This window comes from Schistocerca cancellata, chromosome 1 (assembly GCF_023864275.1).
Source record: "Schistocerca cancellata isolate TAMUIC-IGC-003103 chromosome 1, iqSchCanc2.1, whole genome shotgun sequence".
NCBI classification, from domain to species: Eukaryota; Metazoa; Arthropoda; class Insecta; order Orthoptera; family Acrididae; genus Schistocerca; species Schistocerca cancellata.
In genome coordinates, this window is record NC_064626.1 from 312300132 (window position 1) to 312372220 (window position 72089).

Sequence of the window (72089 nt, forward strand, 5' to 3'; positions counted from 1 at the left end):
AATGATACCGTGGACCAAGTATAGCTAGACAATGTGGTGATGGTGCCTACACTACATCGTTGTATCCATAGCAAATCCGTTCTCATAATGTACATTATCAAGTGCACACAAATATACGCAGTATATAGCTGCTCTCGATTTCACTCTTGCGACTAAGCACAAAACTAAGTACAGCTAAATACTGTATACATTGATCAGCCAGAACATTATGACTATCTAACTAAAGGCGGTATGTCAACCTTTGCCATGGGTAACATTGGCTAAGCATCATGGCATGGAAGCAATTACACCTTCTTAGGCCGCTGGAGGTTCCCATAGCACAACGAAGTCGTCGCCGGCTTGTCTCTGTCCCGTAGTACGGGTGTCAGGAAACTGTTCCACTGGAAGGCGACGGACTCGCGCCCTCCTATAGGCATGATGAAGACGGTTTTACCAGCTTGTCCACCCTACGAGGTCCAACGTATGCAATGAGAAGTGGCCTCAGGACCCCACGACGTGTGGACGTGGTTTCACCTTGGTCTCACCACCTGTTGAAGAGACCACAGCACGCTTCAGACACCGGATAAGTCATGGCGTTTCCGAAATGCTCGTGCTGTGCCTCCGGGCCGTCACAATGTGACCATTGACAAAGTCAAACAGATAGCGTGTATTTCCCATTTTACACACGGACCGCACCCTCACTGTTACTACATGTACCGTGCTTGTGTCTGACTAGGAGTTATTCCTTGCCGAGTTACGCAGATATCACAGGGACGGGTTTATATCGATAGTAGGTCTTTGGTCATAACGATCAGTGTATATTTGTGTGTACACTTGATAATGTACATTATTAGAACGGATTTGCTATGTTTACTACGCTGCAGTGTACTCACCATCACCATAGCTTCTAGCTATACTTGGTACACGATATGATGTTCCTGTAACAGCTCCAAGCGATGATGAGCCTGCAGTGGCTAGAAAACATGTTTATGGCACTATAAATCATATCAAAGCGATTGGTTGCAAATTTATACTCCAATAAATCGCCAGTTTAAATCACATTTGTAGTTCGTCATCCATAATGGATGTACTGAACAAAGTACATTATTTTTCACAGACCAAAATACAAAAACATTTTTACATAAGTAGTTCTCAGCGCCACCAACAGATGACATTATTTGTTACATTTACAGAACATTTGCACATACATTGCAACAACTCAAATTGAATTATTAAGTAAATCTGATAAAACGAATGGATATCATGCTGTGTCTTTATGTTTTGAAAAAGTGTGGCTTAATTGTATCTTAATGACCTGAATTGATTGTGTCACTACAACATGTCACTGTTATTGATCATAAAACCGAACAACAGCTAATACTGAAGAGTGTATAACATGTATCACCCTTCCTCGAATCAGTCTTCATTTGTGGCCATCAGACATCAGTTGTCCACAATTGATAATCTGACGGATAAAAACGTGGAATTAATGGCGCATTCCGCAGTTGAGCTGATTAATCGCCTAACGACTATTTTTTGTTCCACCACACAAAACAAAAAAAAGTGAAAAGCGATTTTTATCACGTCAAGAAGCTGTTGAATCATTCCAAAACCGTTTCTGATGCAATACAATATGAAGACCTTTACTAGTTACCTTTTCAATTAAATACAATATGTGATCAAAAGTATACGGTCACCTGACTGAAAATGACATACAAGTTCGTGGCGCCTTCCATCGGTAATGCTGGAATTCAACATGGTGTTGGCCCACCCTTAGCCTTGATGAGAGCTACCACTCCCGCAAGTATACTTCAGTCAGATGCTGAAAGGTTTCTTGGGGAATGGCAGCCCTTTCTTCACGGAGTGCTGCACTGAGGTATCTATGGCGGTTGGTGAGGCCCTGCACGAAGTCGGAGTTCCAAACATCCCAAAGTTGTTCTATAGGATTCAGGTCAACACTGTGCAGGCCAGTCCACTACAGGGATGTTACTGTCGTTAACCGCTTCGCCAGAGGACACGCATTATCAACAGGTGCTCGATCGTGTTGAAAGATGCAATCGCCATCCCCAAACTGATCTTCAACAGTGAGAAGCAAGAAGGTGTTCAGAACATCAGTCTAGGACTGTGCTGTGATAGTGCCACGCAAAACAACAAGGGGTGCAAGCCCCCCCCCCCCCCCCCCATGAAATACACGACCACACTATAACACCACCGCCTCCGAATGGTACTGTTGGCACTGCACAAGCTGGCACGTGATGTTCACCGGGTTTCGCCATACTCGCACTCTGCCATCGGATCGCCTCATTGTGTACCGTGACTCGTCACTCCACACAATGTTTTTCCACTGTTCAATCGTCCAATGTTTACGCTCCTTACCAAGTGAGGCGTAGTTTGCCATTTACCGGCGTGATGTGTGGCTTTTGAGCAGCCGCTTGACCATGAAATCCAATTTTTCTCACCTCCCGCCCATCTGTCATAGTACTTGCAGTGGATCCTGGTGCAGTTTGGAATTTCTGTGTGATGGCCTGGGTAGATGTCTGCGTATTGCACTTTACGACCTTCATCAGCTGTCGGCGGTCTCTGTCAGTTAACACACGAGGTCAGCCTGTACGCTTTTGTGCTGTACGTGTCCCTTCACGTTCCCACTTCAGAATCACATTGGAAACAGTCGACCTAGGAATGTTTAGGAGTGTGGAAATGTCGCGTACAGACGTATGACACAACCGACTCCCAATCACCTGACCAGGTACGAAGTCCGTGAGTTCCGCGGAGCGACCCATTCTGCTCTCTAACTATGTCTAATGACTACTGAGGTCGCTGATATGGAGTACCTGGCAGTAGGTGGCAGCACAATGCACCTAATATGAAGAAAACATATTTTTGGGGGGAGTTTCCGCATACGTTTGATCACATACTGTATATATTTCCCTTGCGCCCTGCACGGAGGCGAGCGTTCGTGAACTGTGACAAGCCGATTAGTGTGACAAGTTCGTTGCAGGGCCCGTATATCTCGTTGGCCCCGTCATGAACTATGTGTCGTACAGTGACATAATTTTGCAGATGCATTCAGTGGTATATGTGCATACTGTCCGCAAAAGTGTCATGAATACAGTTAGTATTAAAGAAGTACTAAGTTATAGCGTCATATCTCATGCAGTAATTTTACAATATGAACAGCGTAAAAGTAGACTGTGTTAAACATTTTTCCTTTCATCAGTTTGAAAGCGAAAAAAAAATTGTAGAACTTTGACATGATGTATGAAGTTTGTTCTAACTCGCGAAGTGTTCTCATTCTCAAATACTGGATGCATGAAATCTCGGAATTGACGCGTCGCGGGCTGCGCGCCTTTTTCACCGACACCTCTCTGATGGTCAGGTGGCACTTTCCCTAACAGCGATTACGGCATAATAGCGAGGTATATGTGTACCAAGTTTGGTCGATTGGCCCAGTGGTTTAGGAAGAGATGTGGTAAACACATACACACACACACACACACACACACACACACACACACACACACACACACACACACATACACACACTCGTTCATGTCATAATATATATTGACATTGTTTAATTATTACGTTACGGAAACTATTGCAAAACCAGAAGAATATGTAGCTATTTCATTTATTTATACTAATATTTACCCTTCCTTCTTCAATAGTTTGAAAGAACTGTATTTTTAATTAATCAACATTTTGCGTTATTACGATACGTTACTAGCTATCATATGCTCTGTGAGTGGTAACACAGTATTTACTTAATGCCATGCTTAAGGACACACTCTCAGCCTGTTCGTTGAAGCTCCCATTTGTGGTAGCAGCGGTTACACAATACTAATACTTGGCAACCAATTTCTCCATATATTTAACCACATCATCTTATGTCTTTACTTCATTTTTTATTGATGATTACTTCGTGGTACTGTATTTTTCGTACCTAAGTGGTTTTATGCTACACATACAAAAGCTTCGTACTTCGATTAGCTGTTGCTAATGGTACTTGATAAACACCTTCCTTTTTTTAAAAAAAAAGTGTAACTATAGCTTCCTTTATATTGAACATAAGCTGAACTTTATTATGAAGGATAAACGAAGAACAATTTTGCAAGCTATCCTTCCTTATTGTTTAGCTACAAGTGCTTCAAATTACGTACTTTCTGCACTTTCAGATGTTGCAGTACCAGTATGTCTAACGGTGTTCACCAAACCTTCGTGAAAGTAGTAATGAAGTGGCATACATTTAATACTGCGCAATTTGTGCACTGTTTGAACTGCCTAGAAGGGTTTTTCCGTGCGGCGCACAGAAAAAAGTATGATTGTTGGACAGAAACTCGACCTTTAGTTGAATTGCGTAGCCCTTCGTCACAACAATTCACGTGTGTGGCCAAAACACAAAAGAGGTAGGTTTGTACAGAAATAACACGTGTTTCATTGAAAGTAAGTGATCAATATATAATACTTAAGAAGAAGGGTAAGTGTCAGTAACAATAAGAGTGTTGAATTGTTAGTACGTCCTTCATTATAACGCGAACTGTATAGCAAGTAAGTCTTATAGAGCTTATAATCCGTTCAAAGGGTATACAACGAGGTTAGTCTACAGCAGTCCCTCGTGTGGGGCGACTGTGGCAACGGCAGAGAAGTCAGCCGTTAGAGGTTCGCAGAGGGTGTGACCGAGCGAAAGTGTTGTCCAGGCACTGAAGACGTGTGGTCTGCGAAGAGGAAAATGCGATGGTAACGATCTTCTAAGACACCGAACAGGATTATGGGTGTATAAAGAGTCCAACATCCCAAGTGGAATCCTTCATTCGAGCAACAGCAACAACTGATTGTTGCCACGCAGACACGAAATTATATGGCCACGTTATCCCACTTTCAACGCACGTGGACAAGTCTCGTTAACACTTACAACGCGCTGTGTCAAGCTCGATCACATGCACGCATAATATTTTGTCCATAAATTTAAAGTCTCAATATCCATATTGGCGTAAAGTCTTTTGGTGGAAGCAATATGTTAGTCACCTATAACTTTAAATTCAGCAGAATGAATCACTCAGTGATTCTAGAACTTCTCAAATGAATACTTATCGGACCATCTGTCATAGAAAAGTTCATAAATCGTTGGCCCTCAAACACTATCAGATGTATAAAATTTTTTAACTAAATTCAACACCAACTGTTACGAGAGACATTCTGTGCTCTAAACGAGCGGCTTTATCGCCGGTCTTACTACGATATTCTCGACACACGCCCTGACCAAAGCGCGACTCTGATTATTGTTCAACAGATAAAGTTACTATCACGCAAAAGCAAAAAATCTTTGAGAAACGAGAATATCTCAATATTTTACTTTAAAATATGACTCTGTAATATGATTCATCACATTCAGATCGTACATATTAACGTTAGGCTATGTGGACAGTGCCCATAGGTAAAGTTCGTACAAAGAAAATATCTACCGCCGCTTGGTAAACCATAAAATTAAATTGCGTGTTTCGCATTCATCAAATTGTTATCAAGAGAATGGAAAGAGAAGGTACAGAAAAATATAACATAATATTTGTGTTGAGCGTTTTTTGTTTTCTTTAGGGAAGTTCTCAGTGACAATACAAGAAGATATAGACATACATCATATAATCTTTTGATTCTTGAGGCACAGCTGTTAAGCATGTCAGTTAGTCTCCAATTTTAAGCCGCAAGATGTCGGTCGTCAGAAGTCCGCAAGCTCTGCGTCCTTGCCTGCTATTAGATGATAGAAGCTGTACACCACCAGCAGAAAGTAGACGTCCAAACCTGTGTGCATAACATATCGTTGCATCAGTGTAGGGACCTATATATAATTAACAGCTACGACCATGTTGGTACAAAATTTATCCAATTATTAACAATTTTTACATATAAATTCCAAATAATATATATAGTTTCTAAAAAAAAAATTATCTTGTAGAAGTTATGCCTGGTGTCATATGCATCACTTCACCAATGACAATGGTGAAATAGTTTTTATTGTACTATGTCCAACTGCCTGGCAGACGCCACTGATGATGTTATGGAGTAGTAAGTGACAAGATACTCTGTACTGATTTTAATAGGCGTGTTCTCTGCTGTTACTACGTTATTGAAACTTACTCCTTTTAATATCTTGACGTATAACCCATGTTCCAGGCCAGAGATTGACGGTCGGGTTTTTCAGAAACGTGTCATAAGATGATAAATAAAAAATTATTTTGGCCACCAAGAAAAGCGCTTTACCATTTGAGGCTCAATTTTGTAAAGTAATTGATTCCGCTATAATTACCTACGGAAGTGAATACTGAACAATGACTAGAAATGACGTAAAAAGAATACAGTCAAGTGAAAGCAATATTTTGGGTAAGTAACGAACTACACACTCAGAGATCAAATACACGATAATAACACAGAACATGTAGTTTATATAATTCTTCCACTGAGCGGCCAGCGTCCCTGACTGCCACGCGGAGGACTCGGATTCGATTACAGGTAGTGCCAGGGATTTTACTTAGTAGTAGGACTGCTACGGAGTATACTCAGACTCGTGAGGTGGACTGAGAAGCCGCTAGGCGGATTAGCAGCGGTTCCGTGGTCAAAAAACCCGACGACGACAGGAGACCGCTGTGCTACCGCATGCTCTTTCGTACCGCACACCATTGGCACAGGATAACACGGCGGTCGGCTGTCCCGATTGACCCATATAAGGCCAGAACGCGGCGCTTCACCTCCTTCTTCTTAATATACGCTATGTGAATGACAAAAAGTATCTACATCTACATCTACATTTGTACTCCACAAGCCACCCAACGGTGTGTGGCGGAGGGCACTTTACGTGCCACTGTCATTACCTCCCTTTGCTATTCCAGTCGCGTGTGGCTCGCGGGAAGAACGACTGCCGGAAAGCCTCCGTGCGCGATCGAATCTCTCTAATTTCACATTCGTGATCTCCTTGGAAGGTATAAGTAGGGGGAAGCAATATACTCGATACCTCATCCAGAAACACACCCTTCGAAACCTGGACAGCAAGCTACACCGCGATACAGCGCGCCTTTCTTGCAGAGTCTGCCACTTGAGTTTGCTAAACATCTCCGTAATTCTATCACACTTACCCAATTACCATGTGACGAAACGCGCCGCTCTTCTTTGGATCTTCTCTATCTCTTCCGTCAACCCGACCCGGTACGGATCATACACTGATGAGCAATACTCAAGTATAGGTCGAACGAGTGTTTTGTAAGCCACCTCCTTTGTTGATGGACTACTTTTTCTAAGGACTCTCCCAATGAATCTCAACCTGGCACTCACCTTACCAATACTTTTTATATGATCATTCCACTTCAAATCGTTCCGTACGCATACTCCCAGATATTTTACAGAAGTAACTGCTGCCAGTGTTTGTTCTGCTGTCATATAAGCGTACAATAAAGGATCCTTTTTTTCTATGTATTCGCAATACATTACATTTGTCTATGTTAAGGGTCAGTTGCCACTCCCTGCACCAAGTGCCTATCCGCTGCAGATCTTTCTGCATTTCGCTGCAATTTTCTAATGCTGCAACTTCTCTGTATACTACAGCATCATTCGCGAAAAGCCGGATGGAACTTCCGACACTATCTACTAGGTCATTTATATATATTGTGAAAAGCAATGGTCCCATAACACTCCCCTGTGGCACGCCAGAGGTTACTTTCACGTCTGTAGACGTCTATCCATTGAGAACAACAAGCTGTGTTCTGTTTGCTAAAAATCTCTTCAATCCAGCCACACAGCTGGTCTGATATTCCGTAGGCTCTTACTTTGTTTATCAGGCGACGGTGTGGAACTGTATCGAACGCCTTTCGGAAGTTAAGGAAAATGGCGTCTACCTGGGAAACTGTATCTAATATTTTCTGGGTCTCATGAACAAATAAGGCGAGTTGGGTGTCACACGATCGTTGTTTCCGGAATCCATGTTGATTACTACAGAGTAGATTCTGTGTTTTCAGAAATGACATGATACGCGAGCAAAAAACATGTTCTAAAGTTCTGCAAAAGATCGATGTCAGAGATATAGTAAAGTAAGGCAAAGAAGTATAAAATGGAAACAACGTGACAATAGAATGCGGGAAAACAGAGTGGTTAAACATATCTTCTATTATAAACGATTGGGAAAGAGATATATCTTGCAACGAGGCGGGCTTTAGCCCCATACATATTCTTAAACTATTTTGTTCGAGTGCAGCAATTATTCCAAAAACTACTCTGTCGTATTAAATAACAGTATCTTTACTGCATGTGCATTATAAGCTGAGATTACAGCAAAAAGGATACCGAGTTTGTGGTGCTATTACTCGATTGATTGAATCGATGGAGATGTATGAACTACCTATTCTGAAATGTTTACGATTGTAGATACTGAATATCTTGTAGTTTGGTAAGAATCGATGTAAGATCGCAGCCGTGAACAAGATTGCTGCTCATAGTATTGTTTCCACTTGGTCCCTTCTCATACAAGAAACATAAAATGTACCATAAGTCTCTTGGGTTGGTTTATTTGGGGGAAAGAGACCAAACTGCCATGTCATCGGTCTCATCCGATTAGGGAAGGAAGTCGGTCGTGTCCTTTGAAGGAACCATCCTGGTATTTGCTTGAAGAGATTTCGGGAAATCACGGAAAACCTAAATCAGGATGGCCGATCGCGGGATTGAACCGTCGTCCTCCCGAATGAGAGTCCATTGTGCTAACCAGTGCGCTACCTCTCTCGGTTAACAAGTCTGTATACGGATGAATATGCTTTATTAGTCTGCATATTGCACAATTTAAAGCGTAAATGCCGGAAGTTTTTGTGTAAATACTGGAATATTTCCATCGTCTGCCAGTTATCGCCAAATCCGTGAGATTTGTTTTTATATATCCCTAGTGTGACTGGTGGTGTTTACTGTATGGTGGTGGGTAAGTACTTTCGTTTAACCTTCGTACCGTAAGATAGAGTTGTCTGGTGGTGAGCAAAGACGCTTTTGTATTGTCTCCAAACGTCTATGCCATGAAATTCGATGATCGTAAAGATTACCGCTCAGCAGCAGAACCTATGCAGAAATAATTGCAAGAAAACTAATCTCAACTGATGTATCAAGCACTTGGAAGCAAAATCGATGTGTATGACGTAACGGTGATGCGTAACATTTGCATGACTGTTACGTAGGCAAAAAGCGGGAGGCCCGCTGTGTCCGTGCTGCGTACGATACAGAAGGGTCCGGGAGCGCTGTAGATTTCGCACGTACTCATCCCTTCCCTTTGTTTAACTTTCATTGTATTGTCTCAGTCCTCTCTAATTTGATGCGGATGCGGCACATCTCTTGTGCCAACCACTCCATCTCAGAGTACACGTACCGTTCGGAATTATTTGTTGGACGTGCAGTATCCCACTATCTGTCTTACACTACAGTTTCTACCCTCTACAGCTCTGTCTAGTACCTGGCAGTTATCCAGTTATTTCTTAATACATGTCCTGTCATCCTGTCCCTTCCTCTTGTCGATGATTCCCATAATTCCTTTCCTTGCCGATCCTGAAAGAAACCTCATGTATTATAATACCAATCTGTATTGTCAATGTCCTCCTACAGCAACACGTCTCAAACGGTTCGATTATCTTTTCTGGTTTTCCTTGAGTCACTGTTATAAAAACGTACATTCCTCTAACTGAGGCCTACGTTTGATATCAGTACACTTATTTTGGCAAGTAATGCCCTCTTCGCCTGTGAGAGTCCATTTCATATAACCCCCTTGATTCGCCCATCATGGTTAATTTTGTTTCCAAGGCAGCAGAATGCCTTCTTATAACCCATGATGCCCACTTTTGAATGTGAGGTTATTGATAAGCTCGTTTCTGCTAGTTTTTATTGTCTTTGCTCCTCTTTGACTTACCCTCAATCCACAGGTACGCTCATTAGACTACTCATTGCATTCACCAGATCCTGGAGTTATTCCTTACATTCATTGTTGATAGGAATGTTATCAGCGAATCTTCTGACTGATATCTTTTCACCCCGAATTATGACCTTACTGCTGAATCATTTTTTTATTTCCATCGCTGCTTCTTTGGTCTACAGCTTTAACTGCTGTGAAGAAAGTAAATATGTCTTACGCCGTTTTTAATCTGACCTCTTTTTCCTTGGTGTTCTATTCTTCAGGGTCGCTACTGATTCTTCTAATTATTAATATATCCACGAACGTTTTGCGGCTTGTCGTTTCAATAAAATCTTCACATTTTTCCTGTCGCATAAGATCGCAGAGTGAACGCGGCGTTTCGGAAAGGCTGCTCTCTCTTTCTATCTTCAGGCGAAGATGGAAGGAGAGAAACCCTTTCGGCAACGTTGTGCTCACCCTGCGATCTTATGCTACTTTTCTGAATATTTTTGCATTATGATATCACTCTCAACTTTAAAAAGATACATATTCAGTTCTGCACATCTAGGTGTACTACACCAATCATAAACGTAAAAATGATGAAGAAATAGTAAATAGGGTGGAAACTTCAAAAAGTTTAGGTGTCCATATTCATAAGAATTTAAACTGGAAAAAGCGCTTGGTGAACTGCTAAAAAAACTTAGTTCAGCCGCATTTGCAGTTAGAATCACTGAAAATCTTTGGAAGAGACAAATCAGTATGGTTACGTATTTTTCATACGTTCATTCAAAAATGTCACATGGAATAATGTTCTGGGATAGCTCATCTTTTGAAGGAAAGCTTGCTTCACAGTATATTTAGTCGCTCATGAAGTTTGCTGTAAATAATCCACTGGTGTTCAATACGAACAATGACGTACATAATTATAATAGCAGAATGCAAAATGACATTCGTTACTCCACACTAAGGCTGTCTTTTGCACAAGGAGTTCACAATGATGCAACTAAAATTTTTTATCACGTACCTGGGGATATGAAATGTCTGACAGATAGCAAAGTGAAATTTGAAAACAAACTGAAATATTTTCTCCATGGCAACTGCTATATTGTAGGAGAATTTCTACTATTGTAATGCATAAAAGGTGACGGGGTAGGAATTATTAATTCACACCTGTAAGCTATTTTATATCCCGGGTATCCGCAGCTGCTGAAAGCCATGCTGTTAGGAAGAATTCCACTGAACGCTGGTAAAACTGTTGATTATTGAAACACAAGCTGTTTCGTAGCCTAAAGCCGCATCGTCAGGTACAACCTATTGGTAAAGAGCAACGTACGGTGTTCCACATTTTGTGGATATTCAAATTAGTAAAGGAATGTCGAAAATATACTCATAACGTTAAAAGGTCATAGGCATGCCCATCGCTCCTAGTCAAAATTAACTATTCATTGAGTATTGTCAATACTACGGCGAACGAAAGTTAACGAAGATGTACTCCAGTTATTAAGGACAAATTGCTGGTAGGTGAAACTCACGGTAACAGAGCCATGCTCTAAAATTTCCCTGCACCTAAAAAGAAAAAAAAAAACCAAAAATATTTTATAGTGAGAGGACGTTAAAATTTTTAAAACAGCCAGGTTGGCGACAAAGAAAAGTCAGTGTTAACATGATTAGTCACGGCGCAACGCAAATTATTGTGTGTAGCGTATCAAGTGGGAGTGTCTTACCTGTGTGACGGCAGGGCGACGCGGTGTTGGGCAAAGCAAAAGCGGCGCGATCGAACCGCGTAGCGGAACGGAAGCTACCTATGTGGACAGAGTGACGTCATTTACTCATGACTAGGACCACCGGGTCGCTACCTTTAAAAGAATGCTATTATTATTTTTTATCGGCTATCCGGCCCCTTTAAAATTGTTAATGGCTCTGCAACCGCAAGTTTCAACTGTCAGCAATCGTCCTAAATGAATGGAGCATGTCTTCGCTACTTTCCCTCGCCATAGTATTGGCAATATTCACTGAATAGGAAGTTTTGATTAGGAGCGATAGGTATGCCTGTGACCTTGTAATTCGTGTGTGTATTTTAGACTTCCCCTTATTAATGTTAATTTCCTCAAAATGTGGTGACGCCATACTTTGCTCTTTACCATGCAGGTTGCAATTGGTTTTATTTTCGAGTCAGAGACATACAGTTTTACAGTAGCCATACACACACACACACACACACACACACACACACACACACACACACACACACACACATATATATATATATATATATATATATATATATATAAATTGTATTTATATAACATGTGCCCAGTACTTTGCAATCCAGTCTCTCCTTGTTGGCAGCCACTGTTCTGCGTACCCATGGTGGCGCTATTCCAGCCAGGCAGTAGAGCTTATCAGTTGGGGTAGGTCTTAAGCAACCTGTGATCAACCTGCAGGTTTCGTTGAGAGCAATGTCTACTTGTCTGGCATGAGATGACCTGTACCAGACTGGATTGGTTCAAATGGCTCTGAGCACTATGGGACTTAACATCTGAGGTCATCAGTCCCCTAGAACTTAGAACTGCTTAAACCTAACTAACCTAAGGACATCACACACATCCATGCCAGAGGCAGGATTCGAACCTGCAACCGCAGCAGTCGCGCGGTTCCGGACTGCAGCGCCTAGAACCGCGTGGCCACAGCGGTCGGCACCAGACTGGAGAAGCATATTCAGAAGTAGAAAAGCACAGTGCTATTGCAGAACAGCGAATAGTTTGTGGATGTGATTCCCACTGTGTCCCCGCTAGTTTGCGAATTAGGTTGTTCTTGTAGTGAGTTTTGAATGTCAGAGTTCTATCGAGAGTGACTCCCAAGTATTTAGGTGCGTGATGATGCTGGAGTAGGATGCCTGACCATGCAATATGTAGCTTACGATTACCTTCCCTGTTCCTTAAATGAAAGGCACACACTTGTGTCTTCGAAGGGTTTGGTCTGAATTGGTTCCAATTGTAGTAGCTTGACAGTGTTGTCAGGTTTCTTTCCACTCTTTCAAAGCCTGAGCTCTGCGTAGCAAGGGCTAGGTCATCTGCATATAAGAATCTCCTTGTGCCTGGGGTCAGTGGCTGGTCGTTGGTATAAATGTTGAAGAGAAGTGGAGCCAAGACGCTTCCCTGAGGTAGACCATTTTTCTGCGCTCTCCAGCGACTGCGTTGTCCGTGCAATCGGGCGTACCCTGGGCGTCAGGTTTCTCTGGCGGCTGATCCTTTCACACCAGAAACATCATCTTGGTCCTTTTCAGGACCACAGTTGACCATCATATCGATGAATATGGAAGGTATATCATCACCAAAAGAAGAACTGTTGCAGTAGATGATACACGGCAAAACCTGTTGTATTTCAATAATCAGTTTTACCAGTGAATTCTTCGTAACATTACATCTGCATGTTTTTTAAATAAAAAATTACAATAAAAAAGCAGTTTATAAAAGTTCAGCATGTGATCACATTTACAAATTAATTTGTGAACTGAATTTACAATGGCTCTTTGCTCATCATTACGATTTATTGTGCAAAATGGTCCATGGTACATGAAACTAACAGAGTAACTAGCTAACTATGGATTACCTATTTCGACGACGCCGGCGGCGAGCAGGATGGGTGCGCTGGTGTCTTTGGCAGCGACCCGGAAGCCGACGCTGACGGGCACCAGGAAGAGGGTGAGCAGCGACAGGAGGGTGCGTGCCAGCAGCCACCCCCACACCACGTGCGACACCTCCTGCCGATTCACCGCAAATACACCGCCTTACCGTCGTGCATACTTGAAGCTCTACATTACCTTCAGATTGCAGTTTCGTCCGCTGTCCAGTCGGCCCCTCTTTCATATACGCGCCCCGCCAGTTGCACCGGCGCGATCTCTACAGCCACCACCCCAGCACAAGGGCGCTGCCACCAACGATTACGCCATTGCCAATGAGATGCAAGCATGCCCTCTTAGGAGCTCCAGCGGTGGGTGTATATTAGTTCGAACAATCGTGCGCTGATCCTATATGGTGTATTTGCCAATTGAACGACATTTACAGACTTCCATAGTGGATAGGTCTCGAGTAGGAAAAGGGACGAGAGAGGCAATTCTGACGTTGCGGCTAATAATGGAAGCAAGGCTAAAGAAAAATCAAGACACTTTCATAGGATTTGTCGACCTGGAAAAAGCGTTCGACAATATAAAATGGTGCAAGCTGTTCGAGATTCTGAAAAAAGTAGAGGTAAGCTATAGGGAGAGACGGGTCATATACAATATGTACAACAACCAAGAGGGAATAATAAGAGTGGACGATCAAGAACGAAGTGCTCGTATTAAGAAGGGTGTAAGACAAGGCTGTAGCCTTTCGCCCCTACTCTTGAATCTGTACATCGAGGAAGCAATGATGGAAATAAAAGAAAGGTTCAGGAGTGGAATTAAAATACAAGGTGAAAGGATATCAATGATACGATTCGCTGATGACATTGCTATCCTGAGTGAAAGTGAAGAAGAATTAAATGATCTGCTGAACGGAATGAACAGTCTAATGAGTACACAGTATGGTTTGAGAGTAAATCGGAGAAAGACGAAGGTAATGAGGTAATGAGAAGTAGTAGAAATGAGAACAGCGAGAAACTTAACATCAGGATTGATGGTCATGAAGTCAATGAAGTTAAGGAATTCTGCTACCTAGGCAGTAAAATAAGCAATGACGGACGGAGCAAGGAGGACATCAAAAGCAGACTCGCTATGGCAAAAAAGGCAATTCTGGCCAAGAGAAGTCTACTAATATCAACTACCGGCCTTAATTTGAGAAAGAAATTTCTGAGGATGTACGTCTGGAGTACAGAATTGTATGGTAGTGAAACATGGACTGTGGGAAAACCGGAACGGAAGAGAATCGAAGCATTTGAGATGTGGTGCTATAGACGAATGTTGAAAATTAGGTGGACTGATAAGGTAAGGAATGAGGAGGTTCTACGCAGAATCGGAGAGGAAAGGAATATGTGGAAAACACTGATAAGGAGAAGGGACAGGATGATAGGGCATCTGCTAAGACGTGAGGGAATGACTTCCATGGTACTAGAGGGAGCTGTAGAGGGCAAAAACTGTAGAGGAAGACAGAGATTGGAATACGTCAAGCAAATAATTGAGGATGTAGGTTGCAAGTGTTACTGTGAGATGAAGAGGTTGGCACATGAGAGGAATTCGTTGCGGGCCACATCAAACCAGTCAGAAAACTGATGATTCAAAGAAAAAAAATGTCGTCCGCCACACGTCAGCATCAAATGTCATTGCTGTAAGTCCCTGGGAGACACAGACCCCGTCAATGCGACTCGCTTAATGTCCGATGACATATGTGTATTCGTGGCGGGGCGCATCAAACCAGTCAGTTGACTTTATATCTCTCAGCATTTCTACATTCAGATCTACTGTTAGCGACAGACGCTAGAAAAATGTTGTTCGTCATCTTTGCTATTTTATATTAGATGTAGAATAAATTATTATCTTAATTCTCTGTTCACGAACAGCCTCTGTCCCTCGCTTCTGTATCCACTAAAGAACCACACAGCGTGCAAGGAAGACATAGCACAGATTATGTCTCATTGTGATGTCATTATGGGTGAATTCTTTGCTGATATTTGTCATTATCGAGGAAGCGTCTGCTTCATCCAAGGGGATCAGCGTTTCTGTAAGTAGGTCAGCGATACTGTAATCATAAAAAAAATTATTTAAACATAGATTTCGGTACGTCATGAAAGATACATTCTTCTTCGTCTCACAAGTCAACCAGAATATTCGAATCAGCACACTGTCACTAGATTTTAATTTTAATTTCACGAATGTTCAAATGGCTCTGAGCACTATGGGACTTAACTTCTGAGGTCATCAGTCCTCTAGAACTTAGCACTACGTAAACGTAACTAACCTAAGGACATCACACACAACCATGCCCGAGGCAGGATTCGAACCTGCGACCGTAGCGGTCGCGCGGTTCCAAACTGTAACGCCTAGAACCGCTCGGCCACACCGGCCGGCTTTACGAATGTTCTGTGGTCAGTTGTTATTTGTAACAAAACAGGGTCGACCCTAACATTATTTCTACCAGAAATAACCAAGTTCGTACAAAAATTTAGCATTAAAAATTATCCTTTAAATTAAAATCTAACAATGAACGTTAAAAGCGAGAGGAAATCTGAAATGAGCGTCTCTTGTACGTAATCTTGGTATAAATAAAAATAGGATGGTTATCATAAATCACTGAATATTACACCCAAAAAGCCACTCAAAAAGGGAAGTAAATACGCGTATCGGCTTTGAGATACTGCAGTGTGACGAGTTCTCACTCTAGTAAATGCATATAGTGTGGACACTTTCTAACGTAGCTGCTTTAGGTGGGGGTTTTTTGAATTGTGGCTACGCAAGATACCAGCAAATATCTGGCATATTCTGTCTCGTTTACAACACTGTCAACCTTAACAAGCGATTGTGCAGTAGCCATCACCAGATGCTTTGTGTTGGAGTTGCTAATCTTTTCTTATTTTGAAGTGAGTAAAGATACTAATAAGCACCAAGCACAGGTGTAGAATGTCCGCCCTCCTACAGGGAGGTGGAACTTCCTCCCCTGCACTCTCGTGTCTGGTCTTTTCTTTACGTTTGTGGTCGACTGTCGCGTTAAAGAGTCCGTAGTATATCTGTCAAATTTAAAGCTGTCTCGCAGTCTCCGCATTTCATCAATGGAAAATGTACTTATTCTTTCCAGATTGGATGAAAGCAACTTGCTTAGTGACGGATCTTACACGACACACGTGTTTCACATTCTATAAAATATCACATAATTGTACATAAAATTTTCCTAAACACACATATAAAGGAAAATCACCCACAAAAACTGCAATAAGATTAAACACTTCCTTTCAAGTATGTTAACACATTTAAGTGCTATTGGAATCAAAGCTACGTCAGAAAGAAAACTGTTTGCACGTAGATTTTATATTAGACCGGAAAAGGCGTTTGACGGCACAATAGCTTCAGTTCAAAATTTTAAACTTACTAAAGAAATGATTTTAGAGATCTGGGGATAAAGCTGCGTGAGGTAGGTAATAACAGTACTAACATGCGTCCAATTTTGCACATACGGTGCTCTTTATTTACGTGTACATTCTTTATTTCCTGCAAGGGAACAAGCAGAACGAATCTGATTACCAGGAAGTCATGACGCAGGTTTTATTTACTTTACTTGTCCATAAGGGGGCTCTGTTGTATCGTATTTACATTGATCCATGACAAAACGTGCTATGAATCAACGACGTACCGATTTACTACTCAGTGCTGTTCAGAAACGTACAGTACATTACGATGGAGGAGTACCGTTCAGCATTTCCTGGTCGCTGGATTGGAAGGGGAGGTCCTATTCCATGGCTGCGAGGTCACACAACCTGATTCCCTTGATTATTTCCTATGGGAATATCTAAATTGATAAGGAGATGGAATTAGTTGCCAGACTTGGCACTGCCAGTGATGTGATTCGAAACACACAAGAGATATTCATGAGCATGCGTCAGAATCTTGTTCGACGATGTCATGTTTGCCCTGAGGTCGATGACTGTGAGTTTCAGCACATTTTGTAAGATACAGTACAAATGGTACGCTCGTTGTGTCAATGGTGATATTTTCAGGTAACTAATGTAAATAAAAAAAGTACACAGTAATGTGATTTTATTCCTGTTCTCTCCTAGCACTGCAGTCCGGAACCGCGGGACTGCTACGGTCGCAGATTCGAATCCTGCCTCGGGCATGGGTGTGTGTGATGTCCTTAGGTTAGTTAGGTTTAAGTAGTTCTAAGTTATAGGGGACTTATGACCTAAGATGTTGAGTCCCATAGTGCTTAGAGCCATTTGAACCATTTGAACCTGTTATCTCCTTAAGCTGGTTTCCCCGAGCCCAAGTTCCCTACCTCAAACTGTTCAGTGGAGCACCCTCTATGCCCTGTTAAATTTTCGCATGCTCTTGTGGAAACACCCGTACCGTGCAGCTCAGAGTACAGTTCCTGCTCGAATATTCGACTGCAAATGCATGGCAAATTCGTTCACTGCACTCGGACTGCAGTACATTCGATCTGCGTTCATTGTTGACTAAAAAATAAAAAAAAAATATTAAGTCCTCCCGAACAGGCCACGAAGACCCAAAGGTACCGCCCGGCCGCCGTGTCATCCTCAGCCCACAGGCGTCACTGGATGCAGAGATGGAGGGGCATGTGGTCAGCACACCGCTCTCCCGGTCGTATGTCAGTTTCCGAGACCGAGACCAGAGCCGCTATTTCTCAAGGAGCTCCTCAGTTTGCCTGACTGCACCCCGTTTGCCAACAGCGCTCTGCAGACCGGATGGTCACCCATGTTTATTGTTGACTACAGTTGTAAAATTCGATAACTTGCAACAATATTGCTCTATATAAACGTAGGCTTCTGCGGCCATTGTCACAGTCAGTAAAAGTTTTCTGGGTTTTTGACCGCATTGTCAATATGTAAAACTACCGACGTTTCGGTCACTATTGCAAGCGGGCAAAGCGCACGCTATATCTGACAACTTACTGCAACTAAGTGTGACAGACTTAACATAATGGTTGCTCGATGAAAAATCTGCAAAGTATCTTTCTGCAGTACCTAATTTGAAATACGTTTTTTAGCGACATGAACTCACCATAATGCTGCCGAGTACTAGTGCTGCACCGAACAAGACGAGAACGCAGCCGTGGATGACCTCGGCCACCGGCACCAGTTCCAACCCCGTACCTGGTAGTCGGGCACAGAAAATAACATTGTACTCGTACCACTGCCCGAAAAAGCAGTGAACATCATAAATGGAACAATGCGGAAACAAATTAGTCACTATGGCAGTGTATGTAAGGGATATTCGAAAAGAAACAAGCCAGATCCTGAATGAGATTTTCACTCTGCGGCGGAGTGTGCGCTGATATGAAACTTCCTGGCAGATTAAAAATGTGTGCTGGACCGAGATTCGGAGTCGGGACCTTTGCCTTTCGCGGGCAAGTGCTCTACCAACTGTGCTACCCAAGCACGACTCACGCCCCCTACTCACAGCTTTACTTCTGCCAGTATCTCGTCTCCAACCTTCCAAACTCTACAGAAGCTCTTCTGCGAAACTTGCAGAACTAGCGCTCGTGAAAGAAAGGATATTACGGAGACATGGCTTAGCCACAGCCTGGGGGATGTTCCCAGAATGAGATTTACACTCTGCAGCGGAGTGTGCGCTAATATGAAACTTCCTGGCAGATTAAAACTGTGTGCCGGACCGAGACTCGAATTCGGGACCATTGCCTTTCGCGGGCAAGTGCTTTACCAACTGAGCTACCCAAGCACGACTCACGCCCCGTCATGTGAGGTCGGGGTAGCTCAGTTGGTAGACGGGGTAGCTCAGTTGGTAGAACACTGTTTTAATCTGCCAGGAAGTTTCATATCAGCGCACACTCCGCTTCAGAGTGAAAATTTCATTCTGGAAACATACCCCAGGCTGTGGATAAGCCATGTCTCCGCAGTATCCTTTCCTTCAGGAATGCTAGTTCTGCAAGGTTCGCAGGAGAGCTGCTGTAAAGTTTGGAAGGTTGGAGACAAGGTACTGGCAGAAGTAAAGCTGTGAGGACGGGGCGTGAGTCGTGCTTGGGTAGCTCAGTTGGTAGATCACTTGTCCGCGAAAGGCAAAGGTCCCGAGTTCAAGTCTCGGTCCGGCACACAGGTTTAATCTGCCAGGAAGTTTCAAACAAGCCAGATGCTGTAAAAAGAAAACCACTGCAGCGGAAGAAGGCATGGTTACTGTATAAGCATTTAGGTCCAAAACTAGCCTCTAAAGAGACAGATGAGCACACCAATAAGACGATAGAACGAGCAAGCACATGCGTCGACGGGCCACTGCACTTTGTCGCGCTGAATGGAGCGAAATGTGTGTAAATTCCTAAGAGACCAAACTGTTGCGCTCATTGGTCCTTAAATTTACACACTACTGAAACTAACTTACATTAAGCACAACACTCATATCCATGCCCGAGGGAGGACTCGAACCTCCGGCGGGAGGGGCTGCGCAGTCCGGAACATGACGCTTCAAACAGTGCGGTCACTCCGCGTGGCAGAATGAAGTGAAATAGGGACTTCAAAAGAAGAGCAAAGGGGTGTAGTGCATCCCCTGAGACCGATAGGAGTGTACGGAGCAGAAATCCATTGGATGTCGTTGATCGATGATGCACGGTCTGGAACGCCACATCGCATTATCGGCGCCGTAGTTCACCAGGTGAATGGCCTTATTCGAGACTGGGGAGTTAAGGTAGCAGTCATTGCTACAAAGGTCGGACTGAGCGTCGGAAGTATTCACACCATCATCAAGGACGGATTGAAATTTCATAAACTGTTGCACCCAGTGGGTGCCACACAGTCTCCAACCATCATAGGAAGCATTCACAGAACGAGACTCTCTCGAACATCTGCAGCGTTATGTCAAGGAAGGAAGTGTAACGAGTGATTGGTGGAGACGAGACATGTGGTCGTCAACGCGAACCCGAGTCAGAACGACAGTCTCCAGGGGAAGCACGCAGCGTCGATGACACCTCACAAGCACTCCTGCTCTTCTTTTGAAGCATACTTTTCAGTGATTTCAGCAAACTGCAGTGGCCGGTCAGAGCGTGCACTTACTAGCTCTCTCGTCACGTGGGTAAGCTTGGGGCCTATGCGCTCTTACAGGGACCGCACCTCTATCCGCCGGTTTTCCTTTTGCAGCCCCCGGCTCCTTTCTTGTTGTATGCACATTATTTAATATTTACATCCAATTAATTCACAAAGACTTTAATCTGCTACATGACATGAGTACTTAGTGACAGCTACCTTCGAAACCATAACCCATGGAAAATATCGTGAAAGATCTGGCTCTAGTCTGTCTGCCTTTGCGTTCAGGTGTATGTCGCATTTCAAGTTGTCGTTTTCAATTTAATCTGACTACTACAATGCAATTCAATACCTGAGCGTGTATACTCGTACTAATGCCTAAGATCTGTGGTATTACTGCGTATTACTCGGGGATGAATGAATTTGTAATGGGGCGCCAAATAGATTGTTGGCAAATTGTAGAGAGGAAAAAAAGGTCTGATTTAACTGAATAACTACACGTTTAACGGTAGACTAAGATGCTCATAAAAATTTGTCATGTCGTTTGAGTTCAGCGACATTTTATCTCCCTGCCAAATAGTGATGTTGAGATGATCTTGGTTGATGCGCCACAGGACAGTGATACCGAAATGGTAGAAACGACAATTAAAAAAAATTACGGAAGAAAATCGAAGCGTTTGAGACGTGATCCAATAAAAGACTGATGAAAATTAGGTGGAGTGATATAGCAAGAAAAGAGGAGGTTCTCCATAGCAGTGGCGTGGAAAGGAACATGAGGGAAATATTGATCAGTAGAAGGAACGAGATAATCGGACATTTATTAAGACATCAAAGCTCCTTGAGGAAGCAGTAGAGGGTAAAAACTCCATAAGGAGGAAACAGAGATGGGAATATATGCAACAAATAACTGAAGACGTTGAGTTTGGTTGCTACTAACAGAAGGAAAAAAAACGTTGAAGCTGTGCATCAATAGTCGGGGGAGAAAGCTATTCCTCGACATCCGAAATTCCTAGACACCCATACCAGCCACTTCTGCAAGGTCGCCTGATTTTTTTACTGTATTCTAATGAATTAGTTTAAATAACCAGTCAATATAAGCACCCTGATTAGAAAGCTTAGTTTCAGATGTGCTGTTTACAACAGCGAACAGAGATTAGGCTTAAGGGCAATGCAGATTAGCCATGAACCGTTAACGGTTGGGCAAAGTTCATTGTTTAAGTACATCGAAAATATGAACAATCCAGAATGAAATTTGCACTCTGCGGCGTAGTGTGCGCTGATATGATATTTCCTGGCAGATTAAAACCTTGTCCCGGACAGAGGTTCCAACTCGGGTCCCGAGTTCGAGTCTCGGTATGGTACACATTTTTAATCTGCCAATAAGTTTCGTTTTCGATATGAATAATGATCTTAAACAGTGAACTACCGACATTAAGAAGCAAGGTAATGATCTTAAACGACAAACTGTCGACAGCAGACTAAAAATAAAACTCATGGTCTTCAATAGGAACTCAAACGGAAATTTTATCGGCTGAAGGATCAGTTCAAAAAGAATACACAAGAATTTCGAGAAGCATCTGATAAGTCGCGAAAGGAACTCAACACGTCACTGAAGAACAGGAAGAATCTCATAACGAAGTTATGATGGAGGGAAACAAGCTCAGATGAGGCACTAAAATCTAAGCAAGACGTAGATCATATGCACAATAAAACCGTGACCTATCAGGTGGAAGATAAAATCAATAAGCACAGCATGGAGATCTCGGTAGTAAAAAGTCATAGTTCGCAACATAAACAATCACTCTTTATCGTTGTAGCTGGCGTACAGGCATAATACACGATCCTGGCCGCGAAACTAGAACACATGCAACACCACGCTTGTTAGAAAATACAGGGGATACCTTGGAGTACGGTGAGTGCAACTCCAAATTTCATTGTTGATACTAGTCTTATGTACACACAAGTTTCACAGGTTCACTACACTCAAGGGTTGCATCTGTTGCTTTCGTGTGTCAAGTCAGACATGCGTTCTCAAACTGCTTTCTGAGGAATAAAAATCAAATCTGTCTATGATCAATTTGAAAGAAATCAATACACGTTGATGATTAGACTAGCTGATAGCATAATTTGAGTAAATTTCAGGCTGCCTTTTGAAAGTATTTTGGTCTGCCGAGCAACAGTGGGCAGTCAAGCCAAAATAATTGACGTCGTCACATTGTAGCCACAGTAACAGTGACATTCATGAATTTTTCCATACATATCGGCTCCTTGAAGAATATTTTGATGCACCCATCGCAGACATGGAACTCATAACATTACTTTACAATGATTACACTGACTCTTCGTGATAGAATAGCCCTCGTAAAATGCAAAAATATCGAAACGTATGTCAATCGAAGTGAAGCACTTTACACCGAAAGAAGGTGGCATGAGAATGATCATTGTGATGTACTAAATCGAGTCAATGATGCATCGTGAAATGAATACAGTGATGAACCGGCTTTCGCTCCAAATCGGCTGACTGATCTCAGCGAACCAAGAAGACAGTACGACCGCAGGCAGCAGTGCGAAAAGCGACAGGGCTATCGTCGCGAATTCCAGAGGAACGACAACCGATTGCCACAGAGCAGAAGAAAAATGACTCGATTCCACTCCGGAATTCGCAGGAAAACTGATTTCAGTTTCGGGCGTGATCCCCCTCTGAAACTGAACACGCGGACGTGACGTCACATATAGCAGTATAGACTACGCATAACGGACGAGACAATACGGAAGATTAATTAAGGGAAGATGAGCAATATACCAAGGACGCATTTAAACAGATGTTAAGGAGAAAGAACTGGGTTCTGGCTTGGATGCTAGTGCTGTAAAAATTATTTCAAGACCTCAAAGCGCAGGGATGTCAGTTTTTCCGTTAAGTGGACTAAGAATTGTAAGCGCATTCTGGAATCGAAGCAAGCCATTCTGAGATCAAGTTCTAATGAAATATAAAATTTTGTGAGAAGATTTTGTTATTTCGTTTTTGAACTTTAGAATCGTGTTTTATGTAGACTGCATGACGGAAAGATGTTGCCGATTAGATGTTGTAGAAGGATGTGCCTACATGAAGAATCAGGAAGAAGAGAGAAAGATTTACTTTGAAGTCATTGTAGATGAAGATTATGAAGGCGCTGCGAGTGTGAACCTTAGTTTTATTAGCATGAAACAAGACACGGGAGTTGCGACTCCGCAGTTTAGGCGGAAAGATAACGGCGTGATGGCGTGGAACGATGTGAATTATGCTGCCGCAGGTATTCAAGTGAAACAGAATATGTTAACATAACTTGACGATCATAAAAAGGAAAAGTTTAATGAGGTATTGCGCTACTAATAAGATGTATTTCCTTTCCTGACTAGACTAATGAAAAGATGTGTTTGCAAATTAAAAGAAAAACCTCATAAATTATTTTGTGGAAAATTTTTCTGTGTGCCATCAGGTAAGAAGCCTGCTGTTGACCAAGAGATTCAGAGAATTCTAGGTAGGGAAATCAGCAAGCGTTGAAAGAGACGGTACACTGAAGTGAAACGGAGTTGTCAGGATTGTATTAGATACTGGAGCAATCAACAGCATCATTCTTGTGCAAAGAGAGTGGCCCGAGAATTTCTAGAAGCTATTACAGTCATTTAATGGTGTAAAGTATCTGAGTAGTTTGACTGCACAAGCAGTAACTGGCAAATCCTGCTGCACTGAGTTTCGGCACAATAATCGGAGCTATCAATCTCAAAGGAGCACATTTTTTTAATGAGTCGTCCATCACCTTTATGAGAGCGCTTGATCATGTATTGGGGCCTAAAATAGTTAATCCCATTGTAGCCAATGTATATGCTACTTCATTTGGTAAATCAACGTAGGAGGAACTTTCGACATCTTACATAGTGTCCTCAGTGCATTTTGGAGACCGGCAGTCACAGTAAACTTAGCCAAGTCGCAGTTTCAAAAGAAGCAAGCGGATGTAATTACACAAAAAGTTATTTAAGCTGACTTAACAGAATACGAAGACAATTGAGAGCTTCCCTGTGCCATCTTGTTGATAGCAGATGAAAGAATCTTTACGCTATGCTGAGCTTTACCTTCACTTCTTTGCCGGACACAACCTGTCGTCACTAATGAAATTTCTGAAGAAAGACACAGTGAGGACCTGCGGTGAGCACCAGCTCAAATGCATTTCATATATTCAAGAAAATACAAAATGGTAGTAGTGTATTTTGCGTTCGTTTCCAGTGAGTTTAAAAATAAAAAGTGCTGTCCAATACAGACAGTTTCTATGTCAGGAGTAGAGATGGGGGATCCGCTCCTGAACTGATTCATAGAGTTGAATCTTTCAAAGGAGTGAACAATCAGTGATTCAGAAAAAAAGAACGGTAGCTCCAAACGTTTCCCACGGCAGAGAGAGAGAGAGAGAGAGAGAGAGAGAGACGGAGCATATCAGTAGCGCCTCTGCTGGTCAGAGCACAGTGCACGCCACACAACACAGCCGGCGCCAGCCTCTGCCCTGCTTCTACCTTGGCTGCCTGCATTGTGCAGTGCCCCATTGGATTTTGTGTTTCACATATGCGGTGCCGTCTCTGTGCGTCCTCTGCCGCGTGCAGTGTAAGAACTACTTGCAACAACCTGCTCGCAAGAGAACGGACAATTTGTCTTGGAGCGGGTGACTGGTGGCCGTTCACCACTCCCCCTACCCTCGGAACTCGCCCGCTCAATGCTCACCCCACCATTCTCGACTCTAGCCAGAGCGTTGAGCAAAGCAACTCAGGTGTCACTCTGGTCTCTACGGTCTTAGCTCACACAGTAATACAGCTCGCGGCTCGACCTGCTTGACTCAGCGCTTCTGCATCGGAGTTCGTCTCTACTGGATATTGTTCTTCGTAGTAATACCGCTATGTATATTACATTATTATGTTATGTATACATCATTTGTTTTTTTTTAATTTTATTTGTTTAAACTGATCAGATTAGGTTCCTGACGACTCCTCTTACTATAGGATTTTTATTATGGACACCCGAATTTACGCTTTAATTACGAGCGAACCGATAAACATATCGCAAAATGTGATACACCAATATTTTCCTTGTTTTATTCTGCGTAAGGCTATATGCAGCACTTAAGTCTTACAGTCAAATTTATATATTTTTTTTCTTATTCTGGTACGGATTTTGCGATTTTAGGCGTCTTCGGAAGGAAATGTTCACTTTAAAAATATATGGCTTGCGATGTATTTGTACGAGGTTAATGAAATTTTAATACATTATAGCCAAATATATTGTTAATGTAAATCTCAAGTTACAACATTTTCCGATCACCCAAAAAACCACGATAGTGCAAAATAAATCAATAATCAAAAACTTTGTCATATCGTGGAAATTTCAATAAACAATACAAAATTCTTACTCATTATCTGTGTTACTTCAAAATAGGATCAAATAAGATCAAAATACAGGTATAGTACTGGAATAAACCAAGTTTAAAGGGCAATGTGCCTTCCATTTATTTTCTATTGTTAATGAGTGGTGAGTCATGAAAAAGAGCTAGTTCATTTCAGGGAGTGAACAGTTCTGATCCGATCTCTGAAAAGAACAGTTTTGCCCATCTCTAGTCAGGAGCACACGTAAAGTGTTAACATTAGTGACCACCTAGCAAGGGTGGAGGGGGGTGAGGGGGGGAGTCCAGTGGCCTCTGCTTGTGCATGGATGGTGCCTGTTTTGGTTCAAATGGCTCTGAGCACTGTGGGACTTAACATCTGAGGTCATCAGCCCCTAGAACTTAGAACTACTTAAACCTATCTGACCTAAGGACATCATACACATCCATGCCCGAGGCAGGATTCGAACCTGCGACCTTAGCGATAGCACGGTTCCAGACTAAAGCGCCTAGAACTGCTCGGCCACATCAGCCTGGTGCCTGTTTCGTTTATGTATATCGAACGTTGTCAAGGGTTGTCTCATTGGGTTGGCACCACCACATGTTTGGTATGATGACATGCTGCGATAGACCCACCACTGCTCTGTTTGCTGAACTCGCCCCACTAGTGAGACTGCTGTCGGTGCAGATACATCACATGCTGTGATACACTCACCACCACTCAGTTCACTGAACTCACTGCGCTTGTCAGTCCGGCATCTGTGCGGATACGCCGCACGCTGCGACAGACTCACCACTGCTCCATTTGATGAACTTGCACTGCTAGTCAGTCTGCTGCCGGTGGAAATACGCCACTTGCTGTGGTAGGCCAGCCACCGCTCTATTTCCAATGAGAAAATGTTAATCACAAAGAGCTGTGCTGAACTGCCAGTACTTTCAGTGTCTTCACCGATATGTCTTCACACACATGTCACTGATGAAACTTGAGGATAGTTAAGGATACGAATACGTCAGGGCCATTGCACCACTTGAAGGTAGGGCCCTCTCTCGCTACCACACACTCACCAATACTACTGGGCCAGCATACTTGTACCTCGCCCAGTGCTGTTTATGTAGGAGGAACATTTCAACATCTTTTATCGTGTCTTCAGAGCATTTAGGAGACTGGTAGTCTCAGCAACCTTAGCGAAGCTGTAGTGTAGATAAAAGCAAGTAAATGTAATCAGGCAAAAAGTGTTTTAAGCCGACTCACAGAGGATGAAGACAATTATATCATGCGATCGCTAAAACATAGTTTAGGCATGCTGTACGTAAACCATGGACATTCATCCCGGCACTGTTTCCTGATACTTGAGACCCTCTTACCCTCAGCTATCCTCGAGTTTCATCAGGGACATATCTATGATGTCATATCAGTGGTGGTTGGGTTTGGGGATTGGGTTGTTTGGGGAAGAGACCAAACAGCGAGGTCATCGGTCTCATTGGATTAGAGAAGGATGGGGAAGGAAGTCGGCCGTACCCTTTCAAAGATACCATAGCGGCATTTGCCTGAAGCGATTTAGGGAAATCGCGGAAAACCTAAATCAGGATGGCCGGACACGCGATTGAACCGGCGTCCTCCCGAATGCGAGTCCAGTGTGCTAAGCACTGCGCCACCTCGCTCTGCCAGTTCAGTGGAAGACACTGAAAGCACTAGTAGATTTCAATCATTAAGAGCACAGCTCTCTGTAATTCGTATTTTCTCACTGCTTCAAGCGAGTGCTCTGTATAAAGATGTAAGTTGTAAATTACTTTGCATGTTTTTATCACTTCTGTGGTTTCTTATTTGATGATTCATGTGGTTGTCAGTAGGGTGCTAGTTCAGTACTCAGTATGCGTCCAGCCGAGATGGCAATACCACAGCAACAAAAGACATTTAGCTTTCTCTGTTTCTACAGGTACAGTTCAGCTACAACTGTGTAGTCTGGGTTTCGTCGAGAGGACAGTTCAAATGATGTGTTTGTGTGTAGGGACTTTTCATTGCACTATTATCCTCTAAGGTCGCCTGATCTCAGGGATTGTGTTTTTTGTGGGTGGTTGTGAAAGATTCCATTTGTGTAACTGCCCTTCCGACAACGTTTGATGAAATGCGACGGGCCACAACAACAGTGAGTGCAGTAAGTCTAGAGATACTCTCTTATCGTCTGAATGTTTATCGTACGTCAGATGCTCACCCTGAACCTACGTAAGAAGTAAATGAAAACTTCTATCCTACCATAATTGTAAATAGTATCCAAATGTTTTATGTGTATGCAAATGCAATATATACCCCTGCGAGATCGTACGGTTCTTTTGAAAATAAAAACTTTTTTGTCCTATATGAAACTTGAAATCCACCTCAAGTTTCTATCTTCGTTTGTGTAGCAGATATCCCCTGTATTGTGAGACTCAGCTCCTTAGACGCGGTGGAAGTTTGCAAAAAAGAGGTTATTAGCTAAACAAAATATGGGCAGAAGAAGGTCAATAGAGTGTGGCTAAATTAAGTCAGTTGATTCTGAGAGAATTATGTGTTGTTTAGGAAAGGAGACGCTCAAAGTAATAGACGTGCTCTGTTATGGGTGTAACAAAATGACTGTCGACAGTCCAACAAGACATTAAGTGTAGACCAGCAACCATAAAAGAATCATTTCTGAAAAAGACAAATATATTAAAATAGAGTATAAATTTAAGTATAAATGTGAATATGGTCTGCAGTAGGATGTAAATGATTTTTATTTAATCGTGCTTAAATAAAAATCATACTATAGCATACTACGGACCATGTTGACGTCTATTATGTATGTGCAGGCTGTGGATCTCCACAAATACAAAATTTTAATAAATTTAAGTGTTAGGAGGTCTTTTCTGTAGTGTAAGTTTGTATGGAATGAAACCTGGATGATAAACAGATTAGACGGTTTGTATAGTAGTATTACGCAATAATGTAGTGAATCTGATGTGTAGATCAAATATCTAATGAAGAGCTATTCAGTCGAAGCGGAGATAAAAATCATTATAGCGTAAACTGTCATGTTTGATACGACACACCATGAACCACCAAAGAATAGTTAACATACTAACGATAGGGATGTGTGAGGTCATAAAAACTATAGCGGGTGATCAAGGCTTGAATGTACCAAACGGACTGAAATGAGTCTAAGGCGCTGTAGGTATACAGAAAAGAAGAGGCTTGAACAGAGAGACTAGGAGGGAGAGCTGCATCTAACCCGTATTAGGACGGATGTCTACAACAATAACGTGTCGTTCGTGGTGTTGTAGTATTCACGAATGTTACCCGAAAATTTCAGATGATAGTATAGCTCTGTGTGTGTGTCTTTTTGTTTTTTTATGAGCGAAGAACTATAACGGTCGAATTTAAATTTATGAGAGGCTGCTCTTTAATTTTAGCAACTACACTACGTTACTGATACATGTTTGCTTCTTATTTTAAGCTAAGCGAAGCACTTATTTTCAGTATGTGACTGAAATGTCAGAGCATGCAGATGCCCTTACGCCTGCGTACGAACATGTTCAGTTCAAACAAACAAAAATTGATGTAAGCAGTAAGTAGAATTCTACGGAACTTACGTTCTCCAGTGTTGAATTTGTACGTTGTCAGGCACGAATCACATTCTGAAACAAGAGAGAGAAAGCGTGACAGGCATTTCGAAACACAAGCACTATATGTGAGTTGCAGAGGAAAAAAATGTGTAGCGTAGTGCAGGGTCTACAAGGGAAATGACTCCCATGACGATGTGGGAGTCGCCATCGGTGGAAAAGTGCCTGTTTCACTTGATATTTAACGATACTGATGCACGACCCCCACAATACTCCAAACTAAATCGTATCATCTGATGATGAATCGCCAGGCGATTCAAAACCGGTCGTGAATAAATAAAAATTGAAGAAAAAACGGCGATTGGTTGCAGTAATTCCTGAAACCTTTAAAAATTCTACTTTCAAGAGGAAGGACTGCCAAAGGGGTCACCCAATTCAGGGAAGTTAGGAAATATGTTCATGAACAAAACAGAAGAAAGAATATTTAGAGAAAAATGTGATCTACCATACTTGTAGAAATACATCGATTTCATTCCATGTTTGGCAGATGAACCACAAACACTGATAACAATGATAGAACAGCTACACACAGACATAAACACACTACACAGAAACAAGCAGTCCACCTTCGGAGGGCAAATAAATTTCCTAGATAATTCTAACACAAATGAAAAAAATAAACTCTTTTGTTATATACTGGAAAAACATCACAACCGACAAAATACTACTCCAAACCACAATCCCAAAGAGAAGCAATCGTCAGATGCATGGTCTTCACATTACAGTGCCACTAAAAAAACACAATTACAGTAGTGAGTTAGATATAATACCTCGAACAGCAAACAGCAATGGATGCAAATAATCTCTTGTCACCAAATTAAATAAGAAATCCAGTAAGACAAGAAAATCAAACAAGTTAAACAAGTAAAACAAAATGCGGCACAAATCCAGGAACCCACAACACTCACCACAATCACACATGGTAACAACAGAACAGCCTCACAAGAACACAAACCAAAAGCTCAACAGTCAAGCTGGTAGACACATACAGAAACTAGCTGCCATACAGCTCTGATAACATCTTTATGAAACAAGGAATAAAAACAACTTACTTAAGTAATGATGCAGTACTGAAAGGTGTAAAGGAGGAGGATGACAGTGATATAAATAGCAAATCTGCCCTTACCTACAGATGTGGTCGTCTATGCTTTTGACAGCCCAGTAGAACATTTGAACTCTGTGTTACTACATTTCTACATTTATACTCCGCAAGCCACCCAACGGTGTGTGGCGGAGGGCACTTTACGTGCCAGTCTCATTACCTCCCTTTCCTGTTCCAGTCGCGTATGATTCGCGGGAAGAACGACTGTCTGAAAGCCTCTGTGCGCGCTCTAATCTCTCTAATTTTACATTCGTGATCTCCTCGGGAGGTATAAGTAGGGGGAAGCAATATATTCGATACCTCATCCAGAAACGCACCCTCTCGAAACCTGGACAGCAAGCTACACCGCGATGCAGAGCACCTCTCTTGCAGAGTCTGCCACTTGAGTTTGTTAAACATCTCCGTAACGCTATCACGGTTACCAAATAACCCTGTGACGAAACGCGCCGCTCTTCTTTGGATCTTCTCTATCTCCTCCGTCAACCCGATCTGGTACGGATCCCACACTGATGAGCAATACTCAAGTATAGGTCGAACGAGTGTTTTGTAAGCCACCTCCTGTGTTGATGGACTACATTTTCTAAGGACTCTCCCAATGAATCTCAACCTGGTACCCGCCTTACCAACAATTAAATTTATATGATCATTCCACTTCAAATCGTTCCACACGCATACTCCCAGATATGTTACAGAAGTAACTGCTACCAGTGTTTGTTCCGCTATCATATAATCATACAATAAACTAAAACATACTAAAACATACTAAACATACTAAATGAAGACAAGTCATTATTTAACTTTGTTAGCAAAAACCTCGAAAAGTAACTGAACAATTTACTTCAAATTTCTTACATAATACTCTAATGGAGCTTCAGATTGATATAGGCAACGTATTTTTTAATATACACAATGTATAAATGTGTATGTAGTATATAAAGGGGAATGTAGTTTCGAAAAGTCTCTAAATGTTTCAGTTTGCTTCAAATTTTTACGTGATATTCTAGTGAACATGGGACGTACACAGGCTATATATTTTTAATATATACGGTACGTTAAGTGTAAATGTTACCAAAGTTCTCCAAAATTTCTTGAATTTCTTGACAAATTTACTTCCGATTTTTGTACGATACTATGAACAGTGCTACAGACACAGGCTATATATTTTTGATATAGGAGATCTGCTCAAAAAACTCCGGAACTTTGTCCATAAAATTTTTCTTTACTTACCTTTTACTTATTGTGCATGGTCTCCTTCGAAATAGTCTCCTCCACAAAAGGTACACTGCTCCCAACGCGGTTTCCACCTCCGGAAGCAGTCTTGGTACGCCTCTTGAGCATCGCGCGAAGTGCTGCCTGCAAAGTATTTTTTATCTCGCCTGTCGTTGCAAATCTTCGTGCTTTCAACGGGATTTTCAACTTTGGAAATAAAAGAAAGACCGCAGGGGCCATATGGTTCACTTAAGGAACATCTCGTTCTCATTTGCGCGATCCAAAAGCTCTTCATAGACTGCGAGGCGAAGGTCTTAAAGTCTTGGCTGTTGAGCCGTGGGACGAACTTGGCGGCAACACGATCCGTTCCAAGATTCTGTGTCGAGATATCGTGACATGATCCAATGAAAAGTTACATTCTTCTGCAATCTCCCGGACAGTCAGCCTTCGATATGCACGCACAGTTACATTGACGCTCCTTACATGAACGTTGTCGGTAGAGTCGAGGAGCGTCCTGAACGAGTGTCATATTTAACTTCCGTCAGGCCACTTATAAACAGTGTGAACCATTCGTAACTCCGAGTAGGGCTTAAGCACTCATCACCGTAGGTTTCCTGCATGATTTGGTATGTCTCCGTAAAGGTTTTCTTGAGTTTTACGAAAATTTTAACGCAGACGCATTGCTTCTTTAACTCTGTACGGCAAGAAAGGAAGAATGAATTGATTGTTGGTGTTAATAACGATCATCCTACTTTACCTCCTCTGCATTACTGCAGATGACGTGTCACTGAGCACATTTGTTCTGTGCATGCAGTACACGTGAGGCGCCTAGTTGTTTCCACTGCACTGTGTGGAATATGAAAGGTCTGTTATAGTTCACTAACTTGCTGTCTTCAATCTGATGTCCGCAGCGCAGAAAACAGCACACAGGTCTTAGGTTCTGTATCTTGAGGCTGAAACTGACTTTTAGCGAGGTTCTGTTCTGAAGTAATGTATCACTTCTTTGGGATGCCACTCGCGAGAAGACTACGTGATCTTAATACAACACCTTGTGACACAGCAAAGTACATGATCAAACACAGTGTTTACGAAAATGTATCTTTACACTATTTTTGGCACGTGTCTATGCCTCATGACAACCGGAGTGAATCTTTTAATACTGAATACTGGCAAACACATCATGCCACAGACAACATGACTGTACATCTCGATTGCCTAATCCAGAGTGACGAACAGGAACTTAAATAAAAATTGGAAACACATCCTACGACAGATAACATGTCTGTTCTTCTCGATTGCCTAATCCAGAGTTACGAACAGCCCGAAAAACTTCGCGCGCCATATCAGAAAAGGCGTGACCCGAACTCTTCCGAAGTGCTTCGTCTGCAATTTCGTCAGTCTTTTGTTTTTGATTTACATTGTTTTTAATATTTCTAAAATGCCTGATTGATAGTCAGCTGTTGAGAGATATTTATATTAAAAAGTGAAGTCATTCCAATGAGTAGTTCAACTAATAATAATAACTATACTTTATCGTTTTGGCGCCCTTGCTCCGAACACAGCAGCCAATCACAGATCAGTAGCATTATGCAGGCGGTCTTCCTCACGGGAATGGTACCGGATCTAACATCTGTCACATGTACCTCATACCACATTTCGTCATCTATATACTTCTTGCATCTCCACTGCTCTGGGAACAGCTTCTTGGAGCCTAATATGATGGCTGACTAAGCCAGAAATATTACATCTGCCATCTCGAAATTCACAAACAGTGTAACACAACGTTCCACTCAGTGCAGCACTGGACAATAACTAACGGACGTACAACAATGAAACTACTGGCAGTTATAGATTAAACACAATCGTGTGCATGGATGCCAACTGCATTTTGCTCCAGTACACCAGTGGCGCGAAATTACGAATGTTCCGTAATTTTTTGAACAGACCTCGTACATAATGGTCAGTCGGAAAGATACAGGCTATATATTTTCTGATATGTCTAATACGTAGATACATATTAAATACAGAAAGAGGAAACGGTATCTGCAAAAATATCGAAAAGTTCTTGACCGATTTACCTCATATATTTGAACAGTACCGTACAGACATTCAGACAGAGCTATATATTTTTCTAAACCACAATGTACAGGTTTACTGTTAAAACTTACTACGAGGAAGAAAATTTTGTGCTACTCTGTGAAAATGTCTAGTTTCGATATTTTTTTGCACAGTTGGTTTCAGCTATGAACGGAAAGCTATTACACACAGTGTAATTCTTCGGGCTTTCTCGCCGATCTAATGACATCTTGGGTTGTCGGGTGTTCTGCCGGATATCAGCGTCGTACCTGCACGATATTTCGGTAGCGTAACTCGTTACCTTCATCAGGTACGACCTGAGACTACTCCTCGAGTGGACCTGGTCCAGTATTTATGCCTGTGGCCTTCCCCCTTCACCAGGCGCTCCCTCTGCGGTCCGTGCCCGCTAACTGCGATCTTCTGGATGTGGGGAAATGCATTCACCACATCCGAAACTCAGAAGACTTCCTGTAACGCCTCAAGCAACTACACATCACAGATTCGAACATCATGTTTAGTTTTGATGTGCTATCACTGTTCACCAGGGTCCCACTGAGAGACTCACTAGAACTGATTGCCAAAAAATTTGATGGTGCTCTGCTGGACCTGTTCAGGCATACACTGACATCTACGTATTTCCTGTACGGGAACCATTTTACGAGCAAACTGAAGGTGTAGCTATGGGTAGGCCACTGTCTCCTGTGGTTGCCAGCATGTTCATGGAGACATTTGAGAAGAGGGCATTAGAGACAGGCAGATATAAACCCACATGCTTCTTCGTAATCTGGCCTCATGGGAAGGACAGGCTGAATGAGTTTCTGGAACACCTTAACTCGTGCCACTCGAATATCAAGTTCACCATAGAACAGTAGAAGAATGGCCAGCTGCCGTTTCTGGATGTACTAGTAAAAAGGAAAGCAGATGGACCAATTGGCTACAGTGTGTATCGAAAAACCACACACACAGCTGTCACCACCCAGCACCACCGCAGCAATGGCGTTCTTAAGACATTGGTCCCCAGAGCACGTGCCTTGTCGGACCAAGAAAGTCTACCGACAGAAACAGAGCATCTCAAAACAGTGTTCTGCAAAAATGGATATACACCGAAACGGATTGAGTTGGCGCTCCAACCAGCCACTACACCACAAATTCCAGAAGCAGAGCAAGATGAAGCAAAGAAGGTGGCATATTTGCCCTATGCTGACTTTATTTCTGCCAGAATTAGTAGGATTCTCCGTAAACACAATATCAAATGTGTTTTCTGTCCATCCAGCAAGATCGAGGGACTGGTGGGAAATGTCAAGGACGACCAGAGCTTACGGAAACCTGGGATTTATAATATAACTTGCCAGTGTGGCATGTCCTACATTGGCCAGACGACGAGAACAGTAGATATCAGGTGCAAGGAACATTAGGGGCACACCCGATTAAGACAGGCAACAAAATCGGCCATTGCTGAACACTGCCTAGAACTAGGTCATGCCATGAATTATGAAGAAACCAAGTTTCTAGCACAGACACCCAGATTTTGGGGCAGTGTTATAAGGGAAGCAATAGAGATAAAAGTGACCGAAAATCTCATGAACAGCGACATGGGGTACCAGCTAAGCAGAGCCTGGGACCCTGCTCTGGAACTGCTGAAGAAACAACGAGGACAGTTGCAGCACTCCACAAATAGAAGAACTGAAGGCGTGGACATGGAGAACGATCACCATACACAGTTCCAGGGGCACCAGAGCGAAGATGGAACGCCCAGGGTCGGGACTGATGGGTGCGGACCGCAGAGGGAACATCTAGAGCGCCAGCAGACCGCAATGGAATGGCAACGCACCAGCAGATCACAGTGAGCGGGAGAGGACCACAGGGGGAATGCCTGGTACTACAGACGGGATTCCAAACGGACCAGACCGAAGCTGGAACACCCAAGAGCGTGTCTGGCGGGCGCGGGGCGCAAAGATAACACGCAGGACTGCAGCGGACGGAAAATGGAATGGCAATGCTCCAGAAGATCGCAGCGAGTGGGAGCGGACCGGACCGCAGAGGGAGTGCCTGGTGAAAAGGGAAGGCCACAGGCATAAATACTGGACCAGGTCCGGCGGATCACTCGTGATGTTGGCTTGAAGAGGAGGATCAACCAATTACGACGCAATATTATGGCAGGAATTGCTGACCATCGCAAGCTGCTCTGGGCGAGTAAACTTCAGTCCTTCACGCCGGATCCATTAGGCTGGCAGTCCCTCCGTCAACTGACGAACCGGCGCTCCAGGATGCCGCCCCTCACCATCGATAGCAGGACGGCATACAGCCCAGCGGACAAAGCCAACATGATCGCAGACGTGTACGAGCAGAATTTTCGCCCCCTGCAGGATCGAGCGGGCCCCCAGCGCGTTGACACCATCCATAGACACGTCGCTGCCCTCCTTCGAACCGACGATGCCGAAGATGAAGGACACGTCCCACGCATCACCCTGGAGGAAGTCCAGGAAGGCATCCGGCAACTACCGACATCTAAAGGATGAAATCACGGGCGGGATGCTGAAGCATCTGCCCTGGTCGGCGGTCGTCCACCTATCGGCCTTCTTCAACTGGGTGCTTACCTCTGCAGTCTTCCCCCAGGCCTGGAAGCACTCCATTGTCGTCTCGGTGCCTAAGCCGGGGAAAAACAGGGCATCGCTTCCAGTTATTGCCCCATCAGTCAGCTTCCGCATGTGAGCAAGCTATTTGAGCGCCTCCTCCTCCGACGGCTCCAGCGGATCATCCAAGAACAAGCCATATTACCGCCAGAGCAATTTGGTTTTCGCCGCGGTAGCTCTACCACTCAGCAAGTCCTTCGTGTGGTTGAATACATCACCACAGCTTGCAACTGGCGGGAGGTCTGTGGGGCTGTCTTCCTTGATGTCCAGAAAGCCTTCGACAGCGTGTGGCATGAGGGTCTGCTGTGGAAACTTCACCGCTTCGGCTTCCCAGTCCACATGATGAAGCTTATAGCAACCTATCTCGAGGGCCGCACCTTTTGTGTTAAGGTGGGCGATGGGCTCTCAACGGCAGGACACAATGCAGCAGGAGTTCCCCAGGGCTCCGTCCTTGGGCCTGTCTTGTATACAATCTTCACCTCCGACCTCCCAACGGTGCCTCGTGTGGAGAAGGCTGTATATGCAAATGATCTACTCCAGAAGCCGGTGGAAAGAGGTCTTAGTTCCCGGACTACAGAGTGCCTGCAACGCCTTGGAAGACTGGGCTGCAAAATGGCGTGTTGGCTTCAATCCTGCTAAGAATCACGCCATCATTTTCACGTGGAAGAGGACGATGCCCCAACGGCAATTACGCCTTTACAATACGACCTACCGTGGCAGGTGACGGTGAAATACCTTGGAGTCCTCGTGGGCGAGAAGCGGACTTGGCGGCTGCATATCGAAGAAGTCCGGGCTAAGATCAACTGCCGCATGGGTGCTCTCTACCCTGTTCTAAATGAGCATTCCGCCTTATCCGTCGAGAATGGCCTTCTTATCTTCCGGCTCTATCTTCGCCCGATTTTTGACTACGCCTGAGAGGTTTGGGGAGGAGCAGCCCACACCTACCTTCACAGGCTACAGGCGCTGCAAAACAAGATCCTCCGTCGAATCTATCATGTTCCCGCGAGGTTCCCGCATCGGTACCTACATGACGCCGCCGACGACCTCGAGGTTATGCAACGCCATCGTGACATCGCCCGACGATTTGATGCCAAACTGGATTCATCTACTAACCCCCTCATCCGACGACTGGGGGCACCAAACCTACAGCGAGGACCGTATAGACGTCCTCTCGCACTGCTCGACCATTAGAGTTGCCGGGGACACATCACCCCTGCAGTTAATTTCTGGAAAAAGAAGATCCATACCATCGTCCCACACACACCACTGAAAAACACTACAATAACGATGTCCACTTCCTATCCGTCCCAGATGACCTCATGCTGAAAGAAATGCTTTTGAGTAAAGCCTTCGTTCATTAGCTGTCAGAAGAAGCCAGCAGAATGTGGGCTGGAGGACCACGTCCACTCGAGGAGTAGTCTCAGGTCGCACCTGATGAAGGTAACGAGTTACGCTACCGAAATATCGTTCAAGTACAACGCTGATATCCGGCAGAACACCCGACAACCCAAGATGTTATTACACACACTGTTCCTCCCATATAGATTCTTTCTCCTTATCCATATTTTGAAACAAAAACTGTCTTCAGAGTAACAGGCTATTTTGTTTTGTTCCTCACCATCAGTTTTGCAGAAAAGAGGGAAGTTGTATTTATGTCTTATTGGCTTGTGATTAGAATGCTATCATGGAATTTGAATCATCAGAATTTTTTTATCCTATCCGTTCACAGATTAAAGCTATGTAAAATACTGTCATTAAAGCTACATTCCTGACAGATACAGCAGCTAGAGAGGTGTCTCTCATACTACATATACCAATGATCGAAACCGATTTACTCATTCATCGTAGACAACTTCAATTAGCAATGAATGATTCGTTTACAGTCTCCCGTCTCCACGTACACACCATCGAGGACATATCATTCCCCCTGCCAAAAAATAAAACAAATGATTAAAAAAGCACTAGACTCTCACACAAGATATGACTAATCGCTCCATCCACTACACCTTACTTAAGAAAAAGATGTGTATGTATATGCGCACGCACACACACACACACACACACACATACAGACACACACACACACACACACACACACACACACACACACACGCACACACACACACATGTTAGTCGAGAAATACACACACACATGCACGCGCACGCGGATGATCAGTAGAATCTTCCACAGTCTCAGAAAAAAATAAAAACACAAATATGTGTATGAGCGGTGTCTGTCCGAAAGAAGAGACACCACGTAGAATCCGCAGCTGCGACTGCAAAACTCGAGTAAGTTTACACCACAACGTGGACAATGCAACTGCGTATAACATTCATCGAAGGTACTAATAAATTGAAACAATAAAGAAGAATGAATGAAACCTGAAACTTACGGAGAACTGTCTCGGTGATGGTCGCTAAGCCGTGTACCTGTAAAATAAAGACGTATTGTAATGAAATTAATCGCTTTATAAAATTACATTTGCTTATCATGTACTTGAGATTAGTGTTTCACATATACGTACAGATCTTTTCATCCGCATAACAACAGACTTAAGCGTCTGATCTTGGTTGAGATCTGTAATTGAATGTATATTTATGCAGGAAATTTGTTTCGCTGAAACCGTCCTGTAAGGTTCAAACGCACACACATTCTAAAACAGATCTTCTGCTCTTATTAGAGCGCTTTGTTTGCTTGCAAGACGGTGCATTACTTTCTGGTCTATCAGGACCAGAACGCAATCTTTAGCGACACGTCACCTAAATATAGTAATCTCAGAATGACCACAGAATGACCAGCCAAAAGAGGTGATCGCGAGAAGCGAACATTTTGTCAGATTGTACTCTACTATACTGCCGTTCATTATGTGGACAATACGAGGAGCCAGCAGAGTAAAACTAACTACAGCATATGAACCACCGCGTACATGATGAGTATTGTTGATTGTGCACGAGAATAACTCGGTATTAAAACAAATACGTATGATGTTTGCAGAAGTTATGACGACTTAATTAGTCACTGTACAAGATCAGACGCAATAAATACACCATGAATGCGCGGGCGTTTGCCGTCTAAGCACTTTCTTGAAATATGGGTACAAATAATAATGTTCTAATGTACCACAGAACAAACATGCAACATATTACGCATGAAAGAATACTGTAAAGTATCTAGTTACAGCGACGTATGTGTGATTCTAGAATGAGATTTTCACTTTGCAGCGGAGTGTGCGCTGATATGAAACATCATGGCAGATTAAAACTGTGTGCCGGATCGAGACTCGAACTCGGGAACTTTGCCTTTCGTGGGCAAGTGCTCTACCATCTGAGCTACCCAAGCACGAATCACGCCCCGTCCTCACAGCTTTACTGATGCCAGTACCTCGTCTCCTACCTTCCCAACTTTACAGAAGCTCTACTGCGAACCTTGCAGAACTAGCACTTCTGAAAGAAAGGATATTACAGAGGCACGACTTAGCCACAGCCTGGGGGATGTTTCCAGAATGAGATTTTCACTCTGCAGCAGAGTGTGCAAGGTTCGCAGGAGAGCTTCTGTAAAGTTTGCAAGGTAGGAGACGAGATACTGGCAGAAGTAAAGCTGTGAGGATGGGGCCGTGAGTCGTGCTTGGGTAGCTCAGATTGTAGAGCACTTGCCCGCGAAAGGCAAAGGTCCCGAGTTCGAGTCTCAGTCCGGCACACAGTTTTATTCTGCCAGGAAGTATCATATGTGTAAGTCTGTTTGAGATTATTCGTCTTTTCGTCACATCATTGAACTAAATTGATAGTAGAGTTCTCCAGAGGCAGAGTGAGCACAACAATCGATTACGATGTGGACCTCGAGCCATCAGCCGTACTAGCGGAGCAGGCAGTACTGCCAACAAGACAACATTGAGCAGTATCGTCACTCATCAAACCCTGGATTAGCTGCGTGTGTTGCTAATTATTCGAAGATCTTTTTCGTCTCGTATGACCACTTGGCTGATGTCCGCCCCCGGTAGCTGAATGTTCAGCGTGACCGATTGTCAATCCTCTGGGCCCGGGTTCCATTCCCGGCAGGGTCGGGGAACTTTCTCTGCCCAGGGGCTGGTTGTTGTGCTGTCCTCATCATAATCCTATCATCCTCACAGACTGCAGGTGGCCGAAGTGGCGTCAAATTGAAGGACCGGCACCCAGCGAATGGTCTGCCCGAGGGGTGGCCCTAGCCATACGATTAAAAAAGAAACTTGTCTGAACCTCCATAACTCTTAGAATTTTTATCACTAAGTTGTTCGTACTAACAGTTCCAGAAATATTGCTTGTGTCTCAGTCTTTCTAATACACTGACTTAATCAGAAGCACATTTCCTTTCATTAACATTCACTGAAGGATGCAACTGAACAGTTTCTAGAAGAAAATAGAAGGATGACTATCATCGATGTTTTTGTAACGAAAATGCAACAGAATATAAACTGCGGAGGAACACGAAACAACTTTTAAGAAAGAAAAATAGTTTTTTTCTTTTCTTAAACTTTCCCGGCCATTTGTTGTCATCTTGTATAACTGGGTGTACTGCCTGTGGTTCGCGTCTTCCCAAAACTATATTTCTTCGTCGTAACTCGACGTCTTGATCAGGTGTCTCATGGAACACGTAATAAAGACTCCGAGTTACAGCGAAGGAATATTGTGTTGGGAAGATGCGAACCACAGACTGTACTCCCAGTCCTACGGGATGCCAAAGATAATTATATAGTTACCTACAGTTATATCACATTCCGATTCAGAGCAAATCCAACGAGCTACTCTTTGTGCCTAAGCCTGTGTGCTCTTTTCACTCCTTTAGTTTCATGTCACTGACGTCAACCCTCCAAGGATTGTTTTTGTTTATCTTGTTCAGTCAAAGGCAAACGAATTTACGCACACGAACAGAAGGACGTAGTCTTTAACTTTTTCCGTGCGAATATGAGTCGTAAATAGGTTGTACTTACTATACCCAGGACTCCAATAATGATGCTTCCCTTCTTGAGAGAGCAGCCGCAGCAGCACTGATTCAGAATAGGTATCTTCCAAGTGGCCCACATGACTGAAGTGATTCAATCTGGAAATTATGCAGGTGGATTAGGAGGCACTCTGAACATTTCTTGTTGTCTGTACTATATTTAGCCGAACGATTTTAAACGTTTTATCCTAGTAACAAATGCATTCCCGTCAGATTGGAACCAAATTCGAGTGTAACGCTAACGCTAAAAAACATCTTTGTTTCTCCGTGTAACTGCTTCGTAAACAATTATTAATTAACTTAACAGAATCTTCAGTGACTAAAAAAGGGTCACAAGTTGTCGAAGCGAGTGAGCCAATTAGACGGAGCGCTCCCACAAAAAAAAAAAAAAAAAAAAAAAAAAAAGTGAGCAATAATATCCGTAGTCATTCGCAGACAGAAATATTGACAGTTAAGCGTGTTTTGCTGTTACATCATTGAAATGAATACCAAACCAGTTTAATTGGGAGATTCTTTATCCAAAGGGCACATAAAATGTAATTTAGACATTTGTTTTTATTGAAAATCAAAGTATTCTTTACCATGGACACTGAATGTTGAATGAAGTATCTTGCGACCAGTCTTGTCTGAGGCGAGCATTCATTCATTCATTCATTCATCCTTGTTTCATAAATCATGAATACCCCATTTCGTAATGATGTGGAAAGTGTCACTTTAACGTAAGTTTTCTTTACACAAAATAATTAATTAGTTATTTTTTTCTTTTTTTTAAAGTTACTGTCTCATATCTAAAAACTCATGTATTGAATAGACGGAGTTTTCATTCAGAAATTCTTTTAATTTGCTTTTAAATGTTGGTTGACTATCTTTCAGACTTTGGCAAATGACCAAAGATTTTAGTGGCAGCATAATTCACCCCTTTCTGTGCCAAAAATGAGATTTAATCCACAATAGTGAAGATCATCCTTTCTTCTATTGTTGTAGCTATGCACTTCGCTGTTATTTTTGAAATGAGATGGGTTGTTAATGACAAATTGCATAAGTGGATATATGTGTTGCGAAGGTACTGTGAGTATCCCGAGTTCCTTAAATAAATATGTGCAAGGTGATCCAGCTGTTATTCTGATTACACGCTTTCGTGAGATGAATGACGAATTGCCCCCAAATATGATGCCATATGAAAGCAGTGAATGAAAATAGGGGTAGTAGGCTAATTTACTGACTGATATGTTTGCTAACTGTTTCAGCAGGTCATCGATATGTTTCTTCCAATTCAATTCCTCATCAATGCTCACACCCAGAAATTTTGAATATTCTGCCTTAGCAACAAAGTTCGGTTCATAGTCTATATTTATCAATGGTATTATGCCATTTACTGTACAGAGTTTTATAAACTGTGTTTTCTCAAAATTTAGTGAGAGTCCATATGCAGAGAACCACTTAATAATTTTCTGAAAGACGTTATTTACAAAAATTCCGCTGCTGATTCTTGCTTGTTGGGCGTGATTACTATAGTTGTGTCAACAGCAGAAAGACCTCTTTACATCTTCATGACTACAGAGGGGCAAGTCATTAATATATATTAAGAACAATAAGGGACCCAAGACTGAACCATTTCCCCAGTTAGGGGACTGCTGATTTTTGCAGGCTATCTGTACAGTTAATTCTAACCTTCTGCATTCTTCCAGTTAAATATGAATTAAATCATTTGTGTACTGTCCCACTCATGCCATAATACTTAAGCTTATCTAGAAGAAGCTACCCCAACTTTAAAATTACGCAACCAGAACTTATGAAAACTATATATGCGAAACAGGAAAGACACGAGCGTATCTTTGGTAGCACTGAACAACTCATTTTGCTTATTGCTTTCAGAAACATATTTGAGACGTTGTGGGTATCGTACGGGTTTGTCGATTGACACAGTTGCCTAAATCATAGCAGAATACCAATATTGTCATTTTCTGTGTCATACAGCTGCAGTTCATTTCAATAGCTGCGTCATTTGCACTATGCAGAATGACTAATCTTGTTTTGCAACCAGCACAACCTCGACACTGTACGTAACGACTCGATTGTACAGGAAACATTTGTAACCTTTATGAATGACATCAGTGCAATAGTCGATGGAAGAAGCCCTGAAAAAAATGAAACCAGAAAGAAATGAGCAATATATGTTAGTAAGGAGAGAGGCTACACCTTGAACTCTCAGAATTAACGGCAAAAGTAAAGTGTTCATGTCTCTAGGTTTGCCAGTCCTATCTCACGTGAGAATATGGGGCACTTTTTTTAAAAGCCTTATGACCTTATTTGTGTACTATTTGTGTACAAATATCCAACAACGAGGATGAGCAACTGGTGGTCTTCTTTGGGACGGTGTTTTGGATATTTAAGCTCCCCCTGCACTGTAACAGACACAGATCTTTAATATTACTGGAAAACTGTATACAAATTAGTCTCATGTAGTATGGAATTTGTGCGCTGACTCAATCAAAAATAACTTACAGCACTTTTGTCCTCTGGGGTAAAGCTCATGAAACTCTCGTTGGAGATTATGGTTTGCTACCATAAAATATTACGAGAACGTGCTGGAAGGTAAGTCCTCCAAATTTCTTAGGCAAAAATTCTTAAATGTTTTCGAATAAAAGAAACGTTATTGATTATTCTATTATATATCTTTATTCTTCAAATCTGCATATTTCTTTTTCAACGGTCCTCCTGACGATGAACACATTTCTCACAAAGGAGGATGCCGTGGTTATAGTGGATGGTCCGGGAAATAGCACTGACAGAGACTCTGAATATTCCATAGAAAGTGACCTGGTGAAGATAGCATCAGCAATGAAGCATACGAATGTGGGATTTGTGTCTGTATTGAGACGCCATGATCGGCCTCATTTGAGCACTTCCGTAGGCAGGGTGAACTTGGATTTGGAGTGGCTGCTTAGGACAGTATTGGGTCCCATATTGGTTTGATTCCTGTGGATGCTATCGATAGATGGGGCTTACATTAGGCATGGCCTTCACCTCAATAGGAAAGGGAAGGGAAAACTGTCTGGGTTGATTACAGAAAACTTAAGGAGGGGCACTGTCAAAAATGATAAAACACCAGTGGTCACAGATGTCAGAGGGATGCCTTCTTTAGGGTAGGGAAGGGGGAAAGAAAACAAGTTTTAAGAGAGATTGGCAGACACATTCAGTTTGAGAAAAAATATCAACAAAATTAATTAAGGCATGTTCTTGTGGGTTTAGTACAACTCTAAGTTACTTGTGTAATCAGTCAATTATAACTGGGACATTTCCTGACTGGCTAAAATATGCAGATGTTAAGCCTCTATTCAAGAAAGAGGATAAAGAGATACCATCAAACTACAGACCGATTTCACTTTTGCCAGCATTCTCAAAAATTTTAGAAAAAGTAATGTACAGGCAGCTTCTCAACCATTTGACCAGAAATAACATATTATCAAGAACACAGTTTGGATTTCTGAAGGGCTCTGATATAGAGAAGGCTATATACACCTACAGTGAAAATGTAATTAATTCATTAAATAACAAATTACAAGCAGCAGGTATTTTCTGTGATATGTCAAAGGCCTTCGATTGTGTGAACCACAACATCCTTTTATATAAATTAGAATTCTATGGTGTCATGGGCAGTGCTGCAAAATGGTTCAAGTCATACCTCGCTAACAGGAAACAAAGGGTGTCAGTGCAAGAGATTAGTGAATTAAGTCATCAGTCATCATCAGAATGGGAAGCAATTACATGTGGTGTCCCACAAGGGTCCATCTTGGGGCCATTGCTTTTTCTTGTGTACATTAATGATCTCTCATCAGTTATACTGCCAGAAGCAGAGTTCGTTTTGTTTGCAGATGACATAAGTATTGCAATAAATAGTATGTCGAGTATAGTTCTAGAAAGATCTGCTAATGATATTTTCATGGATATTAATAAATAGTTTAAAGCCAACTCACTGACATTAAGCTTCGAAAAGACTCACTATATGAAATTCAGAACCTGTAAGAGGTTTCCACCCAGCATATGCATAAAGTATGAAGAAGAGCAGATAGAATAGGTTGGTGGTCTTAAATTCCTGGGATTACAACTTGATAGTAAATTCAGGTGCGAGGAGTACACCACAGAACTGCAGAAACGCCTTAACAAATCTGTATTTGCAATTCGAGTGTTAGCAGACATAGGTGACATAAAAATGAAGAAGCTTGCATACTTTGCCTACTTTCATTCCATAATGTCATATGGTATAATATTTTTGGGTAACTCTTCAAGTCAAACAAAAGTTTTCAGAGTCCAAAAGCGTGTAATACGTATTATTTGTGGCGTAAATTCACGGAAGTCCTGTAGAAACCTCTTCTGAGAACTGGGTATACTAACTACTGCCTCTCAGTATATTTACTCCTTAATGAAATTTGTCCTAAATAATATATCTCTTTTTCCAGCAAACAGCTCAGTTCATAATACAATACCAGGAACAAAAATGATCTGCACAAGGACTTAAAAGCACTTACTTTAATTCAAAAAGGGGCTCACTACTCAGGAACACTCATCCTCAATAATTTGCCAGCAAACATAAAAAATTTAGTTACAAATAAAGATCAGTTTAAAAGGAGCCTGAAAGACTTACTAGTGGCCAACTCCTTCTGCTCCATTGACGAATTTTATAATAGAAAAAAAAGATGTCTTGTATATATTCATACTATTAGTATTGTTATTTCAGCTATTTAAAAAAAAATTGACATGTTCCACATCCACGAGGATCTCCTAAGCACGGATCTATGGAACGAAAAACTAATCTAATCTAACCTCATAACGAGAGAGCATTGTGTTGATGCCGTCATTGTAGAACTTACTTGACGGAACCACAACTTCTGCTCTGGTAGCACCGCTGCGTCAATAGTCCTCGAATGTGTTATTTAAAGTTTGCAAACAGATGAAAATAGGACATGGGAATGTCAGGCCCGTGTGGAGGATGTTGCAGCGCTCGTATGCTGACTGGCATTGTCATGATGAAGGAGATGGATCTCCACGTGTGGACAAATTCTTCGAATTCGAAACTCTATTACAGCAAGCTGTTTCTCACTCACCGATACTGTTACGTTACACATCAGCTGATTACACGCTACAATTCGGAGCCGTCTAGCGTCTGTTATGAAGAACAAATATGTATAATGGTAATAATGTTTGTTTTATTTCAAAAGTTTTAAGAGTTTCCCCATAAGATATTTGGAGGCATTACTTTTTAGCACGCCCTCCTAAAAAAAGAATGAAGAGGAAACGAGGAATAAGGAGGATGATGGTGATATTATTGAAAACCACAGTGTGTCGCAGGGTACGTTAAATGGGAGTTATACGGTGCACGTAGCACGCTGGTGGTTAATGTTACGCTGCACCCCAAGTTCATGAAAGCACGTACGCTTAAGGGCGCCTAGCAAGTTAGCAGAAGTTCCAGCCGTACGTGAGGAGTGACGGGGTAGCGTCGCAGCCGAATGGACGGTTGCGTAACTCCCGGTTCTGGCAGTCACAATAAAATGTCAGCACTTATGGAAAATAACGGTGGACCAAGTCTAAGCGAGTAGAGAAAAGTAGCACATTTTGTAGGTTAACCTCACTCTTATGGCGAGAGTCGACGGAGTTCAGATACAGAATTACACTTGCTCATGTTATCTACGTCGAATAACGCAACAGTTCAACAGCTAGTGTGTCTTCAGTAACGAAACTTCCAAGCATAGTCTTGTGGTGAAAATTATAGAAATAAAGACAGCAGAGTTAAGAACTTTATCTGAAGAAATTAAGATTTCAATTTCGCTACTGGCGAGTTCAGTGTCATCTTATGACTTAAGTAAATATCTCCGCCCTTTTATAAGTGATCAATTAACTGGACTTTCAAGGCATACAATTATTTGTTTCTTGTTGTTGATTTAATTTTGCCACACTTGGAACACTCACAACTTCTTCATCCACAGCCTTTTAAGTACGTGTTTGTTACCACGCACAATGCGTACATCAAAAGTAATACGTCAGACACATACACAAAGGTGACAAAAGTCATGGGATAGTGATATGCGCGTGTACAGATGACGGTAGTGAAGTGTCGGCAGAAGTGCCAACACTTTTGTTTGAGGAGACCGAAATGCACGCTATAAGCTCACGCAGGCTGGCGTGAGGTCTGAAACAGGATACGTAATGAATGCTATAAAGAAAAGTACGTAGCTTCTGGAATACTTAACTTTAATCCACATTTGTAGAACATCGCTCTTGATGATACAGAAGTATTACAGCAATTGAATACGGCGCCTTGCTAGGTCGTAGCAAATGTAGCTGAAGGCTATGCTAACTATCGTCTCGGCAAATGATAGCGTAATTCTCAGTGAACCATGGCTAGCAACGTCGGGTATACAACTTGGGCGAGTGCTCGTACGTCTCTCTAGACCTGCCGTGTGGTGGCGCTCGGTCTGCAATTACTGACAGTGGCGACACGCAGGTCCGTCGTATACTAGCGGACCGCGGCCGATTTAAAAGCTACCACCTAGCAAGTGTGGTGTCTGGCGGTGACACCACAGGTAGTATGGTGTTCAAAAGATATAAATTGGTGGAGCTAGCATTTGTACTCGAGCGTTTCACGTGAAAAGGTGTCCTACGACATTATGGTCGCACAATGGGATGTAACAGATCTTCAAAGCGTAATGGTGATTGGAGCTAGGTGGACTGGACAATTCGACATTCCATTTCGGAAATCGTTGTTTTTTGTTTTTTTTTGTGGCCATCATTCCAGACACTGGTTTGATGTAGCTCTCCATGCTACTCTATCCTGTACAAGCTTCTCCATCTTCCAGAACCTACTGCAACCTACGTACTTCTGAATCTGCTTAGTGTATTCATCTCTTGGTCTCCCTCTACGAGTTTTACCCTCCACGCGGCCCTCCAATACTAAATTGGTGATCCCTTGATGCCTCAGAACATGTCCTACCAACCGATCCCTTCTTCTAGTCAAGTTGTGCCACAAACTCCTCTTCTCCCCAATTCTATTCAATATGTCCTCATTAGTTACGTGATCTACCCATCTGATCTTCATCACATTTCGAAAGCTTCTATTCTCTTCTTGTCTAAACTATTTGTCGTGCATGTTTCACTTCCATAGATGGCTACACCCCAGACAAATACTTTCAGAAAAGACTTCCTTATATTTAAATCCATAATGTTAACAAATTTCTCGTCTCCAGAAATGATTTCCTTGTAATTGCCAGTCTACATTTTGTATCCTCTCTACTTCGACCATCATCAGTTATTTTGCTTCCCAAATAGCAACTTACTATTTCAAGTGTCTCATTTCCTAATGTAATTCCCTCAGCATCACCTGATTTAATTTGACTACATTCCATTATCCTCGTTTTGCTTTTGATGATGTTCATCTTATATGGTCCTTTCAAGACACTGTACATTCCATTCAACTGCTCTTCCAGACCCTTTTCTGTCTCCGACAGAATTACAATGTTATCAGCAAACCTCATAATTTTTATTTCCTCGCCATGGATTTTAATTCCTACTCCGAATTTTTCTTTTGTTTCTTTACTGCTTGCTCAATACACAGATTGAATAACATCAGGGATAGGCTACAATCTTGTCTCACTCCCTTCCCAACCACTGCTTGCCTTTAATGCCCATCAACTCTTATAACTGCAGTCTGGTTTCTGTACAAATTGTAAATAGCCTTTCGTTCCCTGTATTTGACACCTGCCACCTTCAGAATTCGAAAGAGAGTATTCCAGTCCACCTTGTCAAAAGCTTTTTCTAAGTCTACAAATGCTACAAACGTAGGTACAGGGAATTCAATATTCCGAGATTCACAGTGTCAAGAGTGTACCGAGAATACCAAATTTCTGTCTTTACCTGTCACCACGGACAATGCAGTGGCCGACGGCCGCCACTTTACGACCGAGAGCAGTATCGTTTGCGTAAAAGTTGTTAGTGGGAACAGACAAGAAGCACTGCGTAAAAAAAACACAGGAATGTATGTGGGACGTACGACGAACGTATTCGTTAAAAACAGTGCGACGAAATGTGTTAATGAACTATAGCAGCAAACCGCCGAGAAAAGTGCCATTGCTAAACACGAGGACATCTCCTGCAGCGTCTCTCCTAGGCTCGTGACCGCGTCGGTTGGAAAAACGTGACCCGTTCTGAAGAGCCCCGATTACAGTTCGTAAGAGCTGACGGTAGTGTTCGAGTGTGGCGCAGACCCCACGAAGCCACGGACCCAAGCTGTCAACGAGGAAATGTGCAAGCTGGTGGTGGTTCCATAACGGTGTGGGCTGCGTTTGCATGTCATGGATAGTGTCCTCTGATCCAGCTGAAATGATCATTGACGCAAAATGGTTGTGCTTGGCTACTTGGAGACGATTTGCAGCTATTTCATAGACGTCGACGGAAATTTTCTGGATGACAATGCGCCTTGTTACCAGCTCACAACTGTTTGCGACTGGACTTAAGAACATTGTGAACAGTTCCAGGGAATGATTTTGCCACACACATTGCCCGACATCAGACATAATCGAGAGGTCAGCTCGTGCACAAATTCATGCCCGGCAACACTCACAATTATGGGTGGCTATAAAGGCAGCCCCCCCCCCCCCCCATGAACCATGGACCTTGCCGTTGGTGGGGAGGCTTGCGTGCCTCAGCGATACAGATAGCCGTGCCGTAGGTACAACCACAACGGAGGGGTATCTGTTGAGAGGTCAGACAAACGAGTGGTTCCTGAAGAGGGGCAGCAGCCTTTTCAGTAGTTGCAACGGCAACAGTCTGGATGATTGACTGATATGGCCTTGTAACAATAACCAAAACGGCCTTGCTGTGCTGGTACTGCGAACGGCTGAAAGCAGGGGGAAACAACGGCCGTAATTTTTCTAGCGGGCATGCAGCTTTACTGTATGATTAAATGATGATGGCGTCCTCTTGGGTAAAATATTCCGGAGGTAAAATAGTCCCCCATTCGGATCTCCGGGCGGGGACTACTCAAGAGGATGTCGTTATCAGGAGAAAGAAAACTGGCGTTCTACGGATCGGAGCGTGGAATGTCAGATCCCTTAATCGGGCAGGTAGGTTAGACAATTTAAAAAGGGAAATGGATAGGTTAAAGTTAGATATAGTGGGAATTAGTGAAGTTCGGTGGCAGGAGGAACAAGACTTCTGGTCAGGTGACTACAGGGTTGTAAACACAAATTCAAATAGGGGTAATGCAGGAGTAGGTTTAATAATGAATAGGAAAATAGGAATGCGGGTAAGCTACTACAAACAGCATAGTAAACGCATTATTGTGGCCAAGATAGATACGAAGCCCACACCTATTACAGTAGTACAAGTTTCTATGCCAACTAGCTCTGCAGATGACGAAGAAATTGAAGAAATGTATGATGAAATAAAAGAAATTATTCAGATGGTGAAGGGAGACGAAAATTTAATAGTCATGGGTGACTGGAATTTAAGTGTAGGAAAAGGGAGAGAAGGAAACGTAGTAGGTGAATATGGATTTGGGCTAAGAAATGAAAGAGGAAGCCGCCTGGTAGAATTTTGCACAGAGCACAACTTAATCATAGCTAACACTTGGTTTAAGAATCATGATAGAAGGTAGTATACATGGAAGAACCCTGGAGATACTAAAAGGTATCAGATAGATTATGTAATGGTAAGACAAAGATTTAGGAACCAGGTTTTAAATTGTAAGACATTTCCAGGGGCAGATGGGGACTCTGACCACAATTTATTGGTTATGACCTGTAGATTAAAACTGAAGAAACTGCAAAAAGGTGGGAATTTAAGGAGATGGGACCTGGATAAACTGAAAGAACCAGAGGTTGTACAGAGTTTCAGGGAGAGCATAAGGGAACAATTTACAGGAATGGGGGAAAGAAATACAGTAGAAGAAGATTGGGTAGCTTTGAGGGATGAAGTAGTGAAGGCAGCAGAGGATCAAGTAGATAAAAAGACGAGGGCTAGTAGAAATCCTTGGGTAACAGAAGAAATATTGAATGTAATTGATGAAAGGAGAAAATAAAGCAGGCAAAAAGGAATACAAACGTCTCAAAAATGAGATCGACAGAAGTGCAAAATGGCTAAGCAGGGATGGCTAGAGGACAAATGTAAGGATGTAGAGGCTTATCTCACTAGGGGTAAGATAGATACTGCCTACAGGAAAATTAAAGAGACCTTTGGAGATAAGAGAACCACTTGTATGAACATCAATAGCTCAGATGGAAACCCAGTTCTAAGCAAAGAAGGGAAAGCAGAAAGGTGGAAGGAGTAATAGAGGGTCTATACAAGGGCGATGTACTTGAGGACAATATTATGTAAATGGAAGAGGATGTAGATGAAGATGAAATGGGAGATACGATACTGCGTGAAGAGTTTGACAGAGCACTGAAAGACCTGAGTCGAAACAAGGCCCCCGGAGTAGACAACATTCCATTGGAACTACTGACGGCCTTGGGAGAGCCAGTCCTGACAAAACTCTACCATCTGGTGAGCAAGATGTATGAAACAGGCGAAATACCCTCAGACTTCAAGAAGAATATAATAATTCCAATCCCAAAGAAAGCAGGTGTTGACAGATGTGAAAATTACCGAACAATCAGTTTAATAAGCCACAGCTGCAAAATACTAACACGAATTCTTTACAGACGAATGGAAAAACTAATAGAAGCCGATCTCGGGGAGGATCAGTTTGGATTCCGTAGAAATACTGGAACACGTGAGGCAATACTGATCTTACGTCTTATCTTAGAAGAAAGATTAAGGAAAGGCAGACCTACGTTTCTAGCATTTGTAGACTTAGAGAAAGCATTTGACAATGTTGACTGGAATAGTCTCTTTCAAATTCCAAAGGTGGCAGGGGTAAAATACAGGGAGCGAAAGGCTATTTACAATTTGTACAGAAACCAGATGGCAGTTATAAGAGTCGAGGGACATGAAAGGGAAGCAGTGGTTGGGAAGGAAGTAAGACAGGGTTGTAGCCTCTCCCCGATGTTATTCAATCTTTATATTGAGCAAGCAGTAAAGGAAACAAAAGAAAAAATCCATGGAGAAGAAATAAAAACTTTGAGGTTCGCCGATGACATTGTAATTCTGTCAGAGACAGCAAAGGACTTGGAAGAGCAGTTGAACGGAATGGATGGTGTCTCGAAGGGAGGATATAAGATGAACGTCAACAAAAGCAAAACGAGGATAATGGAATGTAGTTGAATTAAGTCGGGTGATGTTGAGGGTATTAGATTAGGAAATGAGACACGTAAATTAGTAAAGAAGTTTTGCTATTTGGGGAGCAAAATAACTGATGATGGTCGAAGTAGAGAGGATATAAAATGTAGACTGGCAATGGAAAGGAAAGCGTTTCTGAAGAAGAGAAATTTGTTAACATCGAGTATAGATTTAAGTGTCAGGATGTCATTTCTGAAAGTATTTGCATGGAGTGTAGCCATGTATGGAAGTGAAACATGGACGGTAAATAGTTTGGACAAGAAGAGAATAGTAGCTTTCGAAATGTGGTGCTACAGAAGAATGCTGAAGATTAGATGGGTAGATCACATAACTAAAGAGGAAGTATTGAATAGGATTGGGGAGAAGTTTGTGGCACAACTTGACCAGAAGAAGGGATCGGTTGGTAGGACATGTTCTGAGGCATCAAGGGATCAGCAATTTTGTATTGGAGGGCAGCGTGGAGGGTAAAAATCGTAGGGGGAGACCAAGAGATGAATACACTAAGCAGATTCAGAAGGATGTATGTTGCAGTAGGTACTGGGCGATGAAGAATCTTGCACATGATAGAGTAGCATTGAGAGCTGCATCAAACCAGGCACAGGACTGAAGACCACAACAACAACATAAAGGCAGCGTGGTTCAGTTTTTCTGTAGCGGACTTACGACGAGTTGCGGGGTCCTTGCCACGTCGGGTTGCTGCACCTCGTCGGTATGAAGGAAGTCTGACACCATATTAGGGGGGATCCCATGCCATTTCTCACGTCAGTGTATACCTTACACTTAAATGACGGGCTGAAACTATTAGATTCCATCCAGTTAGGAAAATTTTCTTCCGTTCTATCCTTTCTATATTTCGAGCCTGAGAAATCTCTTCCAAACTATAACTATATTCCGATTTCGGAAATTCTCCTTTTCTGTATCCCGTTTTCTTCATACGCTGGTATCATTTTCCCCCCAGACAACTAGTTCCATGGGCGGTAATTTGGATACCAGACGTAAGGTTTCTGACGTGTTACAGCTGCTGAATATTTCTGCATTCGACATCTCCGTGGCGTTGTCTTTCAACTAGATATCGCAAGGCGCCATGTTTTCTTTGCTGTGCTGACGTACTTCCATACATAAGGTGCCCGACTGTTGCAATTTGCAGAAAGCTATCCGTATCTCAGAACCACTGAAAACAAGCGATCATTGAGTACTATGGGACTGACAAGCCACCGGCGCCACCAGTTGTTACAAATTCACTATGAAACCTTCAGCCGCCATTTATTTAGCACAATTCGCAACTAGTTTCGGTCAACGACCATTGTCAAGCATAGCTGGCATAAACACCAAGGAAGTTATACCATAATCTGAACAAAAGTAAATTGCTCTTTTAAGCCCACCATAGTATGCAAAAACTTTTTCTCAGTAACTTTCGATGTTGACTTGGTTCTTGACGAAAATAATCTTACACAGTTACCATCGAAAATTTCAAATTATGGTGTTACTTTCCTGCTGTTTATGCCAATTAAGCTTGACAGTGGTCATTGGCCGAAACTAGTAGGGAATTGTGCGAAATAAAAGATAGCTGAAGGTTTCACCATGAATTTAACAATTATTTGGCGGTTGAATATCTCCACCTGCAATCATACATAGGCACTGCACAACTCTTAAGTAGTTTTGAAGCGCCGGCCTTAGTGACAGAGCGGTTCTAGGCGCTACCGTCTGGAACCGCGCGACCGCTACGGTCGCAGGTTCGAATCCTGCCTCGGGCATGGATGTGTGTGATGTCATTAGGTTAGTTAGGTTTAAGTAGTTCTAAGTTCTAGGGGACTGATGACCTCAGAAGTTAAGTCCGATAGTGCTCAGAGCCATTTGAACCATTTTCAGTTTTGAAGCACCATATGAGGACGGACTCGTGTATGACACTCAGACTCAGTTCGACTCGACTTCCTGGCTTGTTAGAACCGTTGGTGTTGCCAGAGGTGGCAGCTGTGAGTAAATTTCGCATCCTGTATACGCCCAAATTACCTACAAATTTATTCACGCATTCTTCCTACAATACTTTACACACACAGTAAGTTAAATTCTGTTATTTGTTATCCTTCCTGAAGTTGCAGTTTTAATGGCTAGTAGTGTGCTTATATTTCACTAACCCACTCAGAAACCCGGAAGCGTTAGCGTGCTGCTTTCGAAATTCGGAAGGCGAGCATGCCACGGATCGAATAATCCTCACGGATTAACGATAGTAGCTGGAGAGCCAGCCACCCTGGATGTGATATACAGACGGTTTCCTAAATCTACCTAGGTGGATACCTCCCTGATACTCCCGTCCCGCCTCAGATACCCTCTATGCAAACATTTAGAAAACGTTCCCACACTTGAACATGATATTTAAACTGGACGCAGACAGGCGGGCTACACAGGTTCTGTCGCTGGGAAGGGGTTGATGTGGGGGCGGGGGAGGGTGGGGCCAGTGCTGACGTCATCGCATCTGGCCGTCAGATGTAATATTTTTGCATCTCATGTCGACGCCACAGAGAAACGGGAAAGAGGCAAAGAAGCTGATGAGGAAGAAGAAGGACGTTACAGTCTACGAGGCTAAACAATACCGATAGATCAAGTCACTGTGAACATTCATCTCCTGAATGAATGAATGAGTGTCGAACGGGAGAGTGCTTTGCCGCATTGGTTTCCAATCAGTAGTCCGCCTTGACGCTGCAGGCGGTAATTAAAGCCTCTGCCAAGCGAGAGGGCGTTCGCCTGCTGAGGTTGGGGACGCGAGAAGTAGCTCTTGATAACCTCTGACCTTAAGCGCCGACTGAGGCGAGCTGCGTGGCGTCATCTACTACAAGTAAAGTACGTTTCTCTACGTTCTGGAGCTGCAGAGTTGGGTTTCCTCGGAAAATGTTCGCATGGGTTTTGAACTAGTTTTGTCACTTTGACGGAACGATTTCCTGTCGATTTTCGGTGCTACTATAACTACATCTATCCCTGTGAATGTGTTTGGAAATAAAAAAATAAAAAAAACATATGATAACTGTATACCGTGGAACAAGTGTTCTAAGCGACTAACTCCTCATGTATGTGCCGCTTGGTTTGCTGCCAATATCAATATGAATGAAATAGTTTAGGGCATTAGGAATCATGATTAACAGTATCGTGTGTGGTAAACTCAGTCACGCAGTGTTCCGTGGCTTGTGGAGAACAGATGTATGAAAATGACGCAGCGGTATGTCCGAAAGGATTTTGTTCAAAATCAATCTTGTCAACAAATTAAAGCTATTTGTTCTCGGAGGGATATTTAACATTTTTACAATTTGTCAAGGGGGAATGCACAGAACATTTTCTTACAGGAAAACGTTTCTTTCTTCGAACAGCGTACAACAATTAAGCAATAAAAACACGTAGAGCCCACATTCATGAGCAGGGTGTAGTTCTATGACGCTCTCTCGAAAGATGTAACACTCTAATTGTATTTGCTGCTATATGCTGTAGTGTATCAGTGTAAATACAGCGTAACTCCAAGGTAAAACTTCGGTACGTAATAGGTTATTAGTACATAACGAAAATAACGGAATCGCGCAGGATGCGTTTTCTCGTTGTATGCTTTAGATTCATGTTCATGAATTTGCTAAGCGTTTCTGTCCTATTCGAGAAACCCAAACTGGCAGTCAGGCAGAGAGTATTTTAATTTTTTAATTGCAAATAGTTCGCCACTGTACTTATTAAAGCAAGGGTGATGTCTACAACGTAAATAATACAGACTGTGGAGACTCGAAATGATTATTTGTATATGGAAACAAAATCTTTCGTGCAATTTCAGCCATTAGATTTTTCTATGGTTGATGTTTCTGAGTAAAACTTATCCCGTTTCCCCATTGATGCCGTGTACACATGTGCATCGGCTATTAGTCTAATAACATCACTTGTCCTTGGTAGTTGCCTGAGTAGAATGAGCATCTCCCATTTTACGCTTAATCAGGATGTAAGAACGTATTCTCGCCCTTAGTGCCTGTATAAAAGAAAATACCCAGTGTCCGTCAGCACTGTATCAGCTTACTTCAAGCACAGAACGCAGATGGTACTGACCTTAGCGGCGATCCGGCTGTGCTCGCTTCAGATTGTCACTGCCTCCTGGTTATCTGTCGTCGCAGACGCGGCAGCCATTGCTAGGGTGCCGACCGTTGCACTGTGACGTCAGCTCTGCCCCTCCAGAAGCATTGGCTGTTTTTCCAAGGGTCATATTTGTCCTCTCTAAGGATATTTGTCTTGGAAAGGAAGTTGTTTCCTTTGTTCTGCATGGCAGTACGTTATGGATTATCGGAAACTGAAGAGATATCACCAGTACTGAAAGAAGTGGAGGACGGAATAATAAAAAGGAAAATGAGAAACTAGTGATATAAATAAGCGCTCGACAGTGAATTATGAGTACTTTTTATGGGTAACTGCTCCTTGGACACAGGTGGAGTGAGGTTATCGAAGGGGTAGAGCCGGCCGTTGTGGCCGAACGGTTCTAGGCGCTTCAGTCTGGAGCCGCGCGACCGCTACGGTCACAGGTTCGAATGCTGCCTCGGGCATGGATGTGTGTGATGTCCTTAGGTTAGTCAGGTTTAAGTAGCTCTAAGTTCTAGGGGACTGATGACCTCAGATGTTAACTCTCATAGTACTCAGAGCCATTTGAACTATTTTGAAGGGGTAGATGTTGAAGAGGAAGCAACTGAGAGAGTGTCAGTTCTTCGTTCGACGTAAAGTAAGATCATGTGATGTCTTGTAATTGTAAGCTATTTTAACCGACTGGGTTCCCGTGTCTCCAGCACTGCACGTGGTTATAGTAAGCACTTACGCATGTTTCACGTAAGGTGAGATATCTTTTGGGGTTTTTCTGTTTCACTTGTATTCAGTTAGGTTTTCTTACGTCCATTGTAAATCGTTGCGCAAGAAATGGTGCTGTTCACAGCCTAGGTGATTGTTCACAAACAGCTTGCAGTCAGATTGCGTTATTAGTTTGATTCAAGGTATACTCGGACTTACTCTCTCATGTAACCCATTTTAAAAATTATCAGAAATCTTACTAGGCTGTCAAATGTATTTGCAACTTGCAAGTACGATTGTACAACGGCTATACTATTTTTAAAAAACCATTCAAAAACGCAAGATCGTATCAATCTTTTTTAATTAAAGACGCCCAGTATCAACCATTATTGCTGTCATCTCCAGGTCATTAACATCCTTTTGTTGCAAACTGATTATTTTACGCTGAACCTCACGTACAAGATATCAAGTGGATAAAACTCTGCCCATTATAAACGTTTTGTCATCGCTAAAATATTTAAAAACATAAAGCAACTTGTCCAGTTTTCTCATTTTCGTAGTACTGAAGGACGATCTGTTTTAATTGTCAAAAACCATTCAAAAGCCAAGATCGTATAAAAAAATTCGTTATTTAAGATTTCCTGTTTCAACAGTCATTGCTGTCATTTTCAGATCTTTAGCATCGTTTTGTTGTAAAACGTGTTCATTTTACGCTGAACCTCACGCACAAGATGTCAAGCGGATAATTACTATTTTCTATAAATGAATAGGCTATGGCCTTGTCGCACTGGATACACTGGTTCCCGTGAGATCACCGAAGTTAAGCACTGTCGGGCGTGTCCTGCACTTGGATGGGCGATCATCCGGGCCGCCATGTTTTGTTGCCATTTTTCGGGGCATACTCAGCCTCGTGATGCCAATTGAGGAGCTATTCGACCGAATAGTGGCGGCTCCGGTCAAAGTAAACGATCATAACGGCCGGGAGAGCGGTGTGCTGACCACAAGCCCCTCCTATCTGCATCATCTGCATCCTCAGTTGAGGATGACACGGCGGTCGGATGGTCCCGTTGGGCCACTTGTGACCTGAAGACGGAATGCCTATTATAAACGTATGGAAACTAGTGCCGGACCGGGAATCCGGGTTTCCGCTTTACGCTAGTGGTCATCTTAACCGCTCTTTTTTCCTTGGTTTAAGGAAGCAGAGCAGTGAGCTTCAGGCCGGTGTAGACAGGGTGGGCCGGGGCTGAAACCCGAGGCCTGGCCACGATGCACACCCCCCTTCCTCCCAAAAACAGCCCTTTCAATAATTTTTTGTTTGATTTTTTATTTTTCACATTATTGTATTTATTTTTTGTGTGTGGAGCAGGAAGGTGGGTTAAAGAAAACATCATTATTCGTACAATGGTCCCCTTCCAGGGGCAAAGACAGTAACTAAAAATACAAAAAACAAAATTAAAGCTTAAATACAAAGCAAAGGCCACCCTTTCGGCTAAACCAATATTAGACACTACGGCCTCTGCTACTACTGATCGACAAATCATTAGTGCCACCATTAGGGGCGGGCACGTCTTCACGAATAAAGCGTGCGTGAGGTTCTGCCACTTGTTCCTGTCCGTCCCGTAAAACTGACGCACACGTAAGATTAATTTCTCACACCAGGCCCACTCCAGCTGTGGGGGGTGTCCAGTAAGACACTAATCAGATAATTAGCAAAGTATTCAAATCAAATGGCTCTGAGCACTATCGGACTCAACATCCCCTAGAACTTAGAACTAGTTAAACCTAACTAACCTAAGGACATCACACACATCCATGCCCGAGGCAGGATTCGAACATGCCACCGTAGCGGTCTCGCGGTTCCAGACTGCAGCGCCTAGAACCGGACGGCCAAGCAAAGTATTGGCGGTAGAGTGGGTGACGTCGTAGGCAAATGAGTCGTTCCAATCGGAAGCTACAGAGATCGAGTTTGCAAATAGTTCGCCTCTGTAGTTATTAAAGCACGGGTGATGTCTACAATGTATATAATACATACCCTTCATCCATATCATTGTATTTGTAAGTGGGCTGTTTAGGTTTTTATGTTGGTAACGCCATGTAGCGCTCTGGATGAAAATCACTGACTGTGCTGTGTGCAGTCTGTGGCTGGTTTGCATTGTTGGAATATTTGCTATTGTAGTGTTGGGCAGTTGGATGTGAACAGTGTGTAGCGTTGCGCAGTTTGAGGTGAGCCGTCAGCAGTCGTGGATGTGGAGAGAGAGATGGCAGAATTTTGAGAGCGGACGATCTGGAAGCGTGTCCGCCAGAAAAAGGAAATTTGTAAGACTGGACATCATGAACTGATCATATATATTAGACTTTAGGTAAATACATTGTTTGTTCTCTATCAAAATCTTTCATTTGCTGACTATGCCTATCAGTAGTTAGTGCCTTCCGTAGTTAGAATCTTTTATTTAGGTGGCAGTATTGGCGCTCGCTGTATTGCAGTAGTACGAGTAACGAAGATTTTTGTGTGGTAAGAGATTCATGAAAGGTATAGGTTATTGTTAATCAGGGCCATTCTTTTGTAGGAATTATTGTAAGTCAGATTGCGTTGCGCTAAAAATATATATTGTGTGTCAGTTTACTCTTGATCGGAATAAGTAAAGAGAGAAATGTCTGAGTACATTCAGTTTTGCTCAGCTGTTTGAAAATCAGATAACGTAAGAGGTTTACAAGCACAGTCATTCATAAATTGTCAAAAGGGGACGTTTCATATGTCGACCCTTGGCCGAGGATACCTCACTGGAATCTTTTGATTTTTTCTTTCTTGTAGTTCGTGTAATTAGTGTAGCTATTGTTTGTTGCTAGCGCTTAATTGTAGAGAGAATTTCCTTTGAAGTTATAGTTTCTCATTGTTGTACTGTAAAACAGTTGTGGCATGCTTGTAGATTTGCATCAAGTATTTCGCAGCTGCGCTTGCAATTAACTAGATGTTATTTTCAGTGCTATGTTAATGTGTTTTCTTATTTTACTCTTCAAATTGTACTTTTCTGTGTTATCATGTGAAATAGTGTGACAATTATGGCGTGTGAAAAACGTAATACTAGGCTCCAAAGTAAATTGAGAAATGACAGTGAAGACGAGAGTAGTGTGTTAGCGTCACCGTGTAATGAACTAACTAATGTTCAACATAGTAATTTGGTAATTGTATATAGGGGAATGTATCAGGCAATAAATAATCGTGTAGACAGTGAAACAGCTAATGAATATGCTAGTATTGTCGATCGATCGGTCGGCAACAGCTCACCTCAGGAACCAGAAATGACAGGACACAATCTTGAAAATACCGTAGATTCAGGTTTTTCGGCCTCTCCTTTTTCTCAGTTAAGTCAAGACACATTTTCTGCTTTTCAAAATGCGAATGTTGTTAGTGCAAATGCACTGCCGAAAAGCATAGAGAAACAGATTCCAGACACTAACACATTATTATTGCAATTAATGCAACAAATGAAACAAAATCAAAAATAAATGGAACAAAATCAGAGACAAACACAGCAACAAATGGAAAAAGCATCAGAAACAAATTAAAGAAACACTTCAACAAACAATTGAAGATTTCACTACATAACATCGAATCGAAATACCAAAAAGTCTGTTATGACGTAAAAACACAAACTTGTGAGCTTTTTCAACCTGTTTTTTCGCGTCATGAAAATGCATTACAGAATCACGAAGCAGCCATAAAAGAGCTGAAAACTATTGTTGCAGGCCGCGGTGGTCTAGCGGCTCTGGCGCTGCAATCCGGAACCGCGGGACTGCTACGGTCGCAGGTTCGAATCCTGCCTCGGGCATGGGTGTGTGTGATGTCCTTAGGTTAGTTAGGTTTAAGTAGTTCTAAGTTCTAGGGGACTTATGACCTAAGGTGTTGAGTCCCATAGTGCTCAGAGCCAGTTAAAAACTATTGTTCATGAAAATCACGACACCTCGTAAGCTAAAATTGACTCAATTGCATCTACCGAAGCGGTTACGCAACTTGCAAAAACTCAGGAAAACTTATAGGACACAGTAGATACGCTTTCAACACAAATATACACTCTGCACCTTGGTTCAGAAAAACACACTGAGTAAATCAATTCATTATCGGAGAAAGTAGCCGAACTTTCGGATCAGTTCACTAAGTTATCTACAAATGTAGATGATGATCTGAATGCCACAAGACCCGTAGGCTTCAGTGACACAGAAGAGAATGAACAAATTAAGAAATTTAAAAAAAATGAAATTAATACGCAACGCAAAAGAGAAATCCGGGAAGTACAGTATCAGTTGTCACAATTAATACAAGAATTACATAATTCATAGGAGATTCGCGCTCCAATACAGGAAGAGGCGCATAGAAATACGGAACAGCCACAACTCAGGGCACTTCGGAAATTATGAAAGAAATTGGCAAGGTACACCGAATTTTGAAATGGAACCGCCGAAACGACGAAACAGTGACCGATACGCGACTCGCCGACATGATGATTTTGACTATCAGCTGTTCATTACTACACGTAAATTCAAAACATTTAAGAATTCCGGCAACGACTATCATCCACAAGCATGGCTTCATCAATTCTCTCATTGTTTTCCTCCCAACTGGTCATTAGAGCACAGACTAGAATTTATGTGTGGTTCCTTACAGAATGAACCAGCTGTAAGAATGGCATCGGTCATTCACGATTGTCACAGTGAAGGAGAATTTTATCATGTCTTCCTCTCAGCATATTGGTCTCAAGCTACTCAAGATCGCATAAAACATAGCATCATAATGATGAAACATTTAGAACATACTGAATTTTCGTCTTGTCAAATATTTTGAAGACATGTTGCACAAGAATCAGTATCTGTCAAACCCATACAGCCCCTCAGAACTCATTCGCATTTGCTTAATCAAATTGCCTGAACATTTGCGACATCAAAGCTTTTCAGAGACTGTTAGAAGAATTGGAAATTGACACTGACAATCCCGGGATGCGAAAACAGGAACACAACAATACAGGTCACATTCGTCACAATTCTACGATGACAGAAATAATAACTGGACACGACAAGGCTATTCTTACAACGCAAATCATGACCAAACCAAGACACCACCTGTATGACAACCGTTGGCAGAGTAATAATAATCACAGGGAAAGATCACCTCTCCGCAGTAATGACTACAACAGAGACAATCAGAGAAACAGACAATATATGAACCAAAATAATTATTATCAAGGGAGACAGAATAACTTCAGATGCAACAGTCCACCGCGCAGTTACGATTCTGGGAGAAATTCTCCATTACATGACCGTCATAAAAGAAACTATGGAAACTACCAACATGACGACAGACGATATAATCATAACGATAGACCTGAATTTCATCAGAACCGGCAGGATTCAAACAGGGCAGGGCCCTCTCGGCAAGGTGAATGTATAGAAGTTAGGTCTCCTAATCCCAATAACGACGCGCGCCAACAAAGAGAAAGTAGGCAATGACTCACACCGCTGGCAGCCACAAAACGTACTTATGAAGCTGACGACGTAGTTGCCGTGGCTAGTAATTACGAAAATTGGAAGACATTAGTGACATCTTACTCCAGGAACACAACGTAAAACATAACAACATTGCATATCCCGTAATTCACATTACAGTAAATGATGTAAAATTTACGGCAGTACTTGACTCTGGCAGTCCCATTTCAGTAATTAGTGAAACAGCCTTTAGCAAATGCAACAAATCGAACGATTGCCCCACACTTCCGTTACGTAAGATTAAATTACAAGGTGCAATCTTTGGTAAAAGCGTAGATGTATGCCAACAAACCAACTAAGATTTCTTTTGTCAAAGCCACATTTCCTCATGAACTTCCTTATCGTTCCATTATTGTCAACAGAAATTATATTGTGATTAGACTTTTTGAGTGAATACGAAGCAATCATAAACTTTCACGATGCTGAAATAAGCTTAGAAACAGAAGGTAAGTCAATAGCTTCCAAATTTGAAGATTGGCTCTCAAACCATGACGAGGAAATTAATAGGCTTTACCTCCTGTTAGACAACAGTTCGGAATTTTCGACGGAACTTGACACTAACAATAACTCCTTAAGTATTGGGAGGGATGATATCGACTGCGTATTTGATACTAATGAGTTAATTCAGAATAAAATTCAAACAATTGAGAATTGTAATGACGCTGATAGGCAGGACCTTTTTGAGATTTTACAAGCACATTCCACAGTTTTTACTCACAAAACAGGAACAATCAAGAGATTTCAATACCAATTTTGTGTTCGTGAGCATACTAAATTTTGTGTTAGACCATACGTAATTCCGGCACATCATAGGGACTGTGTTAGAACAGAAATACTATCTATGCTTGACGAGGGCATTATTGAGCCTGCAGTAAGCTCATACAACAATCCATTACATGTTGTTGAGAAAAAAATGGATCGATCAGGCTTGTCTTAGATTCGAGACAAATCAATACTGTCATCATTCCTGAAACAGACAGGCCGCAAACGTTGGAAGAACTTGTTCAAAATTTAAATAGTGTAAAAGTGTTGTCTTCTATTGATCTCAGATCCAGCTTTTATCAGATCGAACTTCGTCCAGACTGTAGAAAATACACAGCTTTTCTTTGTTTTGGCGTTTGTTATCAATTTCGGAAACTTCCTTTTGGTTTGAACATTTCTTCCGCAGCATTCATTCGTTGGCTAAATTCCATATTACCTGACTTCTCAAAACGTCACATCACCTTATATGTGGACGATATTCTAATAGCAGAAGCCTCATGGGAACAACATAATCGCATTCTCAACAGTGTGTTACGTATTTTTGCAGAATCTGGAATTACAGTTAACTTGGAAAAGTCTGATTTCGGTTGGTCAAAGGTGAAATTTTTCAGACATATTATTTCTGCTGAAGGCATTCAGCCGGATCCTGAAAACTTAGAAACAATCAGAGCCATTCCAGTTCCATCCACAAAAAAAAGTCCGCAGTTTTCTAGGTCTCGTAAATTTTTACCGTCGTTTTCTGAATATGCAAATTCTAGTTACACCGAAACTTTATTCTCTCACTGGAAAAAATACTATTTTTAACTGGGACAAACAGGCACAGTTGGAATTCAATTCTTTGAAAGAAGCACTACTTAGAGCGCCAATACTAGCTCATCCAAATCTGTCACAAGATTTCTGCCTTAGCACGGATTGGTCTTGGTGCCCGTTTATTTCAAGAAGCCATAGAAAATGACACAACTGTTCAGAAAACCAATGGTTTTGCTAGCCGAGTGCTAATAAAATCTGAAAAAAAAAATTCCGCTACTGAATTAGAAACTTAAGCTATCGTTTGGGCATTTAACAAATACCGTTTCTTTCTTTCTGGTAAGCACGTAAAAGTATAGAGTGATCATCGTGCATTACAATTTCTTATGCCTTCAAAATTAAGTCATGACAGGTTAAAACGTTGGGCATTGTTTCTGCAAGAATTACACTTCACAATAGTATACATTCCGGGCAAGGAGAACATTGTTGCCGACGCTCTGTCACGCGCACCGGCTGGGCAAAAAGTAACACAGAAGGCATTCTCGAGAAAAATTTCAGTAGTCGTCACATTCAGAAAGTCGCCTTTGAAAAGTTCATTACCACATCTTTAAAGGACATTGCTCATGAACAAGATAAAGATCCGATTTGGAAAGACATCAAAAGTAAATGGCATGAAAAGACACACACACAGATTCGGCATTATTATCTGGTTAGAAACAACATACTCTTCAAACGCTGCACTGTTGGTGACAAGCTATGGGTACTTTGCATTCCTGACTACACTCCTGGAAATGGAAAAAAGAACACATTGACACCGGTGTGTCAGACCCACCATACTTGCTCCGGACACTGCGAGAGGGCTGTACAAGCAATGATCACACGCACGGCACAGCGGACACACCAGGAACCGCGGTGTTGGCCGTCGAATGGCGCTAGCTGCGCAGCATTTGTGCACCGCCGCCGTCAGTGTCAGCCAGTTTGCCGTGGCATACGGAGCTCCATCGCAGTCTTTAACACTGGTAGCATGCCGCGACAGCGTGGACGTGAACCGTATGTGCAGTTGACGGACTTTGAGCGAGGGCGTATAGTGGGCATGCGGGAGGCCGGGTGGACGTACCGCCGAATTGCTCAACACGTGGGGCGTGAGGTCTCCACAGTACATCGATGTTGTCGCCAGTGGTCGGCGGAAGGTGCACGTGCCCGTCGACCTGGGACCGGACCGCAGCGACGCACGGATGCACGCCAAGACCGTAGGATCCTACGCAGTGCCGTAGGGGACCGCACTGCCACTTCCCAGCAAATTAGGGACACTGTTGCTCCTGGGGTATCGGCGAGGACCATTCGCAACCGTCTCCATGAAGCTGGGCTACGGTCCCGCACACCGTTAACCCATCTTCCGCTCACGCCCCAACATCGTGCAGCCCGCCTCCAGTGGTGTCGCGACAGGCGTGAATGGAGGGACGAATGGAGACGTGTCGTCTTCAGCGATGAGAGTCGCTTCTGCCTTGGTGCCAATGATGGTCGTATGCGTGTTTGGCGCCGTGCAGGTGAGCGCCACAATCAGGACTGCATACGACCGAGGCACACAGGGCCAACACCCGGCATCATGGTGTGGGGAGCGATCTCCTACACTGGCCGTACACCACTGGTGATCGTCGAGGGGACACTGAATAGTGCACGGTACATCCAAACCGTCATCGAACCCATCGTTCTACCATTCCTAGACCGGCAAGGGAACTTGCTGTTCCAACAGGACAATGCACGTCCGCATGTATCCCGTGCCACCCAACGTGCTCTAGAAGGTGTAAGTCAACTACCCTGGCCAGCAAGATCTCCGGATCTGTCCCCCATTGAGCATGTTTGGGACTGGATGAAGCGTCGTCTCACGCGGTCTGCACGTCCAGCACGAACGCTGGTCCAACTGAGGCGCCAGGTGGAAATGGCATGGCAAGCCGTTCCACAGGACTACATCCAGCATCTCTACGATCGTCTGCATGGGAGAATAGCAGCCTGCATTGCTGCGAAAGGTGGATATACACTGTACTAGTGCCGACATTGTGCATGCTCTGTTGCCTGTGTCTATGTGCCTGTGGTTCTGTCAGTGTGATCATGTGATATATCTGACCCCAGGAACGTGTCAATATAGTTTCCCCTTCCTGGGACAATGAATTCACGGTGTTCTAATTTCAATTTCCAGGAGTGTATTTTGTTAATAAGCTCATCTGGTACATCCGTTTCAGCTACGCGCATTTTGGTCCAAGAAAATGTTATCATATCTTCAGAAGACTTGTTATTTTAACAAAATGGAAAAGAGAATTCGAAGAGTCTTGTCTATTTGTAAACTTTGTCAAAAAGCTAGACCATCTACAATCTCATATCGTGCTCCGTTGTTTCCTACAATTCCTTCTAAATTAAAAGAATTTGCTTCTGGTAATCTCTTGGAACCCCTTGTCAGAACATTGAATGGATTTTCGTACGTTCTAGTCGCTGTTGAACTTACTTCAAAATTTGTTTCTTTCACACCGTTACGTAAAGCCACTGGACGGTCTGTATCCAACGCCTTTGTTAAAAATTTCTTACGTGAAGTTGGACACGTTAGTAAAGTCATTTCAAATAACGGACCGCAATTCAGATCTGCTGTTTGCTCACACATTCTTCGGAATCATAAAATCAAAACTGTTTTTATTTCATTGTACTCTCCACATTGTAACCTGTCTGAAATGATTATGAAAAAAATCAATAAGCTTTGCAGAATTTATTGTCAGAGAGAGCATCAGTATTGGGACAGATATTTACACTTATTTCAAAATGTGCTGAATGAAATACCTCATGACTCCACTGCTTTACCACCCATTGTTGTACTGAAGAATGAAGAACCACCGAACAGAATTAGAGAGCTTGTACGTTTCCCGAATACACGTAAACTTCGACACAAAAACATAATTGATTTGGCTATTAAAAATATAAAATCTGCAGCAGACTAAAGGTGAAAACTACACGGTAAAGCAAATGCAAAGAAATTATATATGGTCAGAAAGATCTCATTAAAGCTCATTCATTGTCACTTAAGAAGCAACACTTGAGTCACACATTCTTTCTGATTTACAATGGACCTTACAGAATCCGACGAATACCACATGATAATTGCATTGAAGTTGAAACTCTGCGTACTAGGAAGAGTAAAGGATTGCACCATATTTCACATGTAAAACCGTTTATTGAGAGATAATCTGCTTTTTAACTTAATCTTTGCTATAAAATTCTTCACGTTACTAGTACGCTTTGTCAAGCGGCTTCTGGCGACTGCACCATACTGAGCAGTTCAATCCATCTGGCATATGCACCAAAACACCAGATCGTCCACATACATGTAGCGGACAAAGGTACAGTTTTTCAACATAAGTCCCTGTAACCGGTATTGTAGTATGTGTAAAAATGGCTCCATGGCAATGGCATATATAAGTACCGACAGGGATCAACCTTGCTCCACAGAGTGGGAAAGAGTGCTCTTGCCCACTGTGCATCCACTGATTGTAACCTATGGAGCCGTGTCATTCAGAAGGTGCTTGAATGCGTTTATGAAGTGAGGGAAGGTCAGCTGCTGCAGTACTTTCTCAAGATAATCATGACATACCCTATCGAAAGCATAGTCGAAGTCCACTGACGCTAAGGCCATACACATACGACATGCCTCCGCCAGTGCGATGCCATTGTGATAATCACTGAGTGCTGTTTAGATGTTGCTGTTACTGCCGAGACATGTCTGGTAGGAGACGAACTGGCGCAGCCAGAATTCTCGCAAACATCCTGAAATCGCCAGCAGTCACCTTGGGGACCAATATAAGAATGCTGTCAACAAAGGCAGGTGGCATCTACACTGCAAGGTTCAACAGCTCTTGACACATCATAAACTACCGTGGCATCATAACATCGTGGAACATACGATAAAACTCTATCAGCAGACCATCTAGGCCCAGCGATTCGTTGGACGTCCACGTCGGCGACGTCCTCCATTGTTATGGAGACCATGAGGGTCGCCACTGTATCTCCAACGAGGGTCTGAGGCAGCAAGTGGTGGATTTCATCCGTTTGAGTAACATCATGTTCTTCTGTGGCGTAGAACCACCTGAATGATCAACGAATGTGTTGGCGATATCCATTTGGGCCATTTGCCATATCCAGCACGAGGATCAAAACTTTCGACATCTGCGACCCTCTTAGATAATGCAGCGTATGGTCCTGAGTTGGTTTTGAGTATGTGCATACACAAGGGCGCCTTGAGGATGGTGTCATGTAAACAAAGTGGTTTTTCTTTGAATTCAGTTGGCGAATTTCAGCCTGACGTACCGGTGATGTTTGCTGTAGCATAAAGTGATATTCCATGGTGCGACATTGCCAATACATAGCCTCTCGACCACAATGCATCATCACATGCCGCAGTGCATGCTTAATGCAATCCAGCCACCACTGGATCATGGAAGGGAACGCCAGATGCCGCCTCTCACAGTTCCTCCGTATCTCCACTATCCTCTGCCGACATTCTGGATCCCAAAGGATTGCAACATTTATTTTCCACGATCTCTTGCTCCGCCAGAACCCTCTGTCATTGAACGAAGGTGGTGCAGAGGTAGCCATTATAACTGGAAGAGGCTGTGGTCTAGGGGTAGCCTCTTTGATAAGTAATTGAAACGTTCTCGGTCCCAGATTCGAAATCCGCCATTGCTTAAATTTTTATTAATAATCAGCATTGGCGGCCGAAAGCTTCCGGCATAAGAAGTCACCCTCATTCTGACAAAGACTTTGCCAAAGAGGGCGGAGAAGCAGACAAAGGTTCAGGACACTCTCTTGTCGTTAGGGTGGAAAACTGCCCCTAAATGTGGAAGAATCAGCAATGATTAACGGCACGAGAATGCAGAAGGCAATGGAACATATTGCATTAGGGGTATCCACAGGACTTGTGGCCTGTAATTGGAAAATGTCATGGTGATATCTCCATTTACAAAATAAAATCGGAGTAGTCCCGTATTCGGATCGCCGGAAAGGGACTGTCAAGGGGAAGGTGACCATAGGAGAAAGACTGCATTACCAACGAATTCTACACACCAATTTTGCGAGTCGTGGGGTGGAATGTCAGATGGTTGACGTATTAGGAAGCTAGAAAATCTGAAAAGGGAAATGCAATGGCTCAATCTAGATATAGTACGAGTCAGTGAAGTAAAATGGAAGGAAGACAAGAAATTCTGGTCAGATGAGTAAAGGATAATTTCAACAGCGACAAAAAATGATACAACGGGAGCGGGATTCTTTATGAGTAGAAAGATAGGAAGGTGGGCAGAGAGTGTGTTACTGTGAACAGTTTTGTGATACGGATGTTCTTATAGGAATCGACAGCAAAGCGGCAACGGTAGATCATATATACGTGCTGGGGTCGCAAGATGAAGACGAAGATATAGAGAAAGCGTATGAGGATACTAAAATGTAAAGGGAGATGAAAATCTAATAGTCATTGGGGCTGGAATGCAGTTGTATGGGAAACAGTAAAAGAAAAGGTTACCGAAGAATATGGAATTGGAGAAGGAATGAGAGAGGAGAAAGACTAACAGAGTTCTGTAATAAATTTCAGCAAGTAATAGGGAATACTCTGCTGAAGAATTACAAGAGCAGGGGATATGTATGGCCGGGCGATATGGGAAGATTTCAGTTAGATCACATCGTGGTCAGACGGAGATTTTAAAATCAGATAAGCCGGCCGGTGTGACCGAGTAGTTCTAAGCGCTTCAGTCTGGAACCGTGCGGCCGCTACAGTCGCAGGTTCGAATCCTGCCTCGGGCATGGATGTGTGTGATGTCCTTAGGTTAGTTAGGTTTAAGTAGTTCTAAGCTCTAGGGGACTGATGACCTCAGATGTTAAAAGTCCCATAGTGCTTAGATCTATTTGAATCATTAAAATCAGATACTGGAATGCAAGGCTTATCCAGGGGCAGATACAGACTAAGATTACAATGTTGTAGTGAGAAAGCGTAGGCTGAAGTTCAAGAGATTAGTCATGAAGACTCAATACGCAAAGAAGTGGGATATTTAAGTATTAAGGTATGACGAAATACGATTGAAGTTCTCTAAGGATATAGATGGAGCAATGACGAATAGCGCAGTAGACAGTACAGTTGGAATGGATACCTCAAAAAAGGGCAGTCACGAAAGTTGGAAAGAAAAACATATGTACAAAGTAGGTAACTGCGAAGAAAACATGGGTAACAGAAGAAACACTTCAACTGATCGATGAAAGAAGGAAGTATAAAACTTTTCAAGGGAATTCAGGAATACAGAAATACAAGTCACTGAGGAATGAAATAAACAGGAACTGCAGAGAAGATAAGACGAAATGGCCTCAGTAAAATGTCAAGACATCGAAAAAGAAATGATTGTCGGAAGGACTGACTCAGCATACAGGAAAGTCGAAACAACTTTCAGCGAAATGAAAGGAAAGGTGATAACATTGAGGGTGCAATGGGAATTCCACTGTTGAATGCAGAGGCTAGAGCGGATAGGCGGGAATGAAAGCCTCTATGAGGGGGAAGATCTGTCCGATGTGATAGAAGAAGAAACAGGAGACGTTACAGAATAGTAAGGGGATTCAGTACTAGAATCGGAATTTAAAAGAGCTTTGTAGCATTTAAGATGAAGTAAGGCAGAAGGGCGAGCCGTGCACGGCTCGTGTCCGTGCCATTTATTGTTTGTCATCTTCATTTGCGGTACTTCCGCCTCGTTTTCTTATTCCATTTACTGGCATCACTAACTTCCTGCCTTACTTGCCCACGAGCGGCAGCAGCAGCGCGTTTTGATAAGCACACTGTCGTAACATCTTTGGAGCGACCGATAGTATTTCCAGTCGCCATGTGTCTGACTACTTAGTTCGGGACGGACTAGCAGTGCAGTCGGGACGAAGCAGCAGTGAAGTTGGGGGATGGAGCACTGGTGAGGCGCCGACAGCCTGTGCTCGCCGACCGCTGGCGTCACACATGAACTGTCCGATGGAGGGAGATTGGAGCAGGACGATCGTTGGTTGTTCGTTCGGTTGGTCGTCTCATCAGCCAACGTATACTTCGTCCTTTCTTCGTTTCTGGGCCTGGGCAGTTGGTCAGTTGGCGTGGAGCAGCGAGGAAATCTCCGCAGCGCGTAGTTTGGCCGGGACGACTGGCGGTGTCTACGCACAGTCAGAGTGTGTGCTGTTCTCATTGCTACGACGTCCGTGGCACACCGATCCTGGACACGAAAGTTGAGTTTTGACTTAATCTACCAGCAAGTCATGACTGTTCACATTGTGTCGTTCGGATTTCGTTGTCGGCTGTTGGGACACTCCCGCGAGCACAACGTGTGTTTTCAAGTTGGCA

General features: G+C 42.7%; 1 protein-coding gene across 1 annotated transcript; it reads right to left on the reverse strand.

Annotated features, from left to right (window-relative positions):
* Nucleotides 1-5650: 5650 nt before the first annotated feature.
* Nucleotides 5651-57019, reverse strand: LOC126172807 (uncharacterized). Its single transcript, XM_049920909.1, has 7 exons — nt 56930-57019; nt 41577-41686; nt 39006-39042; nt 29563-29607; nt 18588-18679; nt 13493-13643; nt 5651-5775 (listed from the first exon to the last, which is right to left on the reverse strand). The coding sequence occupies exons 2-7, from the start codon at nt 41667-41669 to the stop codon at nt 5693-5695; spliced, it is 501 nt and encodes a 166-aa protein (XP_049776866.1). The 5' UTR covers nt 41670-41686; nt 56930-57019; the 3' UTR covers nt 5651-5692.
* Nucleotides 57020-72089: the final 15070 nt, after the last annotated feature.

Bases quoted from the DNA above. Each gene is read 5' to 3' on its own strand.
- LOC126172807 (XM_049920909.1), bottom strand. From the start codon at position 41,669: ATGTGGGCCACTTGGAAGATACCTATTCTGAATCAGTGCTGCTGCGGC. The intron at 39,043-41,576 runs GTAAGTACAACC...TTTATTTTACAG, and splicing joins TTATTGGAGTCCTGGGTATA to GTACACGGCTTAGCGACCAT. The intron at 18,680-29,562 runs GTAAGTTCCGTA...CCCGACTACCAG, and splicing joins CAAATTCAACACTGGAGAAC to GTACGGGGTTGGAACTGGTG.